The 72089-nt window shown below is 43.1% G+C and overlaps 1 protein-coding gene across 1 annotated transcript; it reads right to left on the reverse strand.

Annotated features, from left to right (window-relative positions):
• Positions 1-3624: 3624 nt before the first annotated feature.
• LOC119856320 (atrial natriuretic peptide receptor 2-like) lies at positions 3625-45227 on the reverse strand. The gene is made up of 21 exons (XM_043515473.1): positions 45174-45227; positions 44053-44149; positions 41246-41397; positions 35768-35870; positions 33882-34027; positions 30656-30728; positions 27740-27887; positions 26212-26298; positions 25807-25950; positions 24720-24841; positions 23421-23562; positions 19212-19260; positions 17775-17876; positions 16126-16245; positions 15128-15221; positions 14048-14135; positions 12931-13070; positions 11624-11776; positions 9691-9789; positions 7065-7156; positions 3625-5635 (listed from the first exon to the last, which is right to left on the reverse strand). The coding sequence occupies exons 1-21, from the start codon at positions 45225-45227 to the stop codon at positions 5474-5476; spliced, it is 2367 nt and encodes a 788-aa protein (XP_043371408.1). The 3' UTR covers positions 3625-5473.
• Positions 45228-72089: the final 26862 nt, after the last annotated feature.

The raw sequence follows: 72089 nt of genomic DNA on the forward strand, positions 1-72089 counted from the left end.
TACAGCAAATGGCATCCTATGCTTTAATTCAGTGTCAGAATGTAATCTATAAAAAAACCCCAACCCCTTGATACACTTATGGAGCAGCCTGCACTGATACTCCTTCTTCTAGAGCCTTGTGGCTTTACAAAGCACCTTGCTGCTCAGGGCTTTCAAGCCAACCAAACTCCCAGAGCTGTTTTGAATTGATTTATAACTCCGAGGAGAAAAAGTGCATTTGATTATTTGTTTTAAACCTAGGGATCAAATCTCATGCCAGGGGTGTCAGTTTGGGCCAGTTGCTCAGGGAGAAGAAAGGGAAAACATAAGAGGCAAGCGTACTGGGATAGCTGGAAGGAAGGAAGCAGCTATTTACAAAACAACCAATGTAGAGCTGCGGGTCGTTAGCTCTGCCAGATGTAAAGGATGCCCTGCCCCGCAAATGACATGCTGAGAAAAGGTTCTGAGGCAAGGACTGATAGTGACCAGGAAGTTACTGAGGAGGGAACGAGTGAGTGATCTGCGTAGCACCTCAGGTCTGACCTTCTGGCTGTCCATGTAGGGAAAGCCCACTGACTCCTGTCTCAGGAGCTATCCACACAGAAATAGGGGTAAAGTTTCCCAGAATGGTTGGAAGGCTTTGACATTGGGTCCCTTCCTCTGGGCAGCTGCTTCTGCCTCCTTAGCTGGAGAGCTGCAGATCTGCTGGGGAGGCGCTCTAGGCTAGGTCTACCTACATATCCCAGGAGCTAATCTTTGGTTTCATAGTACCTCTAGAAAATATAAACACAACCTTAAACGTTAGGTAGTTGCTACCAAGTCTTCAGTGGAAGCTAGGTGCTCTGTTTCAAGAAAAAAAGAAAGTTTTCCCAGTGTTAGGTTTGACTGAATAGACTCTGGGAACTTCTAAACCTGGAAAATTGACTTCCGAATAAGGTTACAACATTGGTGATTATTTTATAGTTTGATTGTTGCATCCACTCTTCGGCAGTCAGACAGCTTAGTTAAATATTACATAATTTTGCAATTCTTTTTCAGCTTTGTATCATGCATTGATTTCCAATGCCTGAGTGCATCATTACCTGTACATAGCCTGTATTGAGATGAAATTGTAATAAATAGTAACCAGAATATCAACACTTCATAAAAACAGAGTGGTATTCTTGTTGTCCACATATGCTGTTTTCCTATGACTGCAAACTCTGAGGGCCCAATCATGTGAAGGGCTGAGAGCCCCCAGTAACAATGGAGCACCTTCACCTCCCACTTAGGAGAGAGTGTGGATGATGTTGAGCACCTCGCAGGGGGTACTCCACCCCTCTCAGGATCAGGCCCGAAAACTGGAAATGCTCATTATCCACTACTGCTTTCAAATTTTAAAATGGAATAGATATTTTAAAAAAGAGGAGGAAAATATCACCAATCTACATGTGTAACATCTATTGTGTCCCCTTTCTACACAAAAACTTCTGCACCAGCTGATTGTTCACAGATCTGTATCATAGGAGAGCACTTAGCTCTTCAGAGCTTTACAGAGTCTCATATCCTGGTGCTTGCTTGGTCATTTGAGTTCTGATTGGTCACGCTGGTCCCAAGGCCTTTGAGAAAATTTGGGGCCCTGGTACATGACATTCACTAGGGCCCCACCCCTCCCATTTCACCTCAGTTACAGATGTTTAGAGGGCCTCCCTGAGGTTGGGGCCAGGTATGATTGTCCTCCCTTTGTCCCCCTCTCATCAGCCCTGCCTGCACCACTACAGCCAGTGGGACATTAGCCATTGAGTTGAGTGAGAGCTGGATCAAGCCCTATGGCTATACTATCTGGTGGTGTGAATCATCTTGCACAGAAGATGTTATTTCTTTGGTGAAAGCTATAATTGAATTACCCTGAGTTTTTCTTGCAGTAACTTTACTCATGTGTACAGCCCCATTTAACTCAATGGAAATAGAGCTAGGTTTGTGTGGTTTGCAATGAAAAAGTGACTTTTTAAGAAATACAAAAACTTTTCTTTTTGTTTAAATTTTTTGTGTGGAAAATTTTCATTGTTACAACCAATCCTAAATAGAACTACTTCATGTGTGCATGAATCTACCCAAGTTTTTAAGTGTTTGCAGGATCGGGGCCCTATGAGATTATAGTATGATTTTCCGCAATTTTGTAAAATGCTGAATGTAACATTTTCAACCAGATCATCCCAAAGCAGGATAGATCCCATAAGGCATCATGCTGTTGCCTAATTCATTTTTAATTGGCTTGAATGCTCAGCAGCTTCATTAGTTGCTCAGCACCTTGCAGGACTGGGTCCTATGTAACTTCCAATAAAAATGTGGTCTCATATAACATTGAATGTCACAATAGGGTCATGAGCAGCCAGGCCTAGTAGTTGGAGGCAGAGTCCGCAGTCATGAGACAGGAGTCAAGAGTCAGGAGCTCGGAAGTTCAAAAGCAAGAGACAAACTGGAGATCAGAACCACAAGTTGGGAACCAGAGACAGGACAGCTCAGGACATTAGGGGGTCAGAGGCAGGCGACAAACTGGAGGTCAGGAACCACAAGTCAAGCCGGGTCTGGATGCCAGGAAATCGAGCAGCAAGACCAGGAAGTGTGGGGTGAGGCGAGCCCACTTGTTCAGACAGCTGCCTGTTCCCGCTGCTGGTTTAAGCAGAGCCAATCAACTGTTCCGGGACTCCACCAATTGGGCCTCAGGGGCAGAGCCTTACACTGGGTGAGGCTTCATGGGTCCCAGGTAAGTCATTGTTAGCAGGCTACCGGGGGGAGGGTTGGAGTGTGAATGTTTCCATGAACTCTGTGAATGTGCATTTGAGACCTGTCAGTCATGATAATAAAACAGATCTTTTGAGGGGGGTGAGGGGAGCTAGGTGGCAATGCAGATTTGGCCAAATCCATTAAACATTCTTATCGAGGTATGTCTGTAAATCCCGTGTACCTGCCAAACCTGAGAACACTACAACTTGTATTTCACATAGTACTGTATATTCATTTCACAATAGACAAATACCCACTTCACCAAACCCATTTGCATAAATGACACTAATCAAGATGTCATCAGCACAATTGATACTAATCAAAGCCTTTCTAGACGTCTCACCAGACATTCAATGAGCTGTGGAAAACTATCACTGCAGAGATGGTCCATCCAAGATAGGGGTGACAGCCATTGACAAAGCAACAGAGGGATGCTTACAGTGGTGTTGTCCATGATCTTCTTCTTCTGCACCTAAACAGCCCAATCCAAAGCCCTCTGAAGTCACCAGGAGTCTTTCCATGAACTTCATTAGGCTTTGGACCAAACCCAAAGCTATGCCCTCAATAGCCACAGCTGTCAGTTCAAGAATTTTCCTAAGCACTGTCACACAAACATTTTACAAAACTAAAGTGCTCATACCACTGACTTATATTTCGAATAAACTGGACTCAGAAAATGTTCATTAAAATGTCCTTTAATCCCAGCAGTCTACATTAGCATAACATAGATGAGTAACAATTGCAACTTTTCTACAAATGACTATGCAATAGATAGAGTGAATGGTAACAAATTCACATTTCCTAAAGGCCTGTAATCTGTTCCTTTCTGTCATTTCTAAAACTATTTTTAACATGTTTGAAAAATGACTGTTAATTCAGTGACAGTGTAATGCCAGATATCTAATGCATGATGCAATGGTGTAGATCAAAGTGTTTCAGGAACATACATGGTATTCAGATCAGTGGGGGTTTGACTGAGCTGCAGAGGAACTCAATGTGCTAAAGGATGTTACAATGCTGTGGTTGACTTTGAGTTTGAGTTTATTGGTGGTTATATTATAAAATTTGAAACGTATGCAAATTTAACATGTAAAGTTTAGATAAATGGAAAAATACACTTTAAAAAAAGAATTTAGTCAGACTGTATATTGTAATCTCATTCAATAAAGTCAGTTGCTATTACTATTGCATGTGCTTTCCAATTAAATAAGGAATTTCAGTATCAGCAATTCCTTTTAATTTCAATCTCAGTGATCACACAGTACATATTTAATATAAAAATATGCTCATTACATGGGAGCATGAGCCAGTAAATTACCCAGTTAATCTAAATGGATTTACACTGGTTTAAGTACACTTTCTTTAGGGTTTTGCACTGGTGTATCTAAACTGATTTGGAATAAATTTAGTTACACCGGTGAAACTTTTCTAAGATCTAACAACCCTGACTGAGAGAAAATCTGCTGCCATTTTAAATAAATCTGTTGTCTGGAAAAAAGAAAAACTGCAGCGTCCCAAACAGCATACAGCACACATTGTACAGCGTACTTTGTATTCAGAGAAAATAACCTCTGACAGAGCTTGAATGAGAAGCCACTCACATAAACACATCACCATTAGCAATCATGGAGATTTAGAGAGTTTTCTCTTCGGGCTTGACTACACTTACAGCGCTGCAGCAACGCAGCTGTGCTGCCATAGCGCTTAGTGAACACACGACATATGACCATGGGAAAGCTTTTCCCATTTGCTTAGAGAGGTGGTAGCTATGTCAACGGGAGAAACTTTCCTGTCAACATAGCACGGTCTACACCAGGGGTTAGGTCAGTATAACTATGTTGCTCGGGGTGTGGATTTTGACCCAAGAGTGTCAGACCAGCATTCCAGAGAGCTCCTACAGCAGCCTAAGACATGAACTGTTCAAACAGTCTTTCTCCTATTCAATAATCCCCAGCTCTTTTCATCCCTGGATCCCAAAGCACTTTACAAAGGAGGTTAGTATCATCTATGCTTTACAGATGGGGAAACCGAGGCACAGACAGGTGAACTGACTTACCCAAAGTCACTCCAATGGCTAATGACAAGAAGCCAGACCCCCTGAGTTCTTTTAGTCCAATGTTTTATCCACTAGGCCAGATTGTTCCCTCCTACTCTACCTGGCCTTTAATTCTAGAAAAGTCAACATTTCAATCCCTCCTTTCAAAACATTAAACAAATTAATCCCATGAGGCTTATCACCACCCTGGCACTAAATAGCACGGCCTCCCCTTTCTCCTTCTCACCACGAGAGGAGTTAATATGCTGACATCTCCAGCCTACTGCTTGTGCCAAGTCTGATAATGGGGGTTGTTTGCAGGGCTTTCCCCCCCAAAACCTAAGCGACAGCTGTACAGGTCTGATCCCGGTCTCTGGCTAGCTGGTGACACAGAAGAATCCATTTAATTCCTTGTGTATCCACACATTTGTCATCGCCAGTGATTTGTTTTACTTCTTTATTTTTGTTCCCGTCAGACTTAAGGGAGAGAGCTATGATTAACGACTGTCCGTACATCCAGATAGGCTGTAGGGGAGCAGCATCTATTTTCTTGCTTTGCCTCTAGGCGGGGCATGGCAATGGAAGCTTTCAAAGATCTCAGGCCCTTCTGGATCACATGAGAAGTTTGCCAGGTAGATCTAAAAGACTGAAAACAAGGAGAAACTGGAAAAACAAAACATCTACCCATGCCCTTTAAGCTGGGCTTGAGAGAGGATCATTGGGCAAGACTCCTGGAATCAAACTAAAAGTAGTTCCATCAGGTTCTTGAGAGGCTGTGGTAGTGATGGGCGCTCTTTTCTGGATGGCAGTATTCTGCTTTCCTTCTAGCCAGTATGTTACCATGTCTCCTTTCCCCTAAGGAGGAAAATAAGTTAAGATGTAATAATAATACCACCTAGCTCTTATATCGTGCTTTTCATTAGTAGATCTCAACATGCTTTATAAAGGAGGTCAGTATCATTACCTCATTTTACAGAAAGGAAAACTGAGGCATGGAGAGACAAAATGACTTGCCAAGATCCCCCAGTGGGCCTGTGGCAGAGCTAGAAATAAAACTCAGATCCCCTGAGTCCCAGGCAAGTGCTCTAGCCACTCCTACTGCTTCTATTAATGTTGGAAAAAACATTTAATCTCTGATAAAGTTTCACTAATTTTAATTATGGGGTCTGTCAACACTACAAATACAAATACAAATGAATCCGGGGATGCCATTATCATAATCTTTTCTTCTGTCCACTTACAAGACAACATCAATCTATAGTGTGGATTGGATCTAATTGTGTTTTACCATATCCCATTACTGAGGTTAAAGCCTTAGCTAAAGTCCTAAGGTCAGGCCAGAGCTTTAGTCTGGTTTTGAGACATGGTTACAACATAGTGAGGTCCTACCCACAGTACAAACTGTAATTGTGTTGTCATTGATTTAGTTGGGGTTGGTCCTGCTTTGAGTAGGCGGTTGGACTAGATGACCTCCTGAGGTCCCTATCAACCCTGATATTCTATGATTGGGTCAGTGGCAAATTGTGTGGTAACTGGGTCCCCAGATTCAATTGTACATGTGGTGTAGATAGGCATGGGACTCTTTCAGAGAGTGGCCATGGAAATGAATTGTTTTCGCAAAGCAAAACTGTGTGACACTTCAGCATTGACCTGCGTGCTTCACATGGCAGGACAATGAGCCAGACAGATAGGGACCCAAAATGAAAAAATGGGTTCTAGATTTCACACTCTTCAAAGTCCAGGGCTAAGTTTTCTATCAGCCCCTTACAGAGTGAGAGACGCTGCCTGCAATGTTCAGTGTGGGGTCTGGCTTCAGATTCCTCCCAAATGTTATGATTATTCAAGGTCCATTTTCACTACAAAGAGAAAATCCCACCAAGAATGAAATTTACTTCCCAAAATGTGGGCCATTAGGATTGACAGATTCCAAACACAAAGTTTGTGTTCATTTATTGTTTATTGCTATTTTAAAGTCTCGTGTTTGATTTTAAGCAGTCAAGCAGGGTGGCTTGCCAAGCCATGAATCTGAGTGTGGATCCCATGTTTGGGCCCTCGCTCCTGGCATTGGCTGGGCCTGGGAGCAGCTTATGTCACCCTTGAGCAAACTCCTCCAAGTGATCCTCCCATGGAACTCCATCCAGACCTCTTCAGCTGGAGGCACCGCTCAGACTCAGTAAAGCCCTTCTCTGAGAGAGGAGGGTATGAAGGGTTAAAACAAGGGCGTTCAGGAAGACAGTTCACACTTTCCCCCTTGAAAAGCTGAGCACAAATGCTGCCTATTTACCTTGACTTGCAAATTCCCACGACACACTAATATGTACTCTCCAATCTGCTCCAACAGCTGGTATGTATTTGAACTGCATTGTATTTTAAGAGCTGGATGGGGGAGAAATTGCCATATTATTGTAACCATTTATCCACTGAAGACATAGCCAGCAATGAATAGCGACTAAACTTCCATCTGCCCCCCCAGGCTGCGTCATTATTATTGAATTGACACCTACCTCTTTTCATTTCTTGGCTGTCACTACCATGTTATTTTAAATGCTCACAGATGAACTAAAAGGTCCTTGATCTCTTTGTAAGTCATCTCAGGACACATACGTGACTGTCAGCAAACACTTCACATCACATCCTGTATCCGATATTATTTTTCGGCTCTTTATAGCTGCCTGGCTGGAGTTGCTTGACAAGTGACCCTTTCATCTCACATGGAAGAAATCCATATGGAGTTTTAGCCAGTGGCCACTGAACAGCCACTGCCTTCTCTGTGTACTCACTTTTGAACAAAGATTAAAGCTAAGAGAAATTTCCACCCACCCACTGCCTCCAAGCCTATAAATAAATAAAAAGAGAGGGAAGGTGCCATTTCCTGTAACTGTATAAATACTTCTACTGAATTATTCTAGCAACATGATCTTTTCTTTAACCAAGGAAAGATTTATACTCATGCAAAATGCTTATTGTCTCATCCATTGCAGGAGACTGGGAGCCAGGACTCCTGGGTTCTATTCCCATTTCTGCTACTAATTCTTGGTGGGACAAGAAACTTAATTTACCTATTTGTAAAAATGGGGATGATTCGTGAGCTGGGGAGGATTTTTCCACTGAATGATTTTTTGACAGAAAAAGCAGTTTCCTTAACATCAAAATTTTCCACAGCATTTTGATTCAGAAATCTCAGAACATTTAATTTAGATAGAAAAACGATGAAATAAAATGTTTCCATAATTTCCAGATGAAAACTTTTCTGAACTATTTGTCCCACAAAAAGTTTTGATATTTTGACATTTCATCCTGATTTGGGACAGAAACAAATGCTATGTCCACACAGGATGGAACCTCTGGATTTCACTGAAGTTAATACTTCTAACCTATCACTGTGAGGTCCTCCGGGTTAGTTACCTACAGTGTGTAAAGCTATTTGAAATCCCCAGATGAATATTTCAAAAGAAGCATGGAAAGAGGAAAGAATTAAGGTTATAAGATAAGCTTTTTCTTAGCACACTGTGTTAGAAGTGCTGATAAGACATCCAGAAGGAGAGGTGAGAGATAGGCAGAGATACATGACTGAAGAGAAGATGAAATGTGAGGGATGGAGGAAAAGATTTGGGAATCATCAGCATAAAAGTGTTAGCTGAGGCTATGGTATCAAATGAGTTCACTTCAGGAGAGTGCAAAGGGAGAAGAGGAAGAGAGCAGACTGGGAGATTGACAGAAGGCTAATGAGGTTGCACACATAACTGAGAGCATGAGCTGAGGACGATGGGGATGAATAGATGTCACTGAGGGCATAATTTGTTCTGCAGAGTCTTCATACTAGTGATGATGAGTGAGAAGGAGAGAACCCAGTTTGACTCTCAGACCCACAGGTTGAGTTTGCAATGCCAGCAGTTAGGATGGGGGAGGAAATACACTTTCATTTTGAAAATTGGTCAGATTTGATATGGAATCAGTAAGGCACAATGGACATATTAAAACCCATCATGACAATTTTGAGAGTCACTTTTCAGAGCGGAACAGCCCTTTAAAACATATTGAAAAATTGCCCTATTTTAATACATTTGAAAAGCATTGTAGCCCCATCCAACAAACTATGTAACCTTCTTTCTCTTATGGATTAGAGGACCAAATATATGTCTAAAAAAAAAAGCCCAGTTTTGGCTCATTCAGTTTTTTCTGGCCCCTGGAGCTCGGATCAAATCAGATTTCAGATACTGAGCCTTTAATTATCAGCTCAGCTAAAGATAAAGCTTGCTAACCAAACTCGGGACTCCGTCAGACCCTGGGAGGAGCTGAAGAAGAACTCTTCCCAAAGATTTTCTCATGACGATTTCTCCCTAATCATTCTGCTGGACGATAGGGTTTGCTTCCCCATGCAACAGACTGCCTCCACCTCCACTGACTGGGGGTGCAGCTCCAATGGAGCCAGGCTGTCAAACTTTCTGCAGTCACTAGCAGTCTCCTAGACTCCCCATTTAAAGGGAAGTTACACTGAGGAGGGTGGGCCATGGAACATATTATAGTTCTTCTATGAGCTCCGCTGAATGCAGGGAAGGAGGAGGAACAATGAACATTCCCTGCTAATCCTGTGCCTCTCCAGGGCCTGATTGCAGCCTGCCCCATCTCCTACAAGGAACTCTGGACCGTTGGAGACTCCTCTCTTGGGCCTGGAGGAAGAGGGGAGGCTGTCACAAGGCAGTGGAGCCCCCTTTTTCACAAGAGGGGAAAGCCATGCATGTACATTCCCCTCTGTGTGTGGATCTTGGCTGCACAATTGAGCCCTCAAGTCAAAAGCCTCCTGAGGTTGGGAGTTGCACCCACTTAAGCCAGGGCTGGACTCAGAACTCAGCCCTCCACAACTCATTAAAATGTGCTAAGCATTGCCCCAGCATTTGGCTGTTCTTTACCCTCACTGGTGGACTCCATCCTGGAAGCTGTGTTGACAGTGTCTCCAAACAAGCAGTACCGGGGCATTTTGGTTCCAACGACTCCAGCTACAACTGGCCCTATTGAAGGAAAGAAAGCCAAGTATTCTGGGAGATGTTTTTAACTCACACTCAGAATGGACCTTAGGCTTATGTAATCTCAGTGGTTGCACAGGGCCCAGCACCACACACTGCTCTGGTCCAGTGTCCCCAGTTCCCAATTTGTGGTCCAGTCTGGTTGCATTGCACCATGACAAGGTATAAATGCTGATACTGTCCTAACCATCCCCTGCATTTGACAAGTTGTGCTTCAGCTCCACTACTGACTTCCAGGTCCATGTAGGTGAGTTACCAGAAGCCAAAGAGCCGCATTAGCAGGGGAGGGCTGGGATGGAGGGATCACAGGCAGGCAGGAGTTGCTATGGGTACACAGAAGGGTGTGGGGAGGAGGGCCTGGTCATAGGTGAGCAGAGAGCTAGCTGGGTCTTTGATGGAGTGTCTGCCCTACACTGGCACGTAAAGAGTTAAAAGAGGCCAAGGGAGGCTGCGTGAGGAAGTGGCCAATAGGAGGGAGGCTGTGAGGAGCAGCCAATCCGGGACCAGCAGGCCTATATAAGAAGGGCCAGGGAACAGAGCAGGGTGAGTAACTATCTGGAGCTCAAGGAGGGAAGATTGTGTTCCTAGTTAGAGGAAGGAATGCGAATACATGGATGGAGCAGTGCCTGAAGGCCCTGAGGGCAGAGCAGGTGCTGGGGGCCAGGGGAAGAGGCCCAGGAAAGCATAGCAGTCATAAGGAGAGCTGAGGAGATGCAGCATGTGGTTGCCATTGACAGGGTCCCTGGGCTGGGACCCGGAGTAGTGGGTGGGCCTGAGTCCCCACCTCTCACCACTGGGGAAGTGGCTGGACTACTGACAGAGATACTTCTGCCCGGAAAGGGGAAACATGGATAGTGACGTGGCCAAAGAGCCGAGTCATGAAGAGGACTCTGCAGTACTTGGATTGAGGCGGATCTGCAAGCTGAGACAATGACGGGAGAGACACCATCAGGAGAGGGCAAACTGGCTGGTGGAGCTAGTACCTGTGAGGAGGTGCCACTGTGGTAAGTGGACCCATGACAGGGTCTCCACAGTAGCTGTTCATACTAGGTCCCACAAAAAAATACTTTAGACTGGCCCACACTAAGTAGCTGGAAAAGCAAGAGCAGGAACTAAGCTCATATATTGCTGACAATAGCAGAGGAGCTTTCTATTCCTAGGTATCTCCATTGAATCTTAGCTTTGGTTCTGTGATGTCAGCCCATTCTGCTTTAAAATGAGAAGAGTTTGCTCTGCTGTTGAGATAACAAGGGCTAATGGTCTTGTTGGGGCCACATTCCACAGTGCTGAGCATCACAGCATGTGTGCTGGTCTAATCCAGACTCCGTATTGCCAACCAGGCATGCAGATGATTGGGAAAATCAGATGGTGACCCAGATCAGGGAGCAGAGAAAGCATAAGTGTGGGGGCTGAGTCAAGGATGTGAGAAAACGCTCTTTTGGGATCATGAACAACTAACTGGGACTAGCAATGGCAACAAAATTACCATCCCCAGCCTGTATTAGCATCAGCTTTCTCTCTCCTTCTGTGAGACACAAGTGTGGTGGATCTGCTCCACCCAGTCTGGCTGGTGGGACACTCTTTGCAAAAGCATCCATGTCAGAGGGATGGTGAAGGCCATTTAAAACTCAGCAGTTGCCACTCAGCAGTAACTGCCTTGTCACAGGATCTTGGATTCTAAGGATAAGGTGATCCTGCAGCCACCTGGGGCTATGAATGTTAAATGGGATGCTCAGCCCATGGCTGAAAATTCAGCTCACTCTTTACATAGACAAGATGCTATTACAAACATTTGCCAGATGGCAGCCTATCCACATACCTGAGTGGATTCCTGCTCGTATCTTTAGCTGGCTGTTGGGTTTGTGCGGAATCCTAAATGTCTTGCACACGGCCACCAGGTCTAGAGCCATACTTGCTATTTCACTAGCATGACGAATACCATTCTCTTTGGGTACCCCCGACACTACCATGTCTCAAAACAAAAATACAGCCTCATCAGCCTTCAACACAAGTCATTTTAAGCAGGCATTTGCTAGAAGGATGCTGGCCTTAGCCAAAAAATGCTATTTCCCTTTCACACACTGGGTTAGTTCTGAGTTTAACGCAAAGACCTCCAGAAACAAATCCAGGACAGGAAACACAGTACAATATTTTGAGTGGTTAATTTCTAGAGCTGTGCAAAACTTTGGACTTCCCTCTTACCCTTCCCCACATTCAAGGACTCTGAAGAAGGGGCACCGGGCCTCATGAAGGATATCAGCTCTTCTAGTTTAAGGTGGGTGTCACCAGGAAATGGCAAGGAACCACAAATCCCTCAGGAGTCTTCTCCCATTCCTTCTGAAACTGGCTCCTACACTGAGCAGCAAGGGAAGAGATAGTCTATAGACTTGCTTTCTGGCTAGGGAACCCATTTGAGTACTCTAGAAACCAAATGATAGCTAAGATGCTTGGGATCCCTAATGTGTGCAACAGCTGCTGCAGCAAGAGGTATTTCATCACTACCATTAACACTGAAGGGTTCAGAATCCATTGCCCCCAAAATCCTGGAGGATTTGGTGCAAGAGTAGTCTTAATGGCAGCCACCCCATGCAAACCTACAAAATGGGGGAAAGAACCCAGAGAGAGAGCCTCCAGCCCCATACAGAGTCGGAAGTAGGATAAGGCTACCACCCCCTGCTTGAGAAGACAGCAATGATAACATTTAGGAGAAGGAGTCTTGGGCAGAAGGTGTGGGGATGGGATGGGTTGCTGGCATTGGTTCATTTGAGAGTCACACATTTCTGTAAAGCACAAGCCATCAAGTGAACCAGCCACGATTGGTCTGTTGCCAACATCTAGACTGGACCCTGCAGGGCACAGAAATCAAACACAGAAGGATTTGTTCCTCTCCACCCACTTCTCTCCTTTCATTGAGTTTAATGGAATACTATGAACATGTAGGAGGGGAAATAAACTGTCTTTGTTAGGGCAGTGTTAGGACTCTCCGCTCTCAAAATGTAATTATTCTGGTCCTTAATGCAGTAATGAGCTATTCAGACCCCCTGGACTGGTTATTCTTATGTTTGAGCCCTTCTTCTTCTAAGCCTCTTATGAAATCCCCACTTGCCCACAGCACAGGGAACTTACAGGCATCTCCTATCGTCTCCACTTTGTAGACATCATAGTTGTCTATGATTTCATCAAAGGTAGTGTAGAGTTTGTTTAAGAAGTCCACCACTTGGTAAGGTGTGCTGGTGCTGGATAGCTGAGTGAAGCCAACAATGTCACTGGTAAGGCACAACAAGAGAACACTGTCCAGTTAGGTGTTTGGCTAAACACCATCCAGTCAGGCGTTCTGGTTAAACATGAACACAATGGCACATCTTCCCATGAAGTACTATTTTCTCAGCTGGAGGTATTGACCCCACCACAACCACAACCCATCCCTGAATTTGTTTTTTCATTCTGTTTGTTTTGAAGTCTCTCTTTCTGGCTGGGGATCTTCCTCTTTAAAACATTTGCTTAGGCTAAGAAGAGATCCCTTCAGTACCAAAGACCGGATAAAACTAAGTCAGCTTCACTCTCCAACGGAGTAGACAATTTTTCATCTACAACCAGACTTTGTGGATAAAAGGTCCTTGGTTTTAGACTATGCACACAAGAAAAAGTGGATGTAATATCCTACCTCTGTCATGGATTGAGCAGCTGGCTCTTTAAATGGTTGGACAGCGACTCACAGCTGTACCTTTTATCATGCTGTTCAATGGCGAAAGCCAAATAAAGTCTGTAAAAACATGTTTGATGTATCTATTGTTTTTCCACCATAGGGACCAATCCTGATGTCTTTACTTGGGCACTAAATATTTCTTTTAACTGCTAGAGGTGATGTGTTACCGAGTGTTAGATTTCCAGCCATGTGATAGTTTCACTTTCCACTTCATTCATTTTAACATAAAAAAGGGCAATTTTGTGACCTTTCATAGAAATTCACAAATTTGCCCTGAGGAAAATTTTGCCATTTTTCCACCAGTGATCACAGCTTTGACGGAAATTATGTGCCTGGAGCAAAGGTTTCATCCATTGCATTTTAACAGCACACCTTTCCACAGGTGGAAGTTCGCAAACCTCCATTATGGTCTCACTCAAATAAAAAGTTTAATGTTTGTGTTTCATGGACATTATTTGCCTCCTCTCTAAAAGTGACTTGACCACAATTGTTTTGTGCAGGTAAGTTATAGTCCTAAATCTACCCATTCCCACTTACCTGAAAAAGATGGTGGCAATTATGTAACTTTGGGCTTGTGAAGGTTTTCCTTGCCTCAGATCATCTGCTACTTGCTTGGGTAACATACCTATATTAGAGTACAAAGCAAGATAGTCAACTATTATTCTAGAGTGAGAAATGCATGAAAAGGATAAAATTCGCTTAATCTGATTTTCCCCACTCAGATATAGAAAGCAAAAGAAATGTTTATGAATGTAAAATGCTTTGACATTGGAAAAAATGTAGGGATAAAATCTGCCCTCACTTACAGCCTGGTAAATCCAGAGTAATTCTGTGGAAATCAATGAAGTTACAGCAGTTTGACACCAGTGTAACTGATGTCAGAACTTGCTCATATGTGCTGCTTGTTATGAATTCTAATTATTACAGCTAGTGTTACTATTAGAGATAGGCTTGAATTGGAATCACACATCCTATCTGAATCCTAGTGTAGCTGGCCCATGGATCTATACAGGGCTAGAAGAAAGCTTGGGAGCTAAACATTACAAAGTCAGGGGAAGACTAGATGTAACCAGGCCCATCTCTGATTCTGTCTGTCTTTACCTCTCTTGTTTTCCTCTGTCTTTTCTTTCCTGCCTTCTGTCTCCTCTCCTTCTCTGTGTTTCATCTCTGGTCTTTTCTCTCTCCCTCATTTCTCGCTCCTTTTTCCCTTCTCTCCTTCCTGATTTCTCTCTCTTGTTGTCTCTCTTTCCTCTCATTCCCATCCTCTTGTGGAATTCTATAGTGCACAATCTACAAAAGAACCCAACTCCTCTTTGAGCTCCCCAGGATCCTCCAGCATCCTCCTAGAACTGCACAAGATGACATTCTCAGCAACAGAAGAGGGTCTCAGAACGTTGAGGAAGCTGGAATATTAACTAGTCAATGTAAAAGTATTTATTTTCTGGGGGGGGGAACTATGAAGAAATGATAAATATCTATTGAATCTTGCATGGAGGAACTATATTAAAGGATGACCTATAAAAAGGTAGTTTCTTCCATTGCTTGCCAGTAGGAAAGCTAAATTTCAATTGCTACTGCTCAGAATATCTTATATTTTCTGTAATATGATTGACTTACTATATAATAAACGATCAGTTTTCTGCTTTTCATGCATTAAGTCCTGGGTTCGTTCTGCAACTACTACTTCCAGGTGTTTGCTGTATTTCTCCATCTAAGCAGGACAAACAGATTCCATAATATAATCCATTCACTAAGGTGTTCATGTTTATCAACAGCAGGGAGTTCAGCATTTGGCTGGTTCTGGTTTGGTAACATTTAGATGGGCACAGGTCAAAAGTTGGTCTAGATTATTTTTTTCTAGACCAAATTCTGTCCTTAGGTACATTCATGGCTCCCACAGGAAATCAGTAAGATCTCATGCTTCTGAAGGCAGAATTTGCCCCATTACTTTCGAATTCTACATAATCATTGGGAGCCAAGTCCTGGATATCAGTGCACAGTACCAGTTGTGGAGATGTGCATTGAGACCCTCTGCAGGGACCACATAAGGATCTAAGTCTCAAGCCTCCACCAACAGATCACAGAGCAGCATTAGGCCATGCTGTGGCTTGTGCACCCCTACGCTGAGTGGCAATAGATGATGGAACCACAAGCCCCATTCCCACCACCAAAGCCTTGCACAATAGCACTCAAGATGCCTCTGGAGAGCTGTGCTCTTGATATATAGTAAACTGGGCTTCAACTGATGCTGCACCTGGGAAGCCATGCACCTGAGGAGGGAGGACAGGATTTACACCACCTTCATTTTTAAGAAACAATGTTATCACATTATTTTTTTAAATTCAGCCCTCAACAAAATTTAGAACTGAACTGAAGGAAAGGGTCTAGATTGGAACCTGGTACTCAGAGTTAACTGTAGCTTCCACAAAAACAACAAGGAGTCTGGCTAATTCTACTAGAGGTCAATGAGTGTTTGTTATTCATCTCGGCAAACAATGGGCATGGCATCAAAGGACAAGACCATTCCAAGTGATTAGAAGGGAGAGTGGCAGCAGTTTCAGGTGGGTATGTTAAGTCCTGCCTGGGTTGTTTTCTGGTTTGATTAAGAATCTTACCAGAGTCATCATCATGTCGACTGGACTAACTTTGTTAGGATTCATCTTGTACAATAACTTCTTGACTTGCTCAAATGTAGGCCTTTGGGTTGGGTTGGTTTTCCTGCACCTCCTGATTAGCTGAAACAGAGAAAGAGAGAAAGAAAGCAAATGGCCCTTAATAGTTCAAGGTACAGATAGGTTTTCCTTCGAGTGCTATATCTTGGACCATTTGTGAACTTGGGGCCAGATCATCAACTGGCATAAAATGACATAGCTACATTGAAGTCTCCGGAGCTACACTGATTTACACTGACTGATAATCTGGCCCATGTAATTCAATAGCATTAGTAAATGAATGTGCTACTGGGAGAAACACTGGAATGTTCAAAAGCGATGCTTGGTTTCCTCTGTCAAATACTTTTGAAACTTTGGGCCCAATTCTTATTTACACTAAACCACTTTACACTGCCAGAGTGGTGGAAAGCGGCTTTTGGGTTTATCTATTCGCAGAAGTTGTACTGGTTTAACTTAATTCAGTTTAAAAACTGATTTTGTTAAATCAATGTAAAACCCAGTGTAGATGATCTTATTTCCATTTACGGGTAGCTTGGTTTCATTTAAGCTGGGAAGCTAAGCTATGACACTCTTAAAGTGAACTAGGAGTGCCTGCACACAAACTTGCACCAGTTTAACTAAATTGGTTTAAAGACACACTTTTTAGTAAACCAGCGCAATTGTGTATGCAGACCAGCACTTAGTGTCAATGAGAATCAGACCTTTAATCTCATTTAAAAAACAGACATTGCCCCAGACATATACTATAATTTGCTAACAACTGACTTTCAAATGCTAACAATAAAGCTTCACTGATATTAAATATATAGATGGACTTGACACTTGGTAACAAAATTAAAAGCCATACAATTCCAGTGACTGAATATTGAAAACATTACTGCCCTGAAACTTTTGGGGGACAAACTGAAATTTTCCATTTGGCAGAATAATGGCTCCTTCATAGGGCTGGTCACACTAAAAGCTTACATCAGCATAGCTACATTTCTCAGGGGTGTGAAAAATACACACCTTTGAGAGATGTAACTATGCCGACCTAACCTCTGGTGTAGACAGTGCTAGGTTGATGAAAGAATTATTCCATTGAGCTAGCTACCACCTACTGGGGAGATGGATTAACTACAGTGATGGGAGAACTTCTCCCATTACAGGCATGAGTGTGTACACTGAAGCACTGCAGCTGTGCTATGATAGCACTGTAAGTGTAGACATACCTGTAGAATCATAGAATCATAGAATATCAGGGTTGGAAGGGACCTCAGGAGATCATCTAGTCCAACCCCCTGCTCAAAGCAGGACCAATCCCCAATTTTTGCCCCAAATGGCCCCCTCAAGGATTGAACTCACAACCCTGGGTTTAGCAAGCCAATGCTCAAACCATTGAGCTATCCCTCCCCCTATTAAAGCTAAAGAGCATTTTATGGTGCCTTGCTTAAAAAGTACACTCTTAACTCTGCATTTCCTGGGTTTCTAGCTTAAAAATAATGTTTATATTTCTCAAAGGAATATTGCACTGAAACCATTGTCATGTGCCTGCAATCTGAAGTTCACCTCAGTGAAGATTTTTGTGTGAGAGACTATATAACCTTATTTACCTCCACATAGTCTGTAGGGCATGGGCAGGAATTCTCAGACTTTCCTGAAATTAATTCTGTCAGAGGCAGGCACGATGAATATTCCGCTGAATGAGAATCATCCTCGAGAAAACAATGTTGGAAGAAGAGAACAGGAATGGGGAGAGCAGTGAAAAGAAATCCATAATAACAATGTAAAGCACTGAATACACCAATCAAGAAAAGAGAGAATAGCTGGTAGTTTTCTCATCCACCATGTTGAAAATACACCCCTATTGTCATGTTTGGGACATATTCTTGCCTATCACTTCCTGTACAGATGCCTTTCTTTTATCTCTTCTTTGGAAATGTTCCAGATTAGGGCTTTCATGTCTGAGTACAGAAGAGGCCTACATATCTCATTGTGCTACAGACGGCTGTCTCCAAACTCTCACTCAGCTGACAAGATCTGAGCTCAGCCTGTATTGAAGGGGAGCAGCTTTTGAAATTATTGAAAACATGAGACACAGTAAGAGCCCCCTGTGAAGCTGAAGGACCACATTGGACCACTGGCATGAACAGTTAACAGTAGAAGAACCATAATCATAAGTGCAGGTCACTAGAGTTATTTTTAAGCCACATTGTTTTATGGAGCCAGAGTTGTTACATGGGTTTTTTTCAGGTCACCTTATGTTGATTGTGATGTACATAAAATCATAGACCTCAGGAGGTCATCTAGTCCAACCCCCTGCTCAAAGCAGGGCCCACCCCATCCAGTCATCCCAATTTCCCCCCCTCCCCATTTGCCCCAGATCCCCAAATGGCCCTTTCAAGGATTGAACTCACAAGCCTGGGTTTAGCAGGCCAATGCTCAAACCACTGAGCTATCCCTCCCCATCCTTTATACAAACAGTTTGGCATAGATCATTTACCCTGAATCCATGTACAGACAACACCTTCCCCATAGATGGAGGTTCAACTGCTACCCCAGCACTGTCCCCCCAGCTTTGGATCCTATCAAGGTGCTTTGTGGGTCTGAGGCTGTATTGTGGGAGGACTGGAAACTGAGCAGGCCAAAGGAGGGGTGGGCAGGCCAATGGTAAGGCTGGGAGTGACATACCTCATCCCCATTCCAGCCCCACAGAATGTACCCAGAAAAAAAGAATAGAACAGAAGCTGTATTATCTTTTCCACTACATTTCTCTCGGGGATCCCAGGGGTTGGTGGGGCCAGGAGGAATCTTACACTGGTAGCGTGGCTCCACTGGAACTGGATTTAAACCAATGTAATCAAAATAAAGATCCAGCCCTGAGGAAGCATTGAAGATTTTGATCCACGATGGGAATATATATCGTTGTGAACACACTCCTGTGAGCCCAATCCTGCTCCCACTGAAGTCAACTGGAGTTTTGAGAATAACTTCAATGGCAGCAGAATCAAAATTATGAGGAACTTCACAAATAGCTCTTCAACTCTTACCTGCACAGGGTCACTTCTTGTTGCGATCTCTAATAAAATGATGGAATAACTGCAATATTACAGACAAATAATTGGAGTGAATATATTGCAAACAGAGCCTTTTGAAGAATAGGATGACATTTTTGCACATCTTCTCCCTCACTCCCTGCTTTTTTTTTCTTTTTCTTTTTTTTCCCCAGTCACTCATCCATCCTTATTTGGGACAAATTCTCATGAAAATCAATGGACCTTTTGGATGCCTAAGGACTGCAGGATTGGGCCCATGGTGTTTTGGCCAGCAACACACACGCTCACATGCTGGGATGGCTAAGCACCTTCTCATAGTGCCAAACACCAGGTTTATTACAGCATAGATGCCACGCACTAGTGAACCCGGGTTAGATGGACAGCGCTTGCACTACTACAGGTGCCATCTCTTTTGGAGGAACTCTCCTGCTGGATTGCTTGGGAACTCTGGTGCTACGTGCCTCTATCTGATTTCACCAGTTGCCATTTATTTGTCAAGGAAGGATTATCTGCCATGTAGCAAAGACAGACTTTGTAGGTACTTAGGGTTGGCAGGTTGAACTGTAACAGATATCTCAGAAACCTTTTAAGTTCACTGCAGTGTTCAGTTGCCTAAGACATGAATAATGTACCTATTGACACTCTGTTTGAAGGAAAGGTCTTGGCAAGATGTGACTCCAAGAGGCAAGCTCAGCAACAAATTTACAGCTAAGTAGCCTAAAACTGTGCACTTTGTCCCTGCAGCGGGCAGCAAGCTGAAAGCATATCAAACTAAGTCAGCATTACTGAGAAATGTGATGCTTTTTGGATGCGAGGCAGTGATAAAACAAAATGCAGAGACACTCCTGCGAAACAACTGCTTGCATGTTTCAAGCTCAAGAAGCACTATTGCTCAAGCACTCAATCACTCTGTAGTCAGGCCTAGCACAGAAATAGAACAGCATAGCTGGGTTCAATTATTAGGCGGCCAAGCCATTTTGGGCCAGATTTGTAAAGGTATTTAGGCACCTAAAAATGCAGAGAGGCAGCTAGTGGGATTTTCCAAAGCACCTATCTCCCAATGAAGTTAAAAATCTGGCTTGAAATGGTTAATAGTCATTAGCAGCGTCCTGGCAGGTCTCAGCATAATATATGTATGATTCTGCAGAAGACAGTAATACACATGAATCCAAGACATAAACTAACAAACTTCTCTGCAGAATATTTCCTTTTTGGTGGGTGTTTAGTGATAATAGGAGGAAGAATTAATTGAAATCATTTTATGTTAATGTGCTTCCCCACACTGGCTCTGCAAGAGATAAATTAGACCAGGTGGACCCAATCAGCTAATTAGGCTGCAAACAGCGGCTCTTGAGTTGGAGGCAGCTAATTAGAGAGACGCTCACTTGTGAGGGACAGGTGGGGCTTCTACAAAAGACAGGAAATTGAAGAGGGAGAAGTCTATAGTTGCTTCCTAGGAGAAATGGAGGGGGGGCAAGGCTTCAGAGACAAGTTGCCTACAATTACTTGCTGGGAGGAGGGAGTGAAGAGACTGGCAAATCCCAAAGAGCGGGGAAGGCCCTAGCAAACTCCTAGCAGGTGTGGAATTGCCTCAGGGAAAGGCAGCAAGGGAACAGACCTTGGCTGCTGTGTAGAGGGTGTCTGAGTTGGAACCTGGATTAAAGGGTGGGCCCAGGTTCTCCTGCTTGCTGCTGTGGGAGTGGCACTGTGCAGCAGTGAAGCAGAAGACAGGTCTGGAGAGCAAGTACCTTTAATGCATGTGCCCCCCCCCCCGGACACAGCCCCCCGGAATGGGAAACCACAATAGTGACCTCGCTGGAGGGTTGAGTCACGAAAAGGATGCTATTGTACCTGTAGTGAGAGAGGGGCTGCATAGGAGAAACTGACTGGGTTTAACTGCTGGAAGGGGTGTTGGCCTGACTGAACTAATCCCCAAAATTGCCAAAAGGCAGCGTCATCCAGTGGTGAGTAGCACAGCCCTGTCACTGTTAGCAATGAATTCATAAAAATGTCCCCAAACAGCCATCAGAAGGTATTGCAAGGTATTTACATGCCAGATATGCTAAACATTCGTATGCCCCTTCATGCTTCAGCCACCATTCCAGAAGACATGCTTCCATGCTGACGATGCTTATTAAAAAAAGTGTTAATTAAATTTTTGACTGAACTCCTTGGAGCAGAATTGTATGTCCCCTGCTCTGTTTTACCCGCATTCTGCCATATATTTTGTGTATAGCAGACTCAGATGAGAATCCAGCACATCTTGTTCATTTTAAAATGAACAAGATGTGCTGGGTTCTCATCTGAGATTTCTTTCACTGCAGATTTCACAAACCACAAAGTGAGATTTCTAAAGATAACTACAGCACTTGACCCAAGGTTTAAGAATCTGAAGTGCCTTCCAAAATCTGAGAGGGACGAGGTGTGGAGCATGCTTTCAGATGACTTAAAAGAGCAACACTTTGATTGGGGAAACTACAGAACTCGAACCACCAAAGAAGGAAAATCAACCTTCTGTTGGTGGCATCTGACTCAGATAATGAACATGCGTCAGTCTGCACTGCTTTGGATCGTTTTCAGCATGTTCCCTGGAATGGTGATTGAAGCATGAATGGACATATGAATCTTTAGTGCATCTGGCGCATAAATATCTTGTGATTCTGGCTACAAGTGCCATGTGAACACTTGTTCTCATTTTCAGGTGACATTGTAAACAAGAAGCGGGTATCATTATCTCCTGCAAATGTAAACAAACGTGTTTGTCTGAGCGATTGGCTGAACAAGAAGTAGGACTGAGTGGACTTGTAGGCTCTAAAATTTTACATTGTTTTGGTTTTGAGTGCAGTTATGAAACAAAAAATCTACATTTGTAAGTTGTATTTTCATGATAAAGTACTTGTATGAGGTGAATTGAAAAAATACTATTTTGGGAGTTTTTACAGTGCAAAGCTTGTAATCAAAAATAAATATAAAGTGAGCACTGTACACTTTGGCATTATAATTGAAATCAATATATTTGAAAATGTAGAAAATATAAAAACATTTAAACAAATGGTATTCTATTTAACAGTGTGATTAATCGCACAATAAATGTTTTTAATCGTGCAATATTGTGGATAGCTTTCTTCCACTGAGGGAGTGCATTTGGCTGTTTTGTCTCTTTCAAATTCCTTGTTGCTCAAATGCTCTGGCTGGGTCAGAAGAAATGGAAATACAAAAGCAGACTTCTGCACACCACAGTCTTCATTCCTTCACTATCCCTAATTATTTATTATTTGTATTCCAGTAGCCCCTAGAAGGTCCAACCAAGATCAAGGCCCATTGTGCTAAGCACTGTACAAAGACAAGGTAAGAGACCATCTCTGCCACAGAGCTCTCTCAGTCCAAAAAGACTAAATAGTACTCTTATTTACTCATGGGATACAAAGGGAATAAATGACTTGCTCAAGGCTACACAGGAATTCTGTGATAGAACGAGGGAGTAAACCTAGGTTTCCAGATTCCTAATCCAGTGCCTGAACCACAAGACCATTCTTTTCCTTGTAACCCTCCTAGTAAACCCCTGTACATGTTTGAATAGGAGGAGGGGTAGACTAGAACCTGGCATGATAGCATCCTCTGGGAGATGAGCAATTGTGAAGTATTGCCCTCTGGGTTCTCTCAAAAAGAAAGGCACAGAGTTACTCAAGAGCATTCTTTTCCTCTATGTAGCTGTTTTTTCTCTCCATATAAAATATAGCCATCCAGTGTATTCAGCAAAACCACTCTGTTCTCATTGCATATGGAAATATACTACAGATGAGTTTTGCTGACCCATTGGAAAACTGCTCCATTTTGACTCTTAGAATATTGCCATTAGCTAAGTAATTTTTTTTCAACAGGGAAAACACAGGGAAAACACAAACACAAAAAACCCATAGATCCAGGGCTAGTTTTTTATATCCATTTACCCAGATTCAAAGCCAGAATAGCTCCATAAAAACAAATGGAGTTCATCTGGATTTACACCAGCATTACCGAGCTGAGATTTTGGCTTCCTATCTTGGAAGGATAGATCTTGGCATCTAAATTATTCTCTAAATAAGAATCAATTTTTAATCACAATCCACCAAACTTACCCTGGTATAGTTTTGGAATTTAGCTAAATTATTATGAAAGACTATTTGATCACAGAGAGAAAGAGACAGGAAAGTTTATCGTCACCTGTACACATCTGCCATGGAAGTGGGGACATAGTCTGACAATGAATGGGCCTCTGGAGCCGAGTAAATCTGCATCAAACGCTGCTGATATGTGCTAGCACCCTCACAAGAGTCCTCTTTTCGGTAGGACTGTAATCCATAGTCTTGATGGAAGAAAGAAGGAAACAGGTACTCAGTAAGGGTTATGTTCACTCCTGAAACTCTTTCATTATTAAGTAGCAATATTAATGGTTTAAAGGAGTTTGCTCTGTATGGGGAGATGAGACTTTGTTTAAAAAATAGTACTATGTTGCTCTGATTTGTACCCAAATATAGTTGTGTATACTAGAATGGTAGCTTGAATATTGGGAGAGAGTGTCTGGTGAAGTATGACTGCTTCTTGGTACCCCAGTGGTGGTGGTTCTGGCCCAGCGTATCCAGCCACAGTAAGCTCATTGCAGTGCAAGACAGAGCCAGCATACCTGCTTCTTTACTGCACCTCCCTGCTGCCAGTGTAGGGGTATGGCCAAAGAAAAGGGGGTGTGATTGGGACACCCTTCAGCTGTGATGATCTCCAGCTGTGGTTTCAGTGTCTTGGAATACATAGATGCCAGGGTAAATCAGAGCAGCTCTCGGGCTCCTCCAACTTACACTGAGGCCTGGATCTACACACACAGGCCACAGTATTGGGGGAGTGTAAAGGGGAAGTTTCCACCAGCTTTGTACCCCTTCTTCCAACCTGCTTTGTATGAAGCTCGTCTGGACCCCAGGATCTGACCCAGTGTCCAGGTGCTGAGCTGTGTTCAGAGAACAGCATAATAAAAATTCTCTGACTTCTGTTTCCTAGATACAGACAGCACTGAAATATGGTATGTAGAGGCAGGGGTTCAGTTTGGGGTTTTGGTTCAGACCAGTCTCTAATTGGGACACTCCAAGGATCCCATTCTTTAGACTGGAAGCCCATCTTTTCACCTAGCTGTGAAAGGGCACTGTGTTTATCATCTGAAAGGAGGATTTGACTTATGTTAAAGAATGGCATCAGGCAAAGAATTCATAGATAATGACATGGATACTGCTAGGTCTGATTGACGCCATCATTTGTCATATAATTGGTGAAAGGTAACACATGTTAAATTGTAGGCTAGACAGGATAATGTAATGGGATGTTTGCTCTGGAATAGTTTACTTTTAATGAAGGCTGCTGCAGTTAGCATTTCCACCTGGAAACATTGGCTCACAGTACTGCTGGAGCAGTGAAGGCTGTGAAATCCACCTGCATCAGTAGCTGGTCATGTTTCAGATTTCCATCTCTCTTCTTTACCTGAAATTTTACACACCCAGCGGTCGTCTATCACACAGTTATTAGACTTTAAGCATCCATGATAGATTTTATGCTGGTGAAGATAAGCCATTCCTTGGGCAATGTCTCCAGCAAAGGAAAACCTGAAAGGCACACAATCATTATTAAGAGGTTAGTATTCCACTGAACCAGACACTCAGGAAGGGATTCATCCAAAGACTATTGAAATCAGTGGAAAGACTCCCACTGACTTAAGTGGCCTTTGGATCAGTCCCCCGGGACTCAATCCTGCAAAGTGCTGAGGACTCCTGTGAGTTGCTGAGTGCCCTCAGTTCCCATGCAGTTGAATGGGAATGGAGGGTTCTGGGCCCCTTGTAGGAATGCACAGCGTCTTGTGGGAGTTCTCGGCAGTTTGCAGGATTGAGCCGTGTGTGCAGATATTTACGAGATGAGCAAAGTACTCAACTTTCTTAGTTTGTATGGCATGTCGACTTAGACCATTTTTTTTTTTTGCTGCCTAGAAGCAAGGCAAACATAAGGCAGAGAGAGAAGGGATAAGGGACAATTTGCAATTACATATGATGAAGTAGTTCATATGGGAGTTCCTGTGAAATCCTGAGCCAGTTTTGTGTACATCTGTTTTTATGAGTAGTGCTAATGATGCACTTTTAGTTGTACTAACCTGTTCACGGTTGGCCTATCATGAATGTAGTCATGCTGCTCTTTTACTCATCTTAAACCAGAACATCAAAGTGTACTAAGTACAGATGGCCACTGTGGGGGGGAAAAGGCGGCTGTAGAGGAGCCAAGGTTTAAAATGGTGTTGCGGCATACTAGAGATGGGATGAAAAGGTTTGGGTGTTACATGGGGAGTGCTAAATTCAGGGGTGTCAGGATGTCAATGGGACAGGCCAGATCAGAAACTTGGATCCTCTTAACCAATGGGTCTCCCTTTCTCCTTGCATCTCAGAAGCATGGTATACATCACAGCACTGTCGCATCTACCAATGACTTTATCTACAATTAACGTCCCTTTTCAAACAAAGTGTCACCTGGTGATGCTACATATATCTCATTTCACAGGCCTGTTTTTTGTTTTTGTTTTTACCTGAAGCCCCAGTTGAGAGGAATGTCTTCATTGAGCAGCACATCACTCAGGCTACCTTTCGGACAGTATTCTGTCACAATGGCAACATTTGGCACCTCTGTACAACCTCCGATGAATTTGCAGAGGTTGGGATGATCGAGTTCTCTGTGAAAATGAACAGGAATCACATCCTTTCTAAGTCTTCCCTCTACACCTTTTGGAACTGGAAAGTTTATGGCTTTTGCCACTGGGTTTAGAGGAAAAGCTAAATATGCATAGAAACATGTTCAGACAGTTCAAAGAAATGTTTTTGCCACTGTTTGAAAGAGAAAAACATGAAAACAAGCAACAATGGGGCAGGTTCTAATCTCCATTACACTAGTGTAAATGTGGAATGGCACCCAATGTGCAGGTTTCGTTGTTTACCTCACTTGCTTTACTTCCTTGCGTATGGATTTGGACAAGGTGAATGTCTTCCTCCTTATTTTCTTGATGGCGACTGTTCTACCGTCACTGCAACAAGACAAAGACTTTTCTAAGTGCTGGAATCCCATATGGTGAGTATGCAGTATTCTCTATATAGAAACTTTGGCTCTCTGGGAAAGGTGCACAGATGTGGATTTTGTCAAAATCTGGATGGGAACCTGGGTCTGAATCATGAAATTCAGACCCAGGTTCCCATCCAGATTTTGACAAAATCCTGAAACTGTGGGGATGCAGGGAATAAAAACCCAAAGATCACTACAAATTATGCAGCTCAGGTCAATTTATCTCTGTGTATTAAGATGTTCCACAATCAAAGAAGTGAAGTCTTCTGTTTTCTGCGGGGGAGCACCAGACTAGTATGGAATAGATGAGAGTGGTATGGGCAGGGGAAAGAACCAATGGAGGCAGAGAAAGCTGCAAACCCCCAATAAAAGGGCAGGACAAAGTAGCAGGTGATTCCTTGGACCCCTCCCTTTCCCTCTCTCCACCTGTAGCAACTTTGAATGCAGTCAGCTGGGGAGAAGCTCATGTGTACAGGGCTGCAGTTTTAAGGCAATAGCCTGCCAGTCCAAGGTCTCCTCTGTGCTTCCATGTGGCTCTCAGCTAAATTGTATAAGCATAACAGAGTAGCTACACAAAGCCATCGGTGGATTCTTGCCTCCAGCCAGAGCATAGCCTTCCAGTGAGTGAGAGTACTGGGGAAGGGGAGCCATTGTAGAAAGGGGAGGACCCACCTTAGTAGGAGGAGCAAAAAACAAGAATGAAAGTGAAAGGAAATAGGGAGAGAGAACAAAAGAAGAATGGGTGGGGCAAGAAAGGAGAAAGAGAAGCTCTGCTGGACAAAGGAGAGATGGCAGCAACTTTCCTGGGACGTGAGAGGACTTTGTGGAGGGGGTTGCAGTGTCCATCAATCTGTTAGGAGCCATGGATACATCTACTGTCTATGTGTACAGGTAGGTCACTACCAGCTAGGGGTGTATTCCAAACCAGTGATCTAGAGAGGAAATGAGCCATTCCCAGTCTTGTGAGCTGGTTTAAAGGCATAGATTATAATGGGCTGTTGTACAGTACATAATTTTCTGTGCCAAAGAGCTTATTTGTATTTTACATTAATATTAGAGATGGGCCTGATTCAAAACCCTAGCTCCAAATAAGCTTGAATGCTGTGGATGTTCAGAAGCAGAGCCAAGTTTGCAGTTCAGTCCCACCAGCATTGAAATCTGCAGAAGGAAAAGGGGCACCCAAAACTAGAAAACATTAATGTGCGTCTGAGAATATCCTTCAGCCTGAGTGTGCTAGGAAGGCCAAGTTAGTCCCCTAGCATTCCTGGCCCTGGTCCAAGCAGAGGAAAATTAGCCCTCGCATTATTTCTAGGTGATAATACAGCAAGAACTGAAAGTCTCCCTCTTGCACGGGTGTAACTACAATACACAACATAACACAGAGACTGACTGATAGATAAGCCTACTATATTCCTGTCTGGGTGAAGTGCTGTTTCCTGGATGAGTTGACAGCTGCTGTGCAAGAACTCAGGGCAGTGATACAGCTGGCGTTGGAGTCGCTGGGTGCATGGGCCACGCTAATGATGCTGCCCATTGCAGTCCGTAGCAAGCGATCTAATAAAAAAGCCATTGAGATGCACATTATATTCGGGTGCACATGTAGAAGACTCCTGAATCATATAAACATAGGAAGCACAGCTGCCCATGGCACCAGAGTGTGGGCTCATTTATGCTTGCTGTAGGGATGCTTTACTTTAGGATTCAACTGTTAAAATGTAAAATCGTGACTGTGGCTGACAGCTATAGTCAGTGGCCTCTCCCACTAACATCAGTAGCTGAAGTCAGTTTTGAAGGCAGAGGAACTACCAGCCCTCAATGGAACAATTTCAAACACAGTGAGTGTCATTTTATGCAAGGGACAAAGCCAATAAAGGAAGAGACAATACAAAAAACTCCCAAACCTATGATGTTACAGATCTATTTAGGACTCTTTGAAGAATTTAAATTTATTATTGTGGGAAGTGATTCTGACATTAAAGGGAATTCAAAGTAAAGCAACAGTCCAGCTGGTTGAAAAATCTAGAATATCAACATTTTTCATGTCTTTTTGGGTGGGGATGGGAGGGGCGAGGAAGGTGATACTTTTTCTCCTGCTCAAAGCAACAAAACTACATAGGGGGCAGATTAGACTGACTCATGGAAAAGTGTGCACAGATTGGATCCTATGTTGATGAGAGCTGTAGAGATAGTTAGAGAGAGGGATTATAAGTAGATATGAATTCTGCCCTACAATACCTGAATCTAGAAATGGAAGAGACCTGTTAGGTTTCCAGTTAATTTGCCTGCCAATATAGGAATGTTCTCTAGTGTTTCTTTACTAACATTCTGTCAAGTTTCATTTTAAAAGGGCCCGTGCGATGGGTGATTATTCCACTGCCTGATAGATCTGTCACAAAGTTTTTCCTGGTATTCAACCTAAATATTCCCATCCTTGATTTCATTCCGTTACTGTAACAGCCTTCTTGCTGTGATGTTTACACTCCATGTCTGTCTGTTAGACATATAGCCTCACTTAGACGTCATTCAGCCCTTCTCTCGATATATCTCTCTCTTCAAATTTCCCAAAAAAGCCAGTCTATCCTGCCACCTAGTCGCTTTTGTTTCTCTTCTCTGAACTCTGTCTAGTGCTAATCTTCCTGGTCAAGGGTTACACAGAAATGAACTCAGTATCCCAGCTGAGGTCACCTCAGAGCTATAGAGAGAGACACTTTTATGCAGAAGCATAATGCCATGGAATGGGGACATATCAACTCAGAACTGCATTGGCATTTTGTTGCTATGTACCATTGCAAACTCAGGCCATTTCACTTTAATCGGCTATCCATTATTAGCTCTAGGTCTCTTTCAGCATTATTTCCCTCCAGGTTTCTCTCTCCCACTGAATACCTGTGTTCTATTTCTGCATTCTTCCAGGCTGATTCTAATTTTGTTTTCTGCCCATGCTTCTAATCACTCTGTCCCTTTGCATTGTTTCTCTGCCTTCTGTGGAGTTCATAACTCCTCCCAATTTAGTACCAGTTGTGAATTCGTTGACATGCTGTCTTACTATACTCATTTTAAAATATTAGTTCTCTGAACATTGATGTCTGTCTCAATACATTTTACTTTGCTCCCCGCCCCCCCCCCCACACCATCTTGGCTGCTTTTAGTAAATTAGACTCCTTATTAACCTGATATCTGTTCCTTAAGACCATGAAGGTATCTTATTACACTATTTAGAAATGAACACAGATCTCCAAGTATCTGTACTAAATTAATGCAATAAAGTATTATCCCATTTACTTGTACTGAACATATTATATATTTAAAGCAGATGGGACCTTTTCGGCAATACCTTGTGGAGGCAGAACTACAATTATAAAGGCAGATACTCAGCTAGTGAAAATCAACGTAGTTCCAATGACTTCAGTGGAGCTACATTAATCTATACCAGCCGATGATCTGGCCCATGTATTTCTCTAGAATATGATAGCAATAAATGACATGGTAAATACAGCGAATGTACTTGCTGTATGATAAACTGTACAGTAATGCTCCGAGGTTAAAATGTCCAAGTGGAAAAGAAATATAATTACAGTTTTGCACATTAGATAAATTGAAGAAAATTCAAGTCATGATGAATTACTTCAGCTACGGATAACACACAATGGGACAAATTAAGCTCTTGGTTACATCTGTGCAAATCCAACATAGCTCCATTGAAGTCACTTAAAAAGAGCATGTTAGATCAAAAAGCAACTCAGGCCACTGCCATCTGTTGTGCCCATTTTCACATAAATCCCCTCTGGAAATATGTAGTTTTATTCCATTCCTTTGTCTTTTATTTATAAATTACAGGAAAAAAGCCCCCAAACCATATATGTGTGTGTGTGGGGGGGGAACCCTGACCTTTACACTATGTCTACACAACTACTTATGTTGGTATAATTTATGTCACTCGGGGGGGTGAATAAACCACCCCCCGCACCCCCGAGTGACATACATTACACCGACCTAAACACCAGTGTGGACAGCGCTTTGTCGGCAGGAGAGCTCTGTCTCCTGTTCGTGTAGAGCAGCTACACTAGAAGCGCTGTAAGAGTCAGTGCAGCTGCACCACTGTAAACTCTCGAGTGTAGTCAAAGCCAAAGAGTTCAAGTTAAAATAACACCCTTAAAGGAAAACTCCAGTGATCAGCTCACAGATGCTGTAGTCACAGGCACCTATCAAAGATAGATCCTCCTCCTTCAGGTCAGACCCTTATGAAATATGGATATATTTCCGTGTGTGCTTCATTTACACAACAGGATGATAAAAGCATCAAAATTACAGCCTTTACTAACCTTGTTTGATGCAGGAGAAGTCTATAATCCAGCTTTCATCCCAAAACATCTTTTGCTTCTGGTATTGAAACCACTGCAGAAAGCATAACAGGCCAAATTCATTCCTGGGGCAACTCTATTGGCTTCAGTGGAGTTGCACTAGGGATGAGGGTAGCCAATAAATGATTAGTTGTATGGATATTTTCAACTAGAAAATCTACAGGTGTCTGAACAAGAATCACCATTTTAGCCTCCATCCTCTCTCAACGTCTTACTGACTGACTTAGAAGTAATGGATCTGGATCGAACACCAAAATACAAACATCAGTAATTCTGAAGACTAAAGAACATGACATTTTGTAGTGGACAGTCTGATAGTTTCAGTCCATGTTTGCATTTTTGTGCATTGCACTTAGAACCCAGCTGTTACCCAGCGATGTGGTGAACATCACTTCACATCTTGGAAACATCCAATGTGTAAACAAATGTCATTCCCCCCTGCCCCCCACCCCAGATAAGCAGCAGTTACTGGTCATACAGTATGTGACAATCAACATCAGGCCCCAGAGCAGCAAATTAGATGATACATTATTACACAAAGTACTGTATCTTGCATAACATTAGATGGGAAACTGTCACTATGTTATAAATAAGATGTATGTCTAATAACTGATATACCAAAAAGCTGTCAAGTACAATAAACCCATTTTATACAAGCACATGCTTGTCTGTAGATCAGAGTTGCAGGTTAGCTATGATAAAACAACAAGACACTTTAAACACAAATATTAGATGGTCAGCATTTTGCCATCCATCTAATATTACCTTCAACAGCACGCATTGTATGGACGACAAGTAACAAAAACCCAATTAACACAAGAGTTCTTGTGACATCTTGGGAAGTGGTGACAGAATTTTGGGAGAGCTCTGGGCCTGATTCCAAGCCCAGAAAATCAATGGGAGTCTTTCCACTGATTTCAATCGGCCTATGCTTTCAGGAAAAGGAGATGTATTTTCATGTGCAAGGACCATAATCAAACAAAGATGATAGGACTGATTCAATACCCACTGAATTAAGTGGGATCCTTTCATTGACTTTAATGGGGCTGGATCAGAGCATCTAAGAGAGAGGATCATTGGAGCATTATGATCTTGCTGAAAACTGGATACAAGTGACCTTTCCAGCTCTCTTTGTAAAAACAAGTTTATATGTGGACTAAGCAACAAGCAGCAGAGAATGCTAAGTAGCATCTACCTGCAGAAGCTAGGTAGATGCTACTTAGCATGCACTCCAGGATAAGAGGAAAAACAATATAGTCCCTGCAAAACAAAGAATATCTGAGACAATAGGTAAATTGGGTTTATTCTGGAGACTCACAGCCAATACATGTATAAGTGAGAAGGGGGCTAGCTGTTTCCCTAACTGGTATGATGACTTTAAAGGTATCCACGGAAATCTGGTTGTAGGAGCTTGATTGAACTCCAGCCTGTCTTGCAAAGAAGTGGGAAATGGAAGGTGAAGTTGCCTGATGTGTATTATGTTGGAAGATCCTCAATAAAAATGTTTGAGTAACAAACCGACATTGAATCAACATATGGGGTCAGATCCTTCTGGTGGACCTGAGCAATGCCTATTTGCACCACCAGGAGAACTGGCCCACTGTAATGGGTTTAGGAAATCTCAAGAAGCTCATCTAGTTGCAATAGTTCAAGGGTCCAATGCTGTACTCCACATACCGACCCTCCCACTGTGATAAGAGTTTTGTCCAAGGAAGGCATGCAGGATCAAGTCTACTTTATGTTAATACATTTGATATTGAAACATGTAAAAAGGCTTAACAGCTGTGTAACTGATACTTTTCTTTTATTTAATTAATTCATTACATTGGGGTGTTTTATCTTAGAAAGTAAAATATTCCAGTGCCCACCAGAGACTCTGGACACATTTACACAGAACAATTATTTCCTTCCATGAAAATGCCCTTCAGAAAAGTAGTCACAACTCTCCAGTTCCCATCCAGTCTCTCAATGCTCTTCCCAGCAATCTCTCCCTTGCCTCTAGAAAAAGCTGGCAAGAACAAAGAGGTTTTGCATCGTAACTGGAAAGGTAACAGATCTGGGCTGTGGCAATCTGAAGCAGGAAGCTAATTCCACAGTTTTATCTAATTATATGGCCTTCAGCATGGTAGTATCTAAGTGTCTCTCAGGGCTGTGACTTTAGATTTATTCTCACAAGAGCTCTATGAAGTAGGTACCTATTATCCCTATTTCACAAGTAGGGAAGTGAGGCACACAGAGACTGTGACTTGCCCAAGTTCGCATAGGAAGTATATGATAGAAGGAGGAACTGAATCCCAACCCAGTGCCTTAACCGTAAGATCATCCTTCTTCCCCTGAGCAAGAGCATTCTGTCTTCATTCCCTTGCAATTAACCGGGAGGTGTTAGATTGAGCGCTCCAGATATCTCAACCACAGCAGTGTGACATGAGGAGAGAAGTGATCCTTGCCATAACAAAGAGCCCGTGCTCTTATGGGTTAAAACCAAGCAAGTTATCCATAATGTACACAATCAATACCATGACTATACATCTGAAAATATTTCCTTGGCAACAGCTTTCCATAATGTTCAGAAATTAATTTATGTACCTTCAGATACAGAGGAATCTATATGAATGCAAACAATAGAAGGGCCTATTCTGCAGAAATATAGTAAAAGAGTAAGTAAAAATAATACATCATCTTTTATTTATCCAGCTCTTTTCATCCCAAAGGATCACAAAGCATTTTCCTTATATTGATCTATCCTTCTATACACATACACATACACTCCTTTCTGTATTCCCCCAGTGAGTCTGTTATAAACTACTAAACAAAACCCAAGGTTTGGAAACTGACTGGATCTCCTAAATTGAAGAGAGGCACCAGCTGGTGTTAGGATGTACAGTCAGGCATGCCAAGGATCATTACAGAGAAGGGGTGATTCTAGCTGTCAGCCCCTTGTGAGTCATTCCCCAACAATGTGGGCCTGCTCTAAACTATACCAGGACTGGTGTAGAATGGGCCCCAGAATTAAGATGCAAGTTTTCCTCCCATTTCTCTTCTTCCCCCTTGGATCTACCCAGGGGATTCTGTGTGTAGCAGAGAACCTATTTTTATGCTTATAAAGAGCTGTGTTGTAAACAATAAAATAATGGAGAAACCATGATGGAAATAAAAGAAGAGAAAGGAGATTTCATTTGACACTTACCACTATTGTCAGAATGAAGCCAGCACAGACTAAACATACTGGTAAGGCAATTGCTATCCTGGCATCAGCTGTCAGTGGGCATTCCCTACAGTCAGCTGGACACGTGGAACAGCCTTCATCATCTTCACAAACACCATCTCCGCAGACTGGACAAAAAGGGGTGTAGAGAGCAAAATACTTGAAAATAGCTCTATCCACTCTTAGGACTCAATTCAGTAACAAATACATATGGCTCCTGAGCTGGGGATCCCCATGAGAGGCCACAGAATATCTGAAAAAACAGGTTTTGAGGAATTCTAGGATCTTTGTGCTGCAGTTGAAAGATGTAGATTTTAACTGTAATCTAGGGACCCAAAAAATACACTGACCTTAGACTAACTGTGGACATCAGTGCTTTTGCCGTGTTATTGCAGATGGGTTGCTTGGTTGTTACCTTTTGTCTGTTTATTTCTCGTTGCCTGTCTTGCCTGTTTAGACTGTATGTTCTTGAAGACAGGGACTGTCCCTTACTCTGTATGCTCAGCCTAGCCCTTGGGAGACCTAGGGGTCAGGAGAACAGAAAACCATCTTTTCCCCCTTTCCTTTCAATCAGCAGGACTGGTATTCACTAGTCTGAATAACTTCAGGCAAAATGAACAAACCAGCCCATGCTAGGAGGTGTTTCAAACAAAAGGTCATGAAAATTAGAACCGATATCAGATGTAATGTAATCTAAATGTAAGTGTCTCTGTTTGAGAAGCCAAACATCAGCAAATGATGACAAAGTTGAAAAGTATCCCTGAAAGACATGATTTTTACAGATGAGATGTTCAAAGAGATGAAAGGTAGGTAATAGCTGTCTGTTTTGTTTTGTAGGCAATAAGGCCAAAGGCAAATGGTAACTTTATTAAAAAAATCACTGTTTTCTCATTTCATTTACTAAAACATAATCCCAGTGGGAATTTCTTTAGATACTTTAGAGTGAAAGTCAATGGCAAAACTTCCATTAATTCCAATGGGGTCTGTATTTCACCCACGGATCTTCACTATTAAAATTCTGTACCTCAGGCCACGTCCACACTACCCGCCGGATCGGCGGGTAGTGATTGATCTATCGGGGATTGATTTATCGCATCTAGTGTGGACGCAAAGTAAGTGATTCTAAGTCGATCTAAGATACGTCGACTTCAGCTACGCTATTCTCGTAGCTGAAGTTGCGTATCTTAGATAGATCCCCCCCCAGTGTAGACCAGGCCTCAGATTGTCAAGCAAGAGAAGACTTAGTGCCACTGAGATGAGTGAAAGCACAGATCTCCTAACTACCAAAATGTTTTGGAAAAAAATTGGTAATAATTCTGCCTGCTTCAGTTCTATTCCATTGTAATCTGGGTTCCAGTACCATGCCCATCATTGAGGTCTCTGAATGCCCAACAATGATATTGAAATGAACACAAGAGCACTACATTGGGCAGTGTTTTTGAGGTTTATATGAACAGTTGCACCAGGCTCAAGGATCACTTGTGTTTGCACGTTAGCTGTGATGCCTCAGGCTAGCCTGCTGATGTCTGGTGATGAATGTCCATATACTGGAAAGAGACCATGTGGTAGAACAGTTTTGCATCCCTATGACACCCCAATAAGCCTTGTAGTGCCTGAAGCTGCTGGTTCTGGTATTTGATTTCAGCTGTTTGACCAAGTGCAGCCTTTTACGATTCTCATTTCCTACACAGGCAACGAGAAGCTGGAGAAACTTTAGAGATTTCAAATGAAAAAGAATTGTAGAAACATTTGATGGGAAATATTCACTTGTAAAGGGGCTATGAGTGCTTTTTCTAGCCTATCAATACAATTGGAAGGTCTGTGTAATTTCTGTTTAACATACGAGAAGTCTTTATTTCATACCATACCTACTGCAGGGAGCACAGTGGTTTTGGCTTCCAGAGCAACTTGCATTTTCCCAACCCTGATGTGTGCGATGAGAGAGGTCACACCCACATGAACCAAAACTACCTGCCAAACAAACAGCCATTGCTTTAAATTTCATACATTGGACTTTTTTCATCACCAATAATCTAATCTCCTTTCCCCTAGATTTATTATTTCACCTTCTTCCTATTCGCAGGCAATAGAGGTCTTATAATTTTCCCGTCAGCCCATGTAGTAACATGATCAATTGTCTCCAAACCTCATGAGATATTGTTACCAGAATGGATGCTAAATGGCCGCTCAAGACCTCTGTCTCTCCATGAGGGAATCTGTAACTCCACCCAACCCTACTGCAGCACATGCAATTCTGTTGAATAGGTCAGCCTCTGGGAGAGGCAAAGTCTATGTTCTTCCAAGGCTTTTGGGGGGCAGCTAGTCTCAGCTATTTCCATAAATGTTTTTGATACATGTTGGCAACCCTCACGGAACTGTCATGAAGTGAGTGAAATGAGACAAGCAGAAGTACAATCCAGTCCTTTGGAAACAAGATGCTAGGTGCACTCAGTTCCCAGTAACATCAGATGGGAGCTGAAAGCACTCAGCACCTCGCAGTATCAGGCCTTTATCCTGCAGCCTTTATATGCACATAACTCTAAATGAAATAAGTGAGCGGATTTCCTATATAAGGACTGCAGGATCTGGCCTGCTAGTTAAAAGTTCTAGAGCATAGTATGCCGTAAATGTACTATACCTTGGCAGTCCAGTTTGCCTGACTCATTTTGCCAGCTGTAGATAAGGTGTGAGTAAATATCTGGCCGTCATCCGGAATCCATGGACCACATATTCCACCTTTCCCCTTTACCAAACAGAGCAGTTATTTCAATAGATAATAAAACAAGGAAAATTCCAGGCCTTAATACTCTTAAATTTACTAGTCTTTGGGGGCCTTGTGCTTTATTCAATAACTAGCAACGTATTATTCATTATGACAATGCTCAATCATAATGACACTATTGTGTGCCAAAATAAAACACAAACAAATAGAAGGGAGCACCTGGATTGACAGTCCGGTTTAAAATTCCACAAAACTCTCACTCACTTAAAGTCCATGAGCCATATTCTGTCCTCATCTCATTTAGGCACCTAAATCTGGAGTAACTCTATTGAAGTTAATGGAGTTATTCTGTATTTATTTCACTGTAACTAAAAGTAGAATTTCATCCACAATTTTTTATTCTCTACATGGTAGATTCACTGCAGCTCTGCTTTTGACAACTATGGGGTATGGCGTTTCTTTCATGAAAATTCCTATTTCCAGAGCATTTCTCATTAAGATTGAATAAACTTTTAATTTCCCAGCAGCTGCAGCCACTGAGAATTATAATGGCTGTCTGAGGATCATGGGTTTTTAAATGGCATAATCCTGATTGCTAAATTTCAGATATGTATTCACGCATTTCTGTTCATGCACTTTAAAATACAGTACACAAAAAAGAAATGGATTGCTCATGCTAGCTGAGGTAAAACCGACCTGAAAAGATGACACCATATTGAAAGCTCCTGCTTAATGGAAAGAGCTTTATTTGTAACTATCCATTCAGTAGCATGAGCCCTCTTTCCTACAGCAATTTTGCTCTACGAGGGCTATTTTATAGAGGCTTGCCTTGTCTAAGCAGGAAAGCTCAAAAATATTTCAAACTTTAAAAGTGAGAGGCTGGGTGGTGCCTTTGCGCTAGAATCACTCACAGATCTCACCCTCCCCACAGGGATCTGGGGGTAGAACACCTCCACAACAGCGTACCCTCTCTCTTCCCACAGAGGGTGGTGTGTGGACACAGGAGTGATACTGAGGGCCGTGGCAGCCAGTGGGCAGACTGAGGGAGGACTGGGCATGCTGCATATTGTGCCGTGCCGTGCCAGTGGAGATTCCAGCCAAAAGATTACACAGCCACAGGCTGGATGATATTTCTGTAGCCCCCTTCCCTCAAGGGGAAGTTCTGAGGTCAGCTGGGGAATCCCTAACAGAGTGGCTCCAATGGAGCTGTGCTGGCAAGGAGCAGAGTCACAGCTGCTGTGGAGGCACAGGGGCCTTGATGCAGCTGGGTGAGATGAACATGATTTGTGAGCTAGACATGTGCTTTCCCCTGCCAAGCCTTCTCTCCTGCTGAAAGAATACATTAAAAATGTCATGAGAGGAATCTTGTAGAACTTCCTGTCCTTCCTGGTCCTATGGGTACTATCTGGCCCGCTGTAAACACAAACAGACTAAACTGTCCTAACACGTCATTCTGGTGCTACCATTTTAAATATGTTAAGTACACAAAGTGAAGAGGAACAGACTGTCCCCCTCTGCAATTTAGCACAAACACCCACCTTGACTTCCGTGAGCCAGGATTTCACCCAGTATGTTTGAATACAGGTACTCTAACAGAGTCCAGAAGAAATGGATGGATTCTGCTTCCAGTGCAAAGTCAGCCATCAGGAGCTTATTGTCTGGCCTTTGAATGCTTTTCTACCTTGATCAGATATGATAAAACCAGTTCATATAGGGCCCAACTCTGCAAGTCACTGAGCAACTCCCATTGATTTTAATGGAAACTGCTGGATGTTCACAACTTCTGGAAATCAGGCTCTTTGTTTTGGTCTCTAGCAGCCTGCTCCAAAGCCTGCTGAAATCAATGGAAGTCCTTCTGTTGGCTTTAATGAACTTTGGATCAGGCCCTAATATGGACTTAGGGGCCTAATTTTAGGCCCGCATTTTTCATTATTTTGACCCTGGCTATTAAAGTGTCTCATCTAGCATGCAGAACAGACACCCAGTTGTACTAACCATGAACGCCAAAGGGCAGGAGTGGATGTTGGCATGATGGACACAGCAGTTCTCTCCATTTGCATCTTTCCAATTGGAAGGGCACTCTTGTTCTTCACAGAACTTCTTGGCTGCTGCAGCATTGCTAACCATTTTTTTTAAATACAAAGATAATTTTATATTAATTTCTCATTCCTAAAAATTTTTAACGGACGTGTAATGAAGTCCTGTTCTTTACACTGCATAGATATACACAGCAGGAGACACATTGGTATTTCTTTATGTTTTTTTGCTGTGTGTGGAAATAGCCCCACAGCGATGGATCTCTGCTATCAACTGGGCCATCATCTGGCCCCAGGCAGAAAAGGTCTGGCAGCTGTTAATCCTCCAGCAGCTGCCAACACTCAACCTGGCCCTCCACCCTGACAACACTACCAGATGGGGGATCTTGGCCGCACAACCCTGGCTCAGATCCTAATGCCACTTCTGATAATGTCCATCTTACTTATAGTCTCTGTACCATCTCAAATGAGTGATTGTCTCTCTGAACTTCAGGGCATTCCATTGTAAACATTCTTTACTTCAAAACAACATAACTGATTGTTTTCAAGTGTGGCTTACTTTGTAGATATGACTGAGACTTAAAATCTAAAGACTTTATATAGTGTTCTGTTACTGGATTCAAAGCTCTATTTAAAAAACCCCAGTTTTTATCCTATTGCAAATTGTATTAACTGACAAGTAATTAGTACGGTTATAAAAGGAGAATACATTTTAAAGGGACAGAGTTAAGGTTCACCTAGGGTAAATTTTTCAAGAGTGTCTTAAGGGCAGATTTACAAAGGGGTTTAGGCACCTAAAGATGCAGTTAGGTGGCTAGTAGGATTCATAAAAGTGCTGAAGCAGGAAGGCACCTAACTCACATTGACTTCCCCTAGCTCCTAACTTGGAGTTAGGTGCCTGAAAAGTGCTTAGGTACTTTTGAAAATCCCACTAGCCACCTATCTGTGTTTTCAGGCACCTAAATACTTTTGAAAATCTGGCCTTTGTGCATTTTTTAACATTTTACCCCTAAACTCTAAGATCTCCATTCAGCGAAGCGCTTAAGTACTTGTCTCATTTTGGGCCCAATCCAAAGCCCCAGGAAGTCTATAGAATGACTCCTGTTGACTCCAATGGCTTGGGATCAGGTACTTTAAGCAAGGTAGCATCCCACTGATGCTAATCAGACTACTTCCCTATTTAAAAAGAGGCGTCTCGTTGAGTTGGTGCCTAAAGGTCCTGTCTTTGAGTGTTTGATACCTGTGTGTATTATTAATGCATTCAGAGTGAGATTTTTCAAGCGTTCCTAAATGATTTAGGAGCACAAGTCCCATTGGAAAGACTGTAGCAATAATCCTATTTCCAACTATTGAAGAAAGTTTATTTTATGGCTATGTCATCACAATGCTATAATTTACTGCTATGACATTATAGCTATGAATATTTTTGGGAAAATGTAAGAATAGTTACTAAAGTTTATGCAAAAGCCCTCAGTACCCACATGAACGAAATACAACTTCATGATTAAAGCCACCTATACTGTCAAAATTCCTCCCCACCTAACAATCTTGAATATCAGCTTTAAATATTAAAGAACATAAAAAAAATATTTCTCTGAAGAACTACTTTCACAAATCGGATCTTGTAAAAATGAGCACGTAGGAGGGCACGGGAACATTTTCTGTGTAATCTGAATTTTTGCATTTACCATCTTTTTTAACCCATCAAATACCTAAAAACAACATAGAAAATGGTGAAATGAGGTAAAGGCCCCAATCCTACATTGCTCTGCATGGATCACAGTACATGACTGGGGCCTAAATATACATCTCAGTGATCCAATGTCACAAGCTGCTTAGCTTTTATACTTGTCTTTACAATGGCATCATGTTAATCCCTCGATTTTGCCTTATTATACAAAGTTACGTTTTTAGAAATTTCTGTAAGTGTGTTGATTTAGATACATTAGGAAAATTCTGGCCCCATTGAAGTCAATCGGAAATTTGTCATTGACTTCATCAGGCACATGCCTGGGTCCATACTGTAGTTAATGTGTGTGTTGTGCATTAACAATTATTATTGGTATTATTATTCATATTGAGACCTATAGGCCACAACCAAGTTGGGTCCCAGTGTGCTAGACACTGAACAAACATATCCATGCCCCAGTGATCTCAGAATGTAAAAGGTAAAACGTAACAGTGGGATGAAACAAGCAGTCTGGGTTGAGGATGGGAGAGATGAATAACAAATATAATAGCCTGTGCACCACCCAACTATTCAGCAGCAGTGATTATTATTATTATTATTATTATTAATACAAATTATTATTTATAGTACCATAGCATGTTTGAGCCCCAGTCATGGACCAACACCCCATTGTACTAGGCACTGTACAAACACAGAACAAAAAGGTCGTCCCTGCTCCAGAGAACTTACAATATAAATACGAGACAAGAAACAGCAGATGGACACAGAGAACACAAAGGGGGAGTACAAGTAAACAATGAGACAATATTGGTCAACGTGATCGGCAGTGGTCTCATTACACCAGTGGCCTACCCATTCCCAGGAGCTTAATCCATTGACACCTTGTCTACACACAAACCTGCACCAGGAAGTGGTACCTGTGAGAGAGGATTCCGTTTTGCACAGCATAGTGGTAAAAGTGATCTGAAGCAAAGACTGCATAAGTTACATTGAAGAATTCCCCACTCATAGCCTTTTCTGGAGGTCTCTGGACCCAGGCCATCTCAAGACCTAGAAATAACACACAATTATGGGTCAACATGTTTGGTTTAACTTACTACAACTACATGCAACTGGACAGATTGTTCTGGAGCAGAAATCCAATTAAAATGTAAATGTTTTCACAAATATTCTTCCTGTCATTACTGCTAGTCAAAGGATTTCCCCATGTATAGTGTACAGGTAGTTCCAAAATAACACCTATTGGAGAAGAATTGTTGTTTTTTTTTAAAATTCCCTACAGTGTGCAAGCTAACTAATCAGAGCACTTGGAAATTTAGGACCAAACCCTACTCATTTTGCTCAGGTGGGCCTGATCCTCTTCTGACTTGTATCAATTTCACTCCAATGTTACGCAGCTGACTGCAGTGCAGTTATTCCTGATTTACACTGTTTTCCTGCTAGTAACAGTTAAGAACATAAGAACGGCCATACTGGCTCAGACCAAAGGTCCATCTAGCCCGGTATCCTGTCTTCCGACAGTGGCCAATACCAGACGCCCGTCCCCTGTCGCCCATTCCCATTGATGAATGAACCTATCCTCCATGAACTTATCTAGTTCTTTTTTGAACCCTGTTATAGTCTTGGCCTTCACAACATCCTCTGACAATGAGTTCCACAGGTTGACTGTGCATTGTGTGAAGAAATACTTCCTTTTGTTTGTTTTAAATCTGCTGCCTACTAATTTCATTTGGTGACCCCTAGTTCTTGTGTTATGAGAAGTAGTAAACAGCACTTCCTTACTTACTTTCTCCACACCAGTCATGATTTTATAGACCTCTATCATATCTCCCCTTAGTCTCTTTTCCAAGCTGAAAAGTCCTAGTCTTATTAAGCTCTTCGCTATGTCAAGCCATAAATACAGTCCTCCTTTCTCAAGAGAGTATATCATTGAACAAAGTATAGGAATCAGTACACACAGAACTAATTCCTGAAAACGCTTAATCACATGAGTAGTCTTTACTTAAGCAAGTAGTCTTTTTAAACATGACTACTCATGTGAGTAAGGGTTACTATTAGTAGTGATTTCCTTTTCCTTGTAATTAAATGTGATTAGAACTTCTCTTCTATTACACTAGAGTTTTCCTTTATCAGAATATTCTTCACTTGGATATCACGTGGTGATCAAAATGATTTGTTTCTGCACATAATTTCCTTTTCAGATATAAAAAGGTTAATTATAAAAGAAACAATCCTTTTGGGTCAATAGCATTAGAGGAACAATCATAACAAATCACTAAAAGGTAAAATAATTGTTTAGGTTGAGAGTATTTCATGGCAGCTAGGTGAGAGGTCAAAATAGATTTCTTAGAGCAAAAGGCTTTATTTCCTTGAAAAGGATTCACAACAGCAGCAAATCCCTTTATCTAAGTCTATTCACTAATAGATACATATGCATAACAAAGAACTAATGTTTGTTTCTGATTTATAGCAATAAGAGCCATAATATGTGTCTCTAGCTCAGATTTCATCTGCATCTAGATACTGATAAAGGTATTTTACATAAACTGTATAAAGCTTAAAGATCATTCTAAAATTGGTTACAAAGTGCACATATTTGTGTAATTGTATTATTCATCAGATTAGGGGGAAACAAAACTCTAGCAACCCTCCCCTTCCTTCCCTTTGTTTCCTATTATATTAATTTTGCATTTTGGTTCACTGGTAACTTTGTTTCAAGAACATCAATTGCATTAGTAAGCAGCGGTTTTAATTGTGGATAACAGAGACGTAAAATACACCAGGGTAGAGAACATCCAGTTTATAGTCAATACTCTTTGAACTTCACCATTTGATCTGAACTTTGAGGCAATGTTAACATTATGATGTTACATTCTGAGCGTGAGCCTTCAGTTTGTACCCAGACTTCAATGGAAGTTTTACCAGTTTATAGCTTGTAGGATTGGGTCTTGTTATTTCTCTTTGCAGCAGTATGTCAGAAGTTGTTGCATTTCATCCTAACCTTTTCCAGCATTTACATAACTGTTTATTTGCATTCATCATTTCAATTCTTATGTCTGATTACTCCTAAACTCTTTAAAAAAACACTTTGAGTTTCAGATATCAAACAAGTAGCCTTTACATTTCTGATTCTTTTGCACTAGAAACTCATCTTTCAAAGTATTATTCGTAGGTGTATAAAGATCTAAGATTCATTATTTGTGTCTATTGAATAGAAGTTGAGGTGGGGGGAATCAAAGCATTAAAATACATATGGAGAGGCTCCACTTTTTGACTTAGTGTTTAAATAAATCCCATCCAATCTGAAATAGGCATGGTAAAATTGAAGCAAGTACTAAATACAGTCTGGCTGCAATGCAGGGCTCATTGTTTGTTTTGTTTAGGCTGCTTTAGTTTTTTCTAATGTCAAACAAAATTCCTTGCTTGAAGACAATGATTTCATTCTTTTTTAATCATCCTAATTATGTTCCCTTTGGAACAGATGAGCTCCAGACAAATATTTATTCTGAAGTGCATGTGTGCTGGCCACTTTCCTTGATTTAATTCATCTGGAAAGTGATGTTGCTGCTGACTGAAATATTTTCCACTAGGTTTGAGACCTGAGATGTATTAGGAATTATTCTGATTACTTAAATTTTCACATTCTCATCCATTTCCTTAGCGGGCAGAGATGATCTTCCCTGAGCAACTGTGGAACCCACTCACCTCCACAGTCAAGCATGTTATACTCATCTGGTTTTTCCAGGGGCCAGCAATCATAGTCGCTGTTATCCAGGTCGTGCCACCCATCCACTAATATCACCTGCCATGGAAAAAACCATACCAATAATCCTGTAAAACAGAGGAATTTTGGTCTACAAAGTCTGGTTTCTTAAAATAGAAAGTCTTTCCAACTTTCTGGACCAAAGATCACAGCCAGGAAGAACCTAAATGCTCAGAAACTAGATTACAGGTTCATTATACTCCCATATGGCCCCCCAGAAATTATTTCTAAAACAATAAGAGAAACTCAGCTAATCCAGTTGTGCTCTGGGTTTAAACAGAGCTCAGCTTGTGTGCTTTTTAAATGTCACTCTCCAGCCAAATCTTCTCTTCCTTCCCTTTTTAATTTTAAATCATTTTTATATAAAATAGCCTTAATAAAATAAATATAAACATGTTTTATAACATGTAAAAGTTATACTGAATTTTTTTTAGAATCTCTTTTTTCTTAATAGTATTTTATTAATGCATACTATGTTCTATTAATAAAAGTAGAATATATTAATCACAAATGATAGGACACAAAGTATATAGCAGAAAAACAGCAGGATATATTATAAGATATATTATACTTTGTAAACAAGAATAGAATAGTCTGCTTTTTTCTAGGTATTAGTAAAAGAATATGATAGAACATGTTCTAATGTATTCTGCTATTCTATATATTGGAAGAATAGAATGAAATATAATATGATATATTCTTCTTATGTATTCTATTATATTCTGCATATTAGTAAAACAGTAAATAGAATACAATATAGTCTTCTAATGTATTCTCTAATGATTGTTCCATACATTTAGTGGAATAGAATGCAACATATTCTCCCAATTATTCTCCTATATATTAGCAGAATAGAATATTTTCTTCCAATAGATTCTGCCATTTGTCTTCTGCATACGAGTGGAGGAGAGTAGAACCAATTGTTCCTATCTATATTAGTGAAATAGAATATATTTGGAAAAAATCCGTATTTAAGAAGTAGTAATAGCAACCACTGCAATACAATATCATTAATTTCTTGACTATGCATGATATAGGAGCAGGATCTATGCAGTTTACCTACCAGTAAACTGAGGAGGCTTCGGAGCCCAGGGGCAGGTGTTTTGGCAGCTCCCATGGTCCCAAATAGGTATCAAGCCCAGTTAACTTCAGGGCTGCTGCTGCTGTAGCTCATCTGGGTTCTCCCCTCCCCACAGGTTTCCAGCCAGCCAGGGTTGATCACAGCTCTAGCTGCTGCAGTTATTTGTCCTCCTTCCTTTCCCCTTCCCTTTGTGCGCTGGGAATCTCCCCACTATCCCTAGCAAAGCACCTGTGAGGAGGCACCAGATTGTCATCTCAGCCACAGAGCAGCTCCCCTCCAAACGCCCAGGCGCTGAGGGAAGGGTTTTCCCTCCCCTCAGCGCCGGGAAGGAACAGGAGTGTGAAGATTTTACCCCTCGCCCATGTGGCTCCTGACCCTTAGGTCTTCTCTGTTCCCTGTTGGGAACTTTCCCCGAAGGGCGGCTAAAACAGTTGCAGAAAAATGCAGGCTGGGTCTGGGGTAAAATGGATTCATAGATTCTAAGCACAGAAGGGAGCATTCTGACCTAGTCTCACCTCCTGTATAACCCCGGCCATAGAATTCCACCCAGTTACCCCTGCATTCAGCATGATAACTTGTGTTTGATTGCTAACACACTGCCTCTGCTCATGCAGTATGCTATCTATTGGTTTGGTAGGCTGAAGGCTATATTAAAGCTCACTTCTGCTGTATTCCGTTTCACTCTGTGTTTCACTTTAAATTCTGGTTTCAGAGTAGCAGCCGTGTTAGTCTGTATTCGCAAAAAGAAAAGGAGGACTTGTGGCACCTTAGAGACTAACAAGTTTATTAGAGCATAAGCTTTCGTGAGCTACAGCTCACTTCATCGTCTGAGGAACGGGGGGGGCGGGGTGGAGAAATAACATGGGGAAATAGTTTTACTTTGTATACCCCCCCCCAGTTCCTCAGACGTTCTTGTTAACTGCTGGAAATGGCCCACCTTGCTTGTCACCATGAAAGGTTTTCCTCCTTTGCCCCCGCCCCCCGCTGGTGATGGCTCATCTTAAGTGATCACTCTCCTTACAGTGTGTTTGATAAAACCCATTGTTTCATGTTCTCTGTGTGTGTATATAAATCTCCCCACTGTATTTTCCACCGAATGCATCCAATGAAGTGAGCTCACGAAAGCTTATGCTCAAATAAATTTGTTTGACTTCATTTAGTGACACCAGTCACTACTATACGGTAATGTAGTTAAGGTGACCAGATGTCCCAATTTTATAGGGACAGTCCAGATATTTGGGGCTTTTTCTTATATAGGCTCTATTACCCCTCACCCTCTGTTCCGATTTTTCACACTTGCTATGTGGTCACCCTAAATGTTGTCATTCAGCTTGGTCCCTTTAATGGGCCTCTGAATGATTCAATGGAAAAAGATACTTATAGTGACTTCAATGGAATTACACTGATTCACACAGCTGACCTCTATGTTGACATATTTATGTCTATGGGTTGTTTGCAAACTGCTTGCTGTGTCTTTGGGTATTAACCATTCATTATTTGTGGTGTGCAGCTGGTCACTTAGGTCACATGGCACTGCTTCAGTTTTCTAATTGGATGGCTAACTTTTAGTATCATACAGAAGGTAATTAAAGAGATTTCAACATTGAGTCTAAGTCCTTGTACATCTTTGTGTGAACACATTCACATCAGTATTCATGAGACTCTGAATATTCTTGTGAACAAAGCAACATGCATACAAATGTTTGCCTCTCTACCTTCTATTCCTGCACCCACCCCACCCCGCATCGTTGGCTAAATTGGCTGCTCTCCCTGGCAGCTGGGTGGGGATCAGGACGGAGCCACATCTGCCTGAGACAGCCTGGCTGGGAGGCAGTTGTGGCCCGCTCCCAGCCTGGGCTCAGCTGTGGTGAGAGGGGACTCCAGCTCACTCGGCTCCTATCCCCACAGCAGGGCCTGGGCAGGGGGCAGCCTGCTGCCACCCCAGCTGCCAGGGACATGGGCCGAGCGAGACAGAAATATGCTGGGGAGGGGGAGAGGAGACTCTGGCTTGCCCACCCCTATCCCTGGCAACTGGGGTGGCAGCAGGTCACCCCCGATCCGGGTCCTGTTGCAGGGACAGGGGCCGAGCGAGCCGAAGCCCCACTCCCTCCCCCCAGCAGCTGAGCCCAGGCTGCCTCCCAGCCAGGCTCTCTCACCTCAGCCTGCAGGAGGTGCTGAACAGCTCACAGGATTAGGCACCAAGTGCACTGCGGGATAGCAGCCATGCTCATAAACCACATTAAAGCACTGTTGGGCCCAGATCCACAAGAAGACTTTAATCCCCAATTTTAAGTCCAAAATATAGGTGCCACTGAGATCATCAAAACACCTGTTCAGTTGCCATGTAACTCTGGAGGCACCTAAATTTTGCCATAAAGGTCCCCTCCATGTCTGTATTTCTATTGCTGAACATGCACACAACACGTCAGTCAAGGCATCTATCTCTGTCCTAAGCCCCAGTGCCTGGTGTGAGGAACACACTACCCCATCTATCTCACCTGCGGGGCCTGACTGGCCGGCGTTCTCAAAACATGCCGAACTCCACACAAAGCAGCAGCAGCAGCTGCCCTCCCTTATAACCTTTAGCCCGACAATTAGCGCACTCACCGTGAACATGGGAAACCCTGACAATTCCTCCCTCTTCCTTATGGGGAGAAGGAATCTGAACATGGGTTTTCCACCTCTCAGGTGAGTGCCCGAACTCACTGGACTATAAAAACATATTCACTCTCTCTGCCCCACCCCATATTATTTCAATATTTATAGACAGTGGAACAGCTTTAACACATGAGATTGCAAGAGGCCTATATCAGACTACCCCAGAGCAGAGTGGTTTGGGCACTCACCTGAGAGGTGGAAAACCCATGCTGAAATCCCTTCTCTTTAGGTAGAGGAGGGAAATGAACTGGGGTTTCCCACATCATTGGTGAGTGACCTAACCACTAGGCGAAAGTTATAAGGGAGAAGGAGGCATGTGTCACTACCTCTCCCCCACATCCTCTAATTTATTTTGTGCAGAGTTAGGCGTGAGCTGCCACCATTCATGCAAGAAAGAGTCCGACTCCAGGAGAGCATTCCCAGCTGTGGATCCCAACCAGAGATAGGTGCTTCCCTCCCGCCTGGACTCAGGTGTCTAACTCCCTGAGGCTATGTCTACACAACCGCAGTAAGTCGACCTACTCGACGCAACTCCAGCTATATGAATAACGTAGCTGGAGTCAACGTATCTTAGGGCGAGTTACCACGGGGTCTACACAGTGGTGGGTTGACGGGAGAAACTCTCCCATCGACTTTCTTTACTCTTCTCGTCGGGTAGAGTACCGGGGTCGACTGGAGAGCGATCTGCTGTCGATTTGGCGGGTCTTCACTAGACCTGCTAAATCGACCACCGGTGGATCGATCTCAGAGTGTCGATCCTGGCTGTAGTGTAGACCTGCCCAGAAAGGGGCAAGGTCTAGGAAACACCCTTCTCAACAACCTCTGTTTTTGGCTAGGCTTAGACAGCTCCTGTCCCAGCATGTGGCTTCAGCGGATCCCATTCTTTGGCCCTTATCTCTCTCCATGCATTGTATAGGGAGCCTGGCACCTAACTCAGGCTTTATGGATTTGGCTGGGTGCCTAAAGGTTAGGCATTGCGATATTCCATCATAAATCTGCAACGCCTAGGTGCTTGTGTGGATTTGGGCTTTGAACACTTAAACTTGCAGCTTATTTATTTCTCTCTCTCAAATGTGTGTATATGGGGGGAAGAGGGTTGCCCTGGGGAAGCTCAAAGGAAAGAAGCAACCATAGCTTTAGAATGAGAAATAAAAACAACCCACAAACGCTCCCAGTTGTTCCAAGAGATCTGAAATCTTGGTTTTAGTTGATGAATGTTTGATGACAGTTTAACTCAACTGTAGCAGAAGGAACTGAGTACTTAATCAAGCTTGCAAATAGTACATGTTTTACACAAAGGAATAAAGCTGACAGGCAGTAAGCCAACATGACAGCTCAAAATAAGGGCTTGTGAAGAGATAATTAAGGAAATTCAAGATTGTGGGAAACCTGAACTAAGCAAAACAAAGCAAGGAAGGTAAATATACAGTACTGGCACCCAGGATATCATGTACATAAATATAATGTGTAGTTATAGACTTCAGAACGATTCAGACTTGGACCTGCATTGGTATGCTGCACCAACAATTAACAACAACAATAACAATAATAATATCTAGCTCTGATCCAGCATTTCTTTTTTGTCCATTGATCTCAAAGTTCTTCACAAAGAAGGTAAATATCATTATCCTCATTTTACAGATGGAGAACTGAGACACGGGGAGGTGAAACACCTTGCCCAAGATCACCCATAAATCCAGTGGCAGAGCTAGTCCTAACTGAGATTAGTGCCCCATTGTGCCAGGCACTGTACAACATATGGTAAGAGACAGTCCCAGCCCTGAAAAGCTTACAGTCTAAATACACAAGACAAACTTAAGGGTAGGAGAATAAGATCCCACAGGGTGTCTGTGGCAGAGCCACAAACAGAACCCTGATCTTCCAAAACCCACTCAAGTGTCTTAACCACCAGACTATTCTTCCTCTTCACCTCCAGTTTGGTAGACCAAATTCAGTCCTAGGTGCTGGTGGTGGGAGGATATTTCAGTCTAACAGCATTTTGTTCATGTACATATGTGACACATGACCGGAAACACTTAGCGTCTTGCAGGATGAATGACTCAAATTCAACCCTTAAGTTGTGAGGAGATAATGTTTGTGGTTTTGTGTATTTACATATATATGGGTAGTGGTCAACAATGTAATCAACAGTCCCTGTCTGTGCTGTATTCTGTTAATTCAGAGATCGAAAGAATATCCTAGCATTTAAATGAACTATAAACACAGGATATCGCTGTATTCATCTCTCTTTGAAAGGTATAGCCAATCATCTGCGAATGGTGGAAAAACAGGCAATTGCCTCATGTTAATTGGTGTAGCTAATTACCATTGATGGACCTCCTTTAAAGTCGTCCTTTAAAAAGTCCTCGTGATTGCCCATTGTAAGCTGAGGAACTCCGGCCGGTCAAAGAAGGCCTGAAATTGTATAAAAGATCCTTGGGTCCTGATCCTGTCATCTCAGATCTGCTTGAGGCTTCATACACAGGAAGCTTAAGCCATAAAGCCTGAGATCCCAGTCCTAAACTGAAATGCCCTGAAATGATATTGGACATTGGACTATAACCTATGGACTAAATTCTAATAGAACTCTTTGCAGCTACAAAGCTCACCACCTCTGCTATGAATCTGAACCTCAAGAATTGAACTCACATCTGTGTGTATATTGATCTTTTAACCATACTCTCTCTTTTCTTTTTAAATAAATTTTAGGTTAGCTTATAAGAATTGGCTGTAAGTGTGTATTTGGGTAATATCTGGAATATTTAGTAACCTGGGAGGTAATGTATCCGATCCTTTGGGATTGGTAGAACTTTTTTATAGGGTGAATAAGATTTTCAGTAATCTTCATCATACCTGACTTAGGTATCTGGGTGGAGGCCTGAGGCTGGGTTACTTTAAGGGAACTGTGTTGTTGACTTCTGAGTAACCAGTGAGGTAATAAAGAAGCTGTTTTGTGCTGGCTTGGTAAATCTAAGTATTGGAATATCCACCAGCTTTGGGGATTGTCTGTCCCATTCTTTACAGTTCACCCTAATTGAGTGACCTCAGCTGGCTCCCCTGGGATTCGGGTCACAACATAAAATAAATATGTGGCCTAAATCTGTTCCCTCACCTACATCACAAAACTATGACCACAGCTGGTACTATCTGGCATCCTTGTAAGCAGTCTTAGCCAGCACTGAATTTGCCAAGGATGCTGAACTACTTTCTCACTATTACAGCTGGTTTCTCATATTAGTGAGGCATTGTGTGGAAGTTGCTCCTGATACTACAGTAGAGGACTTTAGTTTCCAGAATGGTCTATCCATTCCTTTGACACAGCATTTAACTCACTAAAAAAAATTAGAAAAAAACCACACCAAACCCTGAATATTAATTTATAGTGTGAGATGCTGAGTAGGAAGAAGGAATGTCTTTAGGAAGAAACTTCTTCTGTAGGGAATACACACTGAAATTCTCTGCCTGTGTAGGGATTACCAGATTAATCTCTGGCATGGAAGGAATAGATTCCAGGATTTTCATGGTTTAACAGGAAATAGCTGTTGGAGATCTTTACATGTTGGTAGTGCTGGTAACCGTTAAGCTAAACTGATTGAGAATAGTGACAGCCTAACACCCGGGCTCTCTGGGAGGCTAACTGATAGCAAGACTGCTCATAATCACGGTGGCAGTGTGGCAGAAGGCATGGGGTGACATGAAAAGGGGAAAGGGGCAGTGTTCTTACTATCTGGTTTAAGGTGTGTCTGCACCATGGTGTTGGTGCTGCAAAAACTGAGGCAGAAAAGTGGGTGAATACTCACTGAGGGCCCTGTATTAAGATGAGCTGCTGAGGTCTTTCAGCTCCCATTGAGGCCAATGAGCACTTTACCGTTGACTTCAAAAGGAGCAGAGTGAGGCTTTTGAAAATCCTCAGTGGCTGTGGTACATTCTAGTAATAATCCAGTGTTGATTTTAAATCCACCTGCTTATCCAAATCCCTGATTTAAGAGCAGCATCTAGGCTCAAATGTGTAACAGTTAATCATTGACTCAGTGGCTGTTTTTGGAATTGTATAGCATATGAAAAATTCCCAGCAGAAAAATCAACAATCATTTGAATTAAAAATTGGAACCCAGATCTCTGACAAGACTCGATGTTAAACAATTAACGTTCCTTCTGTGTCTTTTTGTACTAGCAATAAGTACCTAAATGATTAAACATGAAAACAAGGGTCACACTGAGCTCTGAAAATCCCAATCCATTTACAGAGTCTATATGTGAAGTCCATCTAACCAGTATCTCATAACAAAAGCAGAGAATTTGTTTTGGTAAATTGTAGGAAAATCACATATGTGTATCAAGACCGATTCTCCTCCGGGGAGGAGCTGAGAAACAAAAACAAAGGAAATCAGCCATTGTCACCAGCTCATTAAACAACATTTGCACAAACCTCTTAGGACACAAAAACCCAGTCTTGTTCTTAAAAAAGGTAAATTTTATTAAAACCAAAAAGAAAGAAAATACATCTGGAAACATAGGTATTTGCTAGATTAAAAAAAACCCCACTTACAAGGATTAATCATCAAAAATAAGTTTACTGAGGTCCAGTTTAAAGGTTACAGGCAAAACAAAAGCATTTGGGGTTAGTGCAGAGAAATCCACAAACCATAAAGAAATAAAAAGAAATAAACCTAATCGTATCTTCCTAGACATTTCCTGATCTACTTATGTATCTGGGGGTTTCAAATGAGTAGTTTCTAGGTATGATTCAGATGATTTTTCATACCTGGCTCAAAGCTTCTTACAGCATAGTTGCAGCCTGTCTGCCTCTCCCCGAGAACAACAACAGAGACAGACAAAAGGGGAGTCTTGTTTCAATATTAAAAAATTCTAGCCTTTCCATTGGCTCTTTTGGCCAGGTGCCCTCTCCCTGCCTTTTACCTATGCATTGTAGGGAGACTTTTTAACCCTTTACAGTTAAAGCAAGTAGAGAACAGCTACTAAGAGGGATTTTATAGCTAATTGGCTGGCTGGGTGCCCATAAAAGGGAGGTTTCAGAGTAGCAGCCGTGTTAGTCTGTATTCGCAAAAAGAAAAGGAGTACTTGTGGCACCTTAGAGACTAACAAATTTATTAGAGCATAAGCTTTCGTGAGCTATAGCTCACTTCATCGGATGCATCCGATGAAGTGAGCTGTAGCTCACGAAAGGTTATGCTCTAATAAATTTGTTAGTCTCTAAGGTGCCACAAGTACTCCTTTTCTTTTTGCATAAAAGGGAGCTATCCCCACCTCTTCCATTTATCATGGTGGGTTTAGTGGGGAAAAGGTCAAAAAAATCACAAATGGCTTGGAAAAGATATTTCTAGATGCTATAACTATAAATTTCAGATCTTGATCCAAACACTTCCAAAGATTGGCTGTTGTTTGGGTTCAAGGTGTTAGTTTAAATAAACCTATTTATGGATTTAACTTTAGGAAAAGGAGTTCTCCCATTCCTACAAAGTTCAGGTAAGAAATATCCAACCTTAGTCTTCAAATCCCTGCACTCTTTTAAATGGTCTTCAGTTTTGTCTAAAATCCATCACATGGGTCTCAGCAGATTTGGCAATTTCTGCTGGAGGGTCTGCTGCCTTCAAATCTTGTTATAACTTGGGTTTGAGAAGGATGTGAAGGCAGAAAAAGATGAACATTTGAGGGTCATACATGGATTATAAGAATAAAGTTTCCAAACTAGAGAAGGGTCTGAACCAAAATCTCAGAGTCAATCCCAAATTCATACCTCTTTAATGGAAAAAACCAAAATCCTACTTCCAAACTCTCCAATTCAGGGGTTTGAAATTTAGATGTGACTGTGAACATTCCCAACGGTGAGGGTGTTTAGATTTAACCTAGTCTGGAGATGAACTCCTTACTTTGACCTGGAACCCAGATCTGGGGTTCAGATCAAGGTTTTGGTTTTGGCTCATCTTTAATATTATTATTATTTTATTATAATAATTTGTCTGATGCCCCAAAGTGTTAGGCACTTCACAGAGCAAATAAAAGGCACAATCCTTATCCTGAAGACCCTATCACCTAAAAATGGATAGGAAATGGCAGATAATAGGTCAGAGAGTAAGGAAATGGGAGGATAGTGTTACATGGTTACCTTGGTAAGATGTGCAAGTTGCCTGGTCACTGAATAATTCTAACTATGTTATTTATTTTTTTTTAATGGGGACAGTAGATGAGAGATCAAAGGGAAATGGTGAAAAGAGGGAGGGGTGAGATCACACTAGTGAAAGATCCAGAGGGAAGAGGATGGGAAGTTGGGGAGGGATGTGTGAGAGAATGAGGATGGAGGCAAGCTCAAGGAGGAAAAGGAGGAGGAAGGAAGGAGCTGAATTACAGGGAAGACGAAAGGTAGTGGTGGAGTGGGTCATGAACAGTAACCCAATGGAATGTTTGCGACTGAAAAGAGTGGCTCATCAGGGTCAGAAGATGTCAGAAGGAGAGAACTGCTCTGATCCTTTTCTTAGTCAGAGCTGATGGGTGACTGAAGACCTTTCAAGAGCAGATACTTTTAATAGCCACCTCAGGAGGAAATCTGCCCCATTACTAAGTGGAGTTCTTTGTGCAATGTTTGGGTGGAAAAAAGACATGGTCTCTTTAAGAGACTTGCCAAGCTGACATCCTTTACCTTGTTTTGTGTATGACTTATCCCCCTGCCCTGGCCCATCAGGAGCATTTGTGTTCCTGCAGGGTACTTGTTTGAGCACCTTCCCTTTGAGTGTTGAGCCCCGTGGATAGGGTTTGTTTTGCTCTTTTACCACATCAATATCAGGTGAGCCAGAGAAGCACTAGTTGCACCTGAGGAGAGAAGACACAGGTGGATTTACATGAGCTGTATATCCCCTATATCCGGGAGGCTGTCAGGGGCCAGATCAATTCCTGGCACAAGATGGAGCAACCTCGGGTCTGCTCTATCTTGCATCAGAGGATAACATCTGTTAACAGGCCAGGCTGGCTGCAGCACTTCATGCTCCAGCCTCACCTCCTGTGCTCCCCTTATGCCCGTTCCATTAGTTCTGGATTCCTCTATGCAAGGGGAATCCTCAGCTGTTGCCCTAAGGGGGCTCAGTAAGGTCAGAGTATTGCCTGAGAGGGGACTGAGTAAAACTGAGTCAGGATTTCAGGACTGGCTTAAGATATTGTCAATGAAAATCTCACTGGAGTGACTTTACCTTTAGCAAAATAAAGACTCGTAGCATCTTTGAATCATGGATCTAAAAACATAGGGCCTGATTCACTACTGTGTTACCCCAGTTTTATGCCAGTGTAACTCCACGAATGGCAATGAAGTTACCCCCACCTGAAACAAAGGTGGTGAATCAAACCCGTAGTGAGAACATATTCTCCTGAGCCTTTCATTGTCGTCTTGTTTCAGAATCTCTAACTCAACCATCCACCAAATGTACTCGTGTAGCAGCAGCCACACCCTCTAAATCAGTAGTTCTTAAACTGTGAATTGGGACTCCAAAGTGGGACCCCAAAGTGGGTCGCGACCAGTGTTCCCTCTAATTTTTCCCACCTGTGTGCGGAATGAATTTTGTTATGTGCACCAATATGGAGGTGAGGTGTGACACATCACCTTCATATTGGTGCATATAATAAAATTCACGTGATGGGGTGAGGCCGAGGGGTTCGGAGTGTGGGAGAGGGCTCAGGGCTGGGGTGCAGGGGTGTGAAGGCTCTGGCTGTGGGTGTGGGCTCTGGGGTGGGGCTGGGGATGAAGGGTTTAGGGCTGGGGCAAAGGGTTGAGTGCAGGGGGTGAGGGCTCCATCTGGGGGTGTAGGCTCTGGGATGGGACTGGGGATGAGGGGTTTGGGGTGCAGGAAGGTGCTCTGGGGCTATGACAGGGAGAGAGGACTCCCCCAGCTCTCTCTTCCTGCAGCAGCACCTGGGCTGGGGGTGAAAGGCGCCTCTTCCCGCTGCGGGAGCTCTGGGACTGGGCCTGCAGGATAGATGCCACACCCCCGGCCCTCAGCAGGTCCACGCTAGGAGACGGCCGTCAGGCCACTCCGGCTGTGCCCGGGTCCAGGCCGCAGCTCATTCCAGGCCACTCCAGAGTCGGGCCGTGCTGCGTTGCCCCAGCTGCGCCTGGGGCTGGCCCGGGCTGTGCCACCCTGGCTGCGGCAAGTCAGGGCTGCAGGCTGACTGAGTTGGGGCTGGGGAAGGGGTGCCCCTCAAGCAGCAGGTTGAGGGCCGGGCTAGGTGGGGGGACGGGGATGCCTGCATGGTGCTAACTTTACAGGGAACTTAGGTTGCTACCCTGTTTTAATGGGATTGCCAGGGCTAGTGTTAGACTTGCTGGGGCCTGGGGCTGAAGCTGAAGCCTGAGTCCCACTGGGGCTCAGGTTACAGGCCCTCTGCCCAGGACTGAAGCCCTTGGGCTTCGGCTTTGGCCCGGGTTGGGTGGGCTCAGGCGGGCTCAGGCTTTGGTCCCTTCTCCTGGGATTGTGTAGTAATTTTTGTTGTCAGATGAGGGTCACAGCACAATGAAGTCTGAGAACCCCTACTCTAAATGCTTTTGCGTGATCTTGGAGTAGGCAAATGAGATGGGTGATCTGGCACAGGGCATACTCATTGCAGATCAGTGATTGCATGCCTTGCATGTTTTCCACTGGTTATTACATAACCTTTCCCTGTGAGGCCACAATGCTAGATTTCTCTCAAACCTTATCTTCAGAAGGATTTCACTGTGGGCTAAGGGCACCCAGCACCTTCAAGGCCAACCTCAGAACCTTGCATGATTGGTCCATATAGTGCTTGGATTCAATCGCACATCATAAGACTGGGATTTTCAAAGGAGCCTAAGGGAATTAGGTATCCAAATAGCACTGGCAATTCAATGAGAGTTGAGCATCTAACTCCATTAAGATTTCTTTAAATTAAGGAAATTAGTTAGGGAAATGGATTGGACTGAAGAATTTATGGATCTAAAGGTAGAGGAGGCCTGGGATTACTTTAAATCAAAGCTGCAGAAGCTATCGGAAGCCTGTATCCCAAGAAAGGGGAAAAAATTCATAGGCAGGAGTTGTAGACCAAGCTGGATGAGTAAGCATCTTAGAGAGGTGATTAAGAAGAAGCAGAAAGCATACAGGGAGTGGAAGATGGGAGGGATCAGCAAGGAAAGCTACCTTATTGAGGTCAGAACATGTAGGGATAAAGTGAGACAGGCTAAAAGTCGAGTAGAGTTGGAGCTTGCAAAGGGAATTAAAACCAATAGTAAAAGGTTCTATAGCCACATAAATAAGAAGAAAACTAAGAAGAAGTGGGGCCGCTAAACACTGAGGATGGAGTGGAGGTTAAAGATAATCTAGGCACGGCCCAATATCTAAACAAATACTTTGCCTCAGTCTTTAATAAGGCTAAAGAGGATCTTAGGGATAATGGTAGCATGACAAATGGGAATGAGGATATGGAGGTAGATATTACCATATCTGAGGTAGAAGCGAAACTCAAACAGCTTAATGGGACTAAATCGGGAGGCCCAGATAACCTTCATCCAAGAATATTAAAGGAATTGGCACCTGAAATTGCAAGCCCATTAGCAAGAATTTTTAATGCATCTGTAAACTCAGGAGTTGTACTGAATGATTGGAGAATTGCTAATATAGTTCCTATTTTTAAGAAAGGGAAAAAAAAGTGATCCGGGTAACTACAGGCCAGTTAGTTTGACATCTGTAGTATGCAAGGTCCTGGAAAAAATTCTGAAGGAGAAATTAGTTAAGGACATTGAAGTCAATGGTAAATGGGACAAAATACAACATGGTTTTACAAAAGGAAGATCGTGCCAAACCAACCTGATCTCCTTCTTTGAGAAAGTAACAGATATTTTAGATAAAGGAACCGCAGTGGATCTAATTTACCTAGATTTCAGTAAGGCATTTGATACCGTGCCACATGGGGAATTATTAGTTAAATTGGAAAAGATGGGGATCAATATGAACATCAAAAGGTGGATAAGGAATTGGTTAAAGGGGAGACTACAACAGGTCCTACTGAAAGGCGAACTGTCAGGCTGGAGGGAGGTTACCAGTAGAGTTCCTCAGGGATCAGTTTTGGGACTAATCTTATTTAATCTTTTTATTACTGACCTCGGCACAAAAAGTGGGAGTGTGCTTTATTTCCACTCCCTGCAAATAAAGTTTGCAGACGATACAAAGCTGGGAGGTATTGCCAATTCAGAGAAGGATCGGGATATTATACTGGAGGATCTGGATGACCTTGTAAACTGGAGTAATAGTAATAGGATGAAATTTAATAGTGAGAAGTGTAAGGTTATGCATTTAGGGATTAATAACAAGAATTTTAGTTATAAGCTGGGGACGCATCAATTAGAAGTAACGGAAGAGGAGAAGGACCTTGGAATATTGGTTGATCATAGGATGACTATGAGCTGCCAATGGGATATGGCTGTGAAAAAAGCTAATGCGGTTTTGGGATGCATCAGGAGAGGCATTTCCAGTAGGGATAAGGAGGTTTTAGTATCATTATACAAGGCACTGGTGAGACCTCACCTGTAATACTGCGTGCAGTTCTGGTCTCCCATGTTTAAAAAGGATGAATTCAAACTGGAGCAGGTACAGAGAAGGGCTACTAGGATGATCCGAGGAATGGAAAACTTGTCTTATGAAAGGAGACTTAAGGAGCTTGGCTTGTTTAACCTAACTAAAAGAAGGTTGAGGGGAGATATGATTGCTCTCTATAAATATATCAGAGGGATAAATACAGGAGAGGGAGAGGAATTATTTCAGCTCAGCACCAATGTGGACACAAGAACAACTGGGTATAAACTGGCCACCAGGAAGTTTAGACTTGAAATTAGACGAAGGTTTCTAACCATCAGAGGAGTGAAGTTTTGGAATAGCCTTCCAAGGGAAGCAGTGGGAGCAAAAGATCTCTCTGGCTTTAAGATTCTACTCAATAAGTTTATGGACGAGATGGTATGATGGGATAATGTGATTTTGGTAATTAATTGATCTTTAAATATTCAGGGTAAATAGGCCTAATCCCCTGAGATGGGATATTAGATGGATGGGATCTGAGTTACCCAGGAAAGAATTTTCTGTAGTATCTGGCTGGTGAATCTTGCCCATATGCTCAGGGTTTAGCTGATCGCCATATTTGGGGTCGGGAAGGAATTTTCCTCCAGGGCAGATTGGAGAGGCTCTGGAGGTTTTTCGCCTTCCTCTGTAGCAAGGGGCATGGGTCACTTGAGGGAGGATTCTCTGCTCCTTGAAGTCTTTAAACCATGATTTGAGGACTTCAATAGCTCAGACTTAGGTGAGGTTTTTCGTAGGAGTGAGTGGGTGAGATTCTGTGGCCTGCGTTGTGCAGGAGTCGGACTAGATGATCAGAATGGTCCCTTCTGACCTTAGTATCTATGAATCTATGAATCTATGACTATCCTAAGCCAAATCATTAAGGACTTGATTCTGCCATTCCTTGTGCAGAACTCCCATGGAAGAGAAAGTAGAGAGAAAACGTAGAATGAAGCCGAAAGTTTTCAGGAACATTTAAGTATATTTTGCAATTGCATTTGTTGGTTAATTCTCTTAAAGGTGACCTGCAAAGGATTTTTTAAAATTTTGGCCTCTGAAACCATTCTCCCATTAGTTTCATCAGTTTTATTATAGTCATCAAATGCATTGGACTGAGTGGAATTACACAGGCCTCAAATCTATGAAAGTGAGTGGCGAATCAGGCCCTTTTGAGCGTGTACCTCTTTTTGTTTCTTTATGATGAGATGAAAGGCATTGTTTCTTTCTGCTTGTGTTTTACCTTAGAAATATCAGGCATACCAAGTCCGATCTTTCCAGGTTTTGCTGGAGTCCTTTTGGGGTGGTCTCAGAGATGTGCATTGTGAACTTACAATGTAATTGAAGGGATGGGACTGTTGAAGCTTAAAAAACAAGCACATTCTTTCACCCAAGGGTCTATTAGGCATTGCAGTTCAATAGGTGTTAACAAAACCAAAGAATAAACAAATCAGCCACATCCTCAACTGAAGAAAATCAGCATAGCTCCTTTGAAGTCAATGGAACTACACCAATTTATATGAGGTGCAGATCTGGCTATAATCATAGTAACACTGAAGGAGAAGAAAAACGATTAAAAATTAGAGCTTCCAGGACCCTGGGACAGATGAAGAGCGGAATCTTCTATTGAGCTCTCAGTGGACAACACTGTGCAAATCTAAATGACCATTGTAGATATGCCAGTGATGAATTCTAGAGGAATAGCTAAAATAGACAGATTATTGAGAAAAGAGATCTGGGAACAGTGTAGACATCCGTCTTATCTGCTATTTATGCAGCATAGTTCTATAGGTTTCAGTGGTATATTACAATCACGAACAGACAAGAGTCCAGATCATCAGCTGGTGTAAATAGGCATAGCTCCACTCAAGTCAATGGAGCTACACTTATTTGCACCAGATGGTTCCAACTCCCTCCCTTCATTGTGTGGACAATGAAGGCTCTGTACCTGCGAGCTACTCTGCATGGATGGAGCTCTGCACTTGTCAAGAGCCTCATCCATTTCAAGGAGGTTCTATGGGGCCATAAGAGCCTGTCTGCACCGAGCAGCTTGTAGGATCATGACCTAATACTGCACCCATGGGCAGATAACACAAGACACAATGTGGCAGTAGAGGGAACGGGAAGGAGAAGGATGGCAAACCACTTGATTCGGCGCTTGTAAGTCTGAACAGTAGATCTTTACAGGTAAAGGTATTCCCTGTTTATTCAGAATGGAAAGCAAGTTTATCTTTACATCCTTTCTTAAATCTGGTTTTAAGAAGGATGTTTTTGCATTTAATATTATTATTAGTCACCTATACCATGCTACAAACATGTATTGCTTGACAGACACAGAGAAAATCAAGTCTGTGAAATTATTCCATGCATGGATTTGACCCAGCGTTCATGGCCCAAAGATCTCACAGACAAATATTAGGTGACAACTGTTAAATAAGCTCAATTCAGTCCATGACATACTTTAACACAGACAATTCCTCTGGAACAATTCTGTAATTCGATTACACTGGTTCTTTAATTATTTTATTTTTCTAATGTGGATTTTGGAGCACTTTGATTAATGAGTTATAAGATCTATATATTGAAATTTAAGTATAAGCATATGTGTTGGATACACTTTTGGCCCAGCAAAATGGGGAATTTAGATCTGCATAACTTTAATCTGCGTCATGCTGTTATAATGGTTAAAGTACCCTGTAGAATATATTTAAGCAGCACTATATATTTTGTGTCTTAAGGGTCATTGCTTCTCCCTTTTAGTGCATTGCCTTGGCTTAATTTGGGGATTTGCTGCTTTTTTAGAACCTGTGTTGTGATCCTCCAAATCTGGCATGTCAGATTATGCTGACTCATGGACTTTACTCCAACCAGTGGCGTATGTGATATATGGGGAATATAACATGAACCTGTAATAGGAGGGTTTAATACATTAAAATTTAGATACTGCTGCTCTTTACTTTGCTACCCTTGCTTGTAGTAAGTAATTTTTGCTGTTAAATGCATACCATGGGCCTGATTTAGAATCGAGGGGGGGAGAATGGGGAGTAACATCATTGCAGCCAGTGAAATTACACCAAAGTGAGAGCAGAATCAGGCAATACGCCTCTCTGACACCCTCATTTTATACGTGAATGACATCAGTGGAATTACTCCTGATTTACACCAGCATAACTGAAAAGAGAATCAGGCCCCTTAACTTTAGGGGGCTTAATGTCTCACAATGAACACAACCCCCTCAAAGAGGTTTTGCATTCAATATATTGTGCCTTTTCTAAAGGTGGGGGGAGAGAGAAATTCAGCACGGCATGCCTCCCTGCCTACGCTGTAGAGACAATTTACTTCTGTAACTCTTTTATATTGTCCTAGCACTATTGCACTGTTGTGAATGCCTACTAACTCTTAACCTGATACAAACAGCTCCATCTTCAGGGTGCTGGAGCAGCCTCAATGGTGAGGCATGGGTGGGAGGTAGTTTTCTACCACCTTTCCAGATCCCCTGGTCCTCAAATCAGCCACTGGGTTAATTTAGCACAGCATCAGAGCTGATTTAAATAACATTGGCCGGTGAAAGCTTTGTACAGGTCATTATGCCACCTGGGGATTGCTCACTCTGGTCGTACCATTTCCCCTATGCCCCCAACCTCTCCACCTTAGCTAGTGCTTTAGCACAAATGCTCTTCTCTGTAACTTTTACGGTTGTGGAATGATTTCCCCTTTTGATTAAGAATGTTGTAGAAAGAAAGGTGAGCTCTGCTGATGTCGCTGTTAAAGTACTGTCTAGCCACTCAGGTCACAGCAGCTGATGGCAATTATTTTCATCTGCAGGTGAGGCAGAATGGTATGAACCAAGTCTTGGATACTGCAGAAGCACTTGGAGGACTTTCCTAGAATGAGTGACCTTGAGCTGAAGGAAGTAGTGCCACCAAAGATGAAGGAGGGAAGTAAGACAAACATCACTGGAGGCTAAATTCTTCCGATCCTGACAATCTACTTATATAAGCAGCATGTTCTGCAGTTGTCTGTAGTGCACAGGAACAATGTAACTTAGCTGGCATGCGGCCCTTGCTTTTAGGGAAATCTACTTTGGCAGATCTGGCTGAGGGATAATTCCATGTCTCGGTGGATTAAGCTAGTTAGCTCCGATTGGCCAAATTCATCCCTGATGTAACTCCCTTCACTTCAGTGGCATTACCTCAGAGATGAATTTGGTTCAATGTATCCATTTAAATCCTTATTTTGCTCTAATGTGTGTTTTCCCCTCTGAACACTATATGCCTCATTCTGGCTTCAAACACTGAATGGGTTTTCTAGTGACCCAAAATAGCACTGAACTTCTCTGAGAAAGCTGCATCTGGCATTTCACTGAAAACCAAGACTCACAGCTTCCCTGAGTATGCTATGTTCATTCCTATGGCAGGCACATTTGCCTTCTGTCAAATGCCACTTGTTTGTCTACAGTTTCTTTTCCTATTGGATCTAGCACCCCAGAGGAAACCACACACCCAATTAGCTGGACAATAACTTTGATGGCAGAAGCAATGGCTCGGAGGTGGACTGCTAATACTTGGTGTGGATGATTATTAAGATTGGGCTAGAGATGGTAAGGTACAGCCTCTGCTGAAGGGGTTCCACTTGCATTTAGGGGCTGATTCAAATTCTGCTGAAATCAGTGGAAGGATTCCCAGTGATTTCAATGAGCACTGGATCAGGCCCTTACCCTTGTCAGTAGGAGGTTGTGCTTTGATAACTCAACTCTTAAGAGGGGATTTTTATTTTCCATCAGATCACAATGGTACTGTCCTATAATCCACTCTTTCCACTGTCCTGTGATGTCTTTCTCTCTTCAGTGATTATTGAGCCCAATGTCAACATTAATGCTCTCCTTTGTGGATATGCTTTGTCAGTGGTGAGCCTTACTTGAGCTGTTTCTTTCCTCCTGTAATGGGGTAGTCACCCCGCTCCTGCTGGAAGAGGATAAAGCAGCCCCGGAGAGGGCTGCAGCGAGGAAAGCTGGGCTAATTGGGAAAGCAGCCACAGTTGTAGCCAGTGCAATCAGAGCCCAGCTGACCCTTATAAGAGGGCGGTGGACCAGAAGGACACAGTCTCTTGAGAAGGAAGGACTAGGCTGCTGGGGAAGCTGAGAAGGGCATCTAGGGTGGAGAAGAGCTGGGGAAGGGCAGAGAAAGCTAGGGAGCTCCAGCCTAGCAAAGCCCCAGGCTGAGTTAAGGGCCCACAAAAGGTACTGGGGCTGCAGAGGGGCAGCTCAGAGATAGGCAACTGATCTAACCCCCCTTGCCGATGATCAGTGGTTTATAAACTGCAGTCTGCCCCAGGGAGCGGGGGCTAGATGGTGACTGGCAGTAGCGACTGATGTAAGGTGGGGATAGAGGGTTGGGGGTCCCCTGGGTGGGGAGACCCTGATTGTGGGTTGTTTCTGGGGGCAGAACCCAGATGTAGAGCGGGCACTAGGGTCTGGGAGGGACACGGGGGCCAGGGGTGGGTGAGACACTGGCCTGTAGAGGGCGCTCTATGCTGAAAGAGCTGATTCCCTAGATGACCAGCAGGAGGCGTCATGCCCCATCACATCTACTTCTACCAAATATCACTTGTACGTTATGTGTCCAAAAAGTTAAACATTGTTTATTCATTTGAATTTCATTTACACTTTCAAAATGCTAACTGGCCCTAAAAGTCCTTTTTAGGTCACTGACTTGTTCAGACCGTAAACTCTTTGAGATGGGGATGTTGGGGGAGGATTACTCCCTGTAATGTTTTTTAATAAGTACTGCAGTAAAGCCATGGGGTCTCCATCAGGACTGCAGTCCCAGTGTGTTAGCACTGCAAACACATAACTTGAAGAGGGGGGAGGTTTTCAAAGGCACAAATGGGAATCTATTGACAATGAGGGTCAGTCACCTAACTCCCATTTGTGCCTTTAAGATCTCCCCCCTCTTCAAGTTATGTGTTTGCAGTGTTAACACACTGGGACTGCAGTCCTGATGGAGACCCCATGGCTTTACTGCAGTACTTATTAAAAAACATTACAGGGAGTAATCCTGTCCTGGAGAGAGATAGGTAAAGTAGTCTAACAGGTCATTTCCATCTCTATGGGCAGTGATTTCCATCTCTTCCATCAGCCGTGCCATGATACTCACACCACACCACTTCTATTCACTAGTAAAGATAAGGGAAAGGGCACTTTAGACACACAAGTAACTGCACCCTTTCCTATCAGTACACCAGCACTCCACTGCAAGTGGCTAAACCACAGTTCACTTTCTCAGTCTTAAGGAGTCTTCCCTCTCGCTGCCCATGGTACCACATCCTCAGTGGCTAGCAGGGGAACCAGGCCCATCCTCTACTCCAGGTTCTAGCTCAAGCACCCTCTAGCTGGCTGTCAAGGTCTGTTTCCTTCTAGACCTTACTCCTTTCCCTGAGCCTTTTCCTTACCTTCTGGCACTCCCCTCACCCTGCCTCCCAGCTCCCTCCTCCAAGGGAGTAACTATAGACTTTCCCAGCCCTCCACTCTGCTTCCAATTTTCTGTCTTTATACATCCAGCCCAGTTCATTCCTCCCCAGCTGAGCTCCCTCACTGTGCCAGGGGATTGCTTAGCCACCTGATTCCTCTTAGCTGTGACCCATCAGGTTAGTTAGCCCCCTTCTCAGTCTACAGCAGCTTGTGGAGCAAGAGGAGGGCTGCAAACCCAGAGATAGAAGCAGAGAGACGGTGTGCAACTATGGGAAGGGACATTCACCTCAAGAAGCTAATCTTCAGAATGGCCAGCAGGAGGCGCCATCCTAGTGGTGAGTCAAGCACCCCCTGTCACACCCTGGTGACTGTGATCATCAGCACCATGTCATGTTGATACCATATTTGCACCTAAATTATGCATAGAGCACAGATCCCAGGACTGGAGCTTGGTCTGGGGTGTGGGTGGCTGATGTGTCTAGGGGGTACGCTTTGATTAGGTCTAATATGCCTGTAAAGAGGAAGTAAGACTCCTGTCCCATTCCCATGTGTAGCTTCCCTGCATTACGATTACAGATGCAATGAGGAAGAGCAGGTTCTAAACAGCTGTCCTCTGCATGCTGGTAGGATGGGCAGGGAGGATTTGTAGAGGGGCAGGGTGAGCTAAGCCTTGATTCTGTACCCTCTAAGGCACAAGCCAGAGTATGCTGTTTGGTGCTTGGTAAGGGGTGTCTTCTTAGCGAATGTGCAATGTGCCTCAGATGGCACATGACCAGGATTCATCACCAAATTTGGTCCACTGGTTGGATCATTAGCTTGCCCGTCCCAGGCCGGATACTGATGGGAATTGCAACATGAATGCTGATCCATCTCCTGTTAAGGGGCTCTGGAAAATTACTGTCTGACGCAACCCTGGAGCAAGGGAGGAGATAGAGGGGGGAAGTGTGACCCTAAGGGTCTCTTGTAAGTGTGGTGCAGCTATTCACCACCCCTTCTTAGGTTTGCCAGGCATTCTGTTTTCCACCGGAACACCCGGTCGAAGAGGGACCCTGGGACCTTTGGTCAGCACCGCTGACTAGGCTATTAAAAGTCTGGTTGGCAGTGTAGCAGGGCTACGGCAGGCTCCCTGCCTGCCCTGATTCTGCATTGCTCCCAGAAGTGGCTAGCATGTCCCTGTGGCCTCTAAGCTCAGGGCAATCAGGGAAGTTCTGTGTATTGTCCCTTCCCCCAGTGCTGTCTCCTCAGCTCCCAGTGGCCAAGAACCGTGGCTAATGGGAGCTGCGGAGGGTGTGCAGAGCAGCCTGGCCACACCTCTGCCTAGGGGCCAGATATGCCAGCTGCTTCCAGGAGCTGTGCGGAGGCAGGGAGCCTGCCTTAGCCCCACTGTGCTGCCAACTGGGAGCCACCTGAGGTAAATGCCCAGCCGGAGCCCATACCCCAAACCCCCTCCTGCATCCCAATCCCCTACCTCAGCCCTGAGCCCCCTTCCACACCCTGAACCCCTCATTTCTGGCCCCACCTCAGAACCTGCACCCGCAGCTACAGCCGTCATGGCCTCCTGCAATTAGTGTGACCAGAAAGCAAGTGTGAAAAATTGGAATGGGGGTAGGGGGTAATAGGCATCTATATACAACAAAGCCCCAAATATTGGGACTGTCCCTATAAAATCAGGATATCTGGTCACCCTATCTGCCCTCCAACCCCCTGCCCTAGCCCAATGAGGGTGGGGGAGAGTGAGTGACTGAGGTAATGGGGCTGGAGTGAGTGGGAAGCGGGGTGTCAGAGAAGGGGCTGGGCCTCAGGGAAGGGGGTGGGGCAGGGATAGGGCAAGGATGTTCAGTTTTGTGCAATTTAGAAAGTTGGCAACCCTACCCCTTCTTATAGGGCTCTGCCTAAAGATACGACCTAGCTCTCTATATTTTTTGTGACCCTATTTTTGCTCCTAGCCCCCTTAAGTGTTTTTGAAAATCCTACCCTTAACTATGGCTTTGTGGCAGGGCTGCGAATTGGCTGGCTGCACTGGCTAAGATGAAAAGGTTGCTTACCTAAAACCGACTGGTTCTAGTACCTATAAATGAGCCCAATGCAACCACCAGTTTGAACTGGCATTATCAAAGTATCGGTCATAGCCATTGGGGGAGGCCTTCCTCAGTGTTTCTTCCAAGGATCCTACAGTCTCATAAGTTAAAGGCTTTGACAAAGCCAAACTGCCAAATTATAATGAAAATTGTATTAATTATTGATTCTTTGTATTATGGCAGCACCTAAAGGCCCCAATTAGGACCAGGCCCCATTGTACAGAACCTAGCACACTCAAAAGCAAGAGACAGTCTCTGCTCTGAAGAAGTTAGTCTAATCTGAGCCAACTTGCAATAAGTCTCAATGACAGAGGGGAGGGAGGGAGGGAGGCAGGAGAAGAGAATTGAAAATAAGATCACACAGCTATATAAGTAGCTATTGCATAACTTGTGGTCCCTGATGTTTTGTCTTGGGGATTGGGGATTTTTTAATTGACTATCTCCGGCTCATCTAGTACCAACCTGACATTAGCTGGATGATTTCTTGTAGGTGTCACAGCAGAGGTAGAACAAGAGGATGTGAAGGAGGGAGTCGTGGTTTAGTGTAGTAATTCAGAGGCACTATGTAACGCATGGGCACTATGGAAGGAAGGACAGAGGTGGCTCTGGGAGAACATGACAAATGGATGGACTGTTGAAGGAGCAGAGGAAACAGGCATTAAGGGAAAACATGTGGATAAGGGAGGAAGGGCAGAGGTGTAGAGGGCCTTGAAGAGGACAGGAAGCTTCAGCTTGACTCACTGAAGATAAGAGACAGTGGAGGGATTCAAAGAGGGGAGTGTGGTCAGAACAAGACCCAAAGGAAGACTATGCTAACTGCCAAGTTTGGAGTAGCCTAGAGGGGAGTGATAAAGGCCAGAGAAAAGAAGTGTTCATTAGTCAGATGGGAGAAGGTGAGGCCCTGAACTAGAGTATTAATGTTGTGGATAGAAAAGCAAGATTGAATTTAGGAAATGCCCTGGAGGGGGAAGATATGGGAATTGTACTACGCCTGGATGCATTGGGCAAGGGAAAAGAGATCCTGCAGGTTATGGGCCTGAGCGACCAGCAGGATGGTGGTGCAGAGACCGTTACAGAAAGTGAAAGAGAGACAGGGCAAGGGAAGGAACGTAAGTTCAGTTTGGGTCACATTAAGGTTAAATTACAGCAGGACATCTGGCAGGCGATTGCAGTGGGAAGATGAAATGGAGACATGTCTGGAGTTAAGCCTACTTATAGAAATGTACGCCAGACTGCATGGGGCATTCTGTACAGCAGAAACTTTCAAGTAACCTTTTACAAAATAGTTTTCTCCTCTGTGAAATGCGCTGGCCCTTCCTGGTTTATCAAAAAGATTCCAAAATGCATCATTCTGTGTCATGCTGACTTGATTAGTTCTGGAACACTTTATTAAAGACTTCAAAAAAGTCAGCCCTTGTTGCTGTGTTGAATTATGGAGGGTTGTAGTCGGCCAGCTCTCCGCCTGCGTTTGGCTGCCACCTGTGTCCCTTCAGAACACCCACTCCTGAGCAAGCTCACTGTTCCCTGCAGTAGTTGGACTCACTCCTGGAGTCCTTTCTGAGTTTAATTATCTCCTGTCCTTGGCACTGGGCACCGGAGAGCAGATATCCAGAGCCTCGTCTCAGGGCTACAATATCTGTCTGCTGAAAACCAAGAAAGTGGAGGAGAGGGGAGGGGAGGGGAGAAGAGGAGGGAAGGAAAGGCTAGTCACTGCCTTGGGCTAGGTTCCTCTGGATACTGGGCTCTGTCACAATCTCTAGCAGCCTCTCTTCTTGGGCCAACTTTTCTTCCTTGCTCTGTGGCCAGCTTCAACTTTTTAAGCTCCCCTCCTCCAGGCAGAACATGTGCTGCAGGCACAGGTAACTGGCACAGCCTGAGTGCAGGGGTGCTTGCTGTCAGCGGGAAAGGAGGTGTGCCTCGTCACAAAGGCACTAGCATTAACTCAATTGTCTTTGTTAACTTTGCTTTTACCTTCAATTCAGATTTGATTGAATACTGGACCAAAATATTTGTTGAAATTATTCATCGACTAGTATCTGTCCACCTCTAATGTCCTTTTCTCTGCAGGACAGTACCACATTTTAAAATTATTTCTCAGCCTGGCTTCATGAATTGAACTTAAATCTTGTGTTAGCAATGTCAGTTGTGGCTGAGATTTCCCATGCCCCAAGAGTCTCATAACTGTATTTCCCACAGCAACGGCAGACACATCCCTCAAGTACTGGGGGACAAATTCACTGCTGGCCTTCAAACTTCTGCAGACAGAGACCTCGGTAGAGGGCCAAAGAAATAGTCCACTGGGAGCAGAGAAGTTCCGATGGGGTAAAGTAGCCACAATCCCCCCTCCATTTGAATGGGGCCTATAGCAGCCAATACAGCCCACAAAGTCCCTTGGCATGGCTAGGAATGGAGGGCCACCAAGGAGGAGATGGGAGGTATTGATTCGGTGCAACCCTTCAACAGTGTGTTCGGACGAGCTCCTAGGATGAGGGAGATGAAAACTATTGCATTTTTGCAAGTGTGGAAAACCCAGGGAGAGTGGGGAGCTGGAAGCAACCTGGCCTGCCTTCTGACTGGATGAGTCACCCCATCCCTGAGGCTGCAGGGAGGTCAGTCTGAGGCTGAATTTACAGCTCATGCTCCGGTTTCAGGTTGCATATCCCTGAGACGTTAAAGGGAATAGTATACAGAAACACAACACTACACTCGTATAGAGGGCCTGGAGGGGTTGATGCTGAGGTTGCTATTGAAACTATCGCTTTGAATTTGCTGTCTTTTCCGCATGCTTAGTGAAGTCTCAACCACAGTGTTGCATTAGCTCTTTGCTAAAACCATTCTCCAAGGCATAGTGGGTTAAATACATTTCATAATGGTTGATCTTACTTCAGAATAAAATCTTTGCCCAATTTTTCCATAATGGGTGGGGTGCCTAAAATCAGGACCCTACATGCTTAATCATAGTCAATTATATGTTTGTCAGTGGGAACTGCTGGACACTCATCACTTTTGAAAATTGGGTAACTTGTTCAGGTATCTCTATGTGGATTAAGGAGATTAATTTGAGGCATCCAGATTGTAAGAGCTTGGCATTTCATCTTTTTGTAACTAAGTCCCATTTCTAATTAAACTTTCCTATGTTGCGAACAACAGCTGGCCTTTTAAAAATTCTAGTCAGAAAATTTCATGCCCTATCTGTTCTGGAGATCCTTGGTTTCTGTCGATATATGGTATAGAGAAGGACTGGGTTCAGTGGAAGACAGGTCAATGCAAGTGTGTGTGTGCAGAATAAAGCATTGCTATGAACCTGTGCTGTATAAAGATAATGTTTTAGCTCTGACTTTTTTTAGATGAGTGGTGAGTTTAAGTGTTGCTATCTGTCAGATGAAGAGATTTGGGAGGGTTGCTGCAGGTGGAACCATCGCCACATAAAATATACAGTCCCTCATAAAGGTATTTATATGCTTATATTTGTTTAATCACTAGTGACAATGAGAGAGAAAGAGTTGGAATTTTTAGTGACAGTATTAACCAATATCAGTACTAATTCTGCGGAATGGCTATCCCCATTTACTAATGCACTTTGAAGAATTCTTGACGTGTACTATCTCTGCAGAGCCTTGCCCAAAGTTTGAAATGACACATTTATTCTTAGCATAGCAAATACAATAAAAAATTGTATTTTTTCTGCGGCAATTTAGTATCCTTTCATCTGTAATCACAAATCAATCCCTTTGACATGACTGAGTAGGGCAGCTACTGTGTAATCCTATGAAAACTACTTGATCAATGATAAATAGCGCCCTACCAAATTCACGGTCCATTTTGGTAAATTTAATGATCATAGGATTTTAAAAATCTTAAATTTCATGGTTTCAGCTGGCTGGGGGTGGATTAGGGTTAGGGTCAGTGAGCCTGATTCTCATGTACACTAAGGCCACACTATATCATTCTGGTAGTTTAAAGGAGACCTAAAGAGAGCACAAACATAGTTCTCGTCCATCTAAAGGCCCCTTTACGCTGCCAGAATGGCAAAAGGAGCCTTAGCATAAAAGAGACACAGGACAAATATGTGGATTCATGTTACATGCTCCTTCTAAGGGCTTCCTGACCAAAGGGTCAGCCTGCTAAAAAGTGAGCAGAAGAGGAGTGACAAGCATACTAGTCAGTAGCTGTGTGTGTGTGTGACTTGCAAGGGGGGCTGCAGTATTGTGACACATGCTGTCATATCCTAGTAATGAAACCCAGAGTCCCTTACAGCATCGAGTTGTCAGCTACTAAGCAGTGGATTGTTCCAGCAGCTGGGGTACAGCAGCACTCAAGCCTCGCACCCTGTGCTGAAGGGCAGAGAGGAGGATCAGCTCCAAAATACCTGAGGATTCTCCCAGGCTGGAGACTTCTTCCTGTGGGCCATTTAACCCGGCTTTATGGCCTCTTTACATCACTGGTGCAACACCGAGGCCACAGCTAGGCCAATGGGCTGGCCATATGCTTTTGGTTCTTCTAAGCTGCACTTCTGAAGACTATTTGGGAAACGTCCTATTCCTAGCAATCTCTCCTAATCCTTTATTTTAAAAGAGGTTCAAAACCAAATGCTGATTCCACATTTCCTAGTCCTTCCTTCTCTTGGAAGGCAGCAAGGTCTAGTCTGGTGATTCAAGAACAGAACAGTGAGTCAGGAGACTTGAAAACAAGTCCTGGGTCTGCCATATACTTGGCGAATCTGGGTAACTCACTGAATTTCTCTGCGCTTCCGATTTACCCATCTAAGAAATAAGAATAAAAATACCCACCAGAATAAAGATCTAAAGATTGGGTTGCCCTGGTCATGTGGTTTAGAGCTAAAATGACATAGCATGCAAAAAATACAGAGATGCATATTTGTGCATTGGAACATTTTTCAAGGGGTACTGAATCTTTAGAACTCAGCACCATGCCTATTAAACAATCCTCTGGAGGGGAAAGTTGAACAAGCCCCTGGAAGTGGCCCTGCACTTGACTACAAGCAGAGACTTTTAAAATAAATCTGTCACTGAGATGATCAGAGCTTTCCCAAAGAGCATTGAGTCACTTCTTTGGACTGGGGCTTGCTGTACTCTGCTTCTGATCTGACAAGAAAGATATCAGAGCAGCA

Source organism: Dermochelys coriacea, chromosome 5 (assembly GCF_009764565.3).
Source record: "Dermochelys coriacea isolate rDerCor1 chromosome 5, rDerCor1.pri.v4, whole genome shotgun sequence".
NCBI lineage: Eukaryota > Metazoa > Chordata > Testudines > Dermochelyidae > Dermochelys > Dermochelys coriacea.

Excerpts from the sequence above, each read along its gene's own strand:
- LOC119856320 (XM_043515473.1), bottom strand. The coding sequence starts at position 45,227 with ATGGGAGCTGCCAAAACACCTGCCCCTGGGCTCCGAAGCCTCCTCAGT. Across the intron at positions 16,246-17,774 it reads GCCCTACAGACTATGTGGAG|CTAATCAGGAGGTGCAGGAA; the intron begins GTAAATAAGGTT and ends TCTCTGTTTCAG. Across the intron at positions 11,777-12,930 it reads GGAGACGATAGGAGATGCCT|ACATGGTAGTGTCGGGGGTA; the intron begins GTAAGTTCCCTG and ends TTTTGTTTTGAG.